The sequence below is a fragment of the Vombatus ursinus genome, unplaced genomic scaffold, assembly GCF_900497805.2.
Source record: "Vombatus ursinus unplaced genomic scaffold, bare-nosed wombat genome assembly UNPS02014814.1, whole genome shotgun sequence".
NCBI lineage: Eukaryota > Metazoa > Chordata > Mammalia > Diprotodontia > Vombatidae > Vombatus > Vombatus ursinus.
Genome location: NW_020954592.1, coordinates 15,080,221 through 15,152,309, shown reverse-complemented (window position 1 = coordinate 15,152,309; position 72,089 = coordinate 15,080,221). Strand labels below are relative to the sequence as shown.

Sequence of the window (72,089 nt, the reverse complement as noted above, 5' to 3'; positions counted from 1 at the left end):
TGTAAAAGAGGAGGAGAGTGACCTGGATTGCTTTTGGGAAATTGCAAAGCACTTTTACAGATCCCCAAATTCCCATAATAGCAAAGGCTGATCTTTTCAATCTTCTATGAATATCTTATAAAAATGTAAGTGATTTGATGATTTATGGTATATTCATACCAGTCTCTTTAAATAACCTTCCCCTTCCCCCAATTTTCCTTTGGATTAAATTATTTCTCCCTGTATCTCGAGAATTTTATTTTTATGAGTTTCCTATCACTCATGAGCTGGCTTTCCCTATAGGATTGTTGTCCATTAGATCCAACCTATTCTTTTTCTTTTCCCCTTTAAAACCTATTGTAAAAATAAAACAAAACCAAAAAAAAAAAACAAACAAAAAAAAAACCCCATACACAAAAAAAAACCCTACGGTGTGTGTCAGAGCAGATGTGATTTTCCTCTATCAAAAACCCTAAGAAAGAATGCTTACTTCTACTCAAAGTTCCCATTATTTCTTCCTCAGAAACCAAATTCTATTTGTTGGTTAAAAAAAAAAAAAGAGGACCAGAATAACAATCCCCTTCATTGCTTTCTCTCATCAATTCTTGCAGGCTTTAAAGGATAAATTATCCTTGAGGCAAGCCAAGAAATTATCAGCATTGCTTTGGGTAAAGAGCACCAACAAATTCTGGAAAATTGAAGTACACTATCCATGCCACATTGTAACAACGTATTCCTTTATAATGAAATTTCAACTCAATTGTAAAATGTGCTGATAGAGCCCTGGAGTTAAGAGTCTGGGAGGACTAAATTTGAATCCTGCCTCAGGCATTTACTAGCAGTGTGACACTTAGCCTTTTTCAATATCAACTTCCTAATCTATAAACTGGGAATAATAATTGCACTGACTTCACAGGGTTGCTGTGAGAATCAAATGAATTACTACCTGTAGGGTACTTTGCAAACCTTAAGGTGATTATATGTCTTCGTTATTTGGTTGTTTCCTATTCTTCATGACTCCACTTGAGGTTTTCTTGGCAAAGTGGTATGCCATTTCCTTCTCCAGTTCATTTTACAGATGAGGAAACTGAGGCAAGCAGGGTCAAGTGACTTGTCCAGGGTCACACAGCTAGAAGTGTCTGAGGCCATATATGAACTCACAAAGATGAGTCTTCCTGCCTTCAGGTCCAGCACTCTATCCACTGTGCCACAGCTATTGCCAAATTTAATTTACCATGCATATCTTCCTCACGACCAGTCCTCCCCCATAGTTCCCCTTCCTCTCCAATTTTACTGTTTATCACCTGGATATGAATTTTCCTAGTCACTAGCAAAGTGGGTTGGACTAAGGTTCACAGACAAAGCGGTATTCTTCAGATTGCCATATAAATCATCTTCATGAATTGTCCATCAAATCTAGGAATGCTAGAAGTAGGAGATGCCAACTATCTTTGAGACTTGGGAGAACAAAAGCATTTCTAAGACAAATAAAGGAAAGTACTACTTTATACAATAGATAATAAATATATGGAACTGATTTACTCAAGAGTAATGTAGGGCAATAGATTTAGAGCCAGGAGGATGTTCTTTTATAATCCTTTTATTTTCCAGATGAGGAAACTGAGACTCAGAGAAGTTAGGAGACTTGACCAAAGTAAATGGCAGAGCTGGGATTTAGAATTCCAAGTCCAGTGCTTTTGGTACTATGCTATATTAATTGAAATTGGGTTTAATAGAATTTACATAAACCCATAAATAATAGATGTATAAGGTCTTATTACAGAAACGTAGAGTTATATAGACCACTTGAGATTGCTATCCTCCTGTACAACTGCCATAAAGAATCACAACACATTCTTTGGTGGTGCCAAATCCGAACACTCAAGGTAGATGTAAGTAGGTCTGTAAGTAGGTCTGGTTTATTTGGTATTTCACGTGACATTAGAGTCATGTGTACGTCTTGCTTCTATCTAACATAAATAAATGTGGTTTTCAATATTCCCATATCTGTCAAGGATTTCCCAACCCCTTTCTTTCTCCCTGTCAGCTTCAAGATGTAGTTTCATACTGAAAAGCAAAGAGGATATCCTGTGAGAAATGCTGTGTTCTCAAGTGATTTAAATCCTGATCAAAGATGAATGCTTGGCACACAAATGAATGTTGAAGTCTCTTTTTTCACCACTTTTTCTTGGAATATTTCCTCCTCTTCCCTTTCGTCTTCCCTTTACTTCATACCCCAAAAGAAAAACTGTGTGGGACATGTCAGTGGTACTCTTAGTGCCTCCTTTCAACCTTACAATACAAACAAGAATGCTTACAGAACAGGAAACTCTTGTTTTTAAGTATTCTTATAAAGGAATACCAAAATATTACTATCTTATCCTATCCCAGACACATACACAACTGGAAAGAAATTTTTAAAAAAATTCAATTTAGTAAGCATTTGTTACTTGCCTACCATATTCAAGATACACTATCTTAGACACTGAGGATATAAAAATGAAAAATAGTCCTGTCCCCAAGTATTGTGCATGCAACTCAAATGATTAAATACTTTTTCACAAAATATCATATTCTCCGTAATTTCTACATCTCTAAAACAAATTAAACAATAAGTATTGATCAAGTGCTTACTGTGTGCCTAGCATATTGCTAAAACAATACCACTGTTACACTTTAGGTAGGAAGATTTAAACAAATTAGTGAAATGCCAACCCCATCCTACCCGTTACATCATGTACTTCTATTGACTTAAGACATTTAAGCATGTAATTATGAATTTATTTTAAAGTGTAGCTTTTTTTGTTGAAAGAGGTAGTTCTTGCAGGGAGGAAGGAGAGATTTGGAAAGGAAAATGATACAAAAGCAAAAGACATCAATACATTTTTTAAAAGAAAAAAGTACACTGAAATATTTCATTCAGGAGATCTCTGTTCAGATATATTGTATTCTTTTTCTATGTACCGCTGATGTTTAAATGGGGAATGACAAAGGGTACAGAGTAATTTTTATTATTATTATTATTATTTTAACACTTATATAACACTTTATTGGGCAGCTAGGTGGTACAGTGGATAGAGAGCCAGACCTGAAGTCAGAAAAACCTGAGTTCACATCTAACCTCAGAAACCAGCTGTGTGACCCTGGACAAGTCACTTAACCCTGTTTGTTTCAGTTTCCTCTTCTATAAAGTCAGCTGGAGAAGGAAATGGCAAACCACTCCAGTATCTTTGCCAAGAAAACCCCAAATGGGGTCACAGAGTCAGTCATAACTAAAATGAGTGAATAACAAAAATAGCACTTTAAGGTTTGTAAAGTGCTGCACATACTAGAGCTCATCTGATCCTCATGACAACTCTATAAGGTAGGTACTATTATTATTCTAGTTGTACAAATGAGAAAACTGAGGTACAGAGAGGTGAAGTGACTTGCCTAGGGTCGCACATATAGAACTTGAACTCAGGTCTTCCTGACTCCAAGTCTGGTACTCTTACCCATCATACCACATAAAAGTGGGAGAAGGATATCTAAAGCATCTGAAAATCAGCAACGAAAGCTCCCATTCAAACACAGGTTATCTTTTAAAAAATAGAAAAGAAATTTTAAAAATTAAGCAACTTAAACTGCTTTGGCTGCTTAGTTTTTAAAATTTCTTTAGCACTTTGCTGATTTTCAGGTGCTTGGAGATTAGGAAACTCTTGTTCTTAAGCATCCTTATAAAAAAGTGCCAAAATGTTCTTATCTTACCCTCTCCCAGACACATACACAACTGGAAAGAAATTTTTTTGAAAATTCACTTGTTAATTGCCTGTCACATTCAAGATGCACTGTCCTAGACACTGGGGATATAAAGATTTATATTGTATGTATATATATATATAGTATGTATGTATGTATGTATGTATATATGTATATATACACACATAACATATATATGTATATACATTCTTTTAATGAAGCATCTTCTCTCTCCCCCCAATTTCAAAGTAACTTGCTTTCTCAAAAAGAGCACAAACTCTTCTTACCTGGACAGGGAAGGTGATTGGTCACTATAGCACTGTTCTTCTATTCAAAAAGAAAATTGATTCAGAAGGAGGATGAGATCCAGAAACCCAAGGGTGTGGGTAGGGATATGAAGAGAGGAGACAAGAGGAGTGAAGATAGTTACGTGCTTTTATTAGCAGAAAAGTCTCTGATTTCTTTCCTAGAGCTTTCTCAACTGTTCCCAACTGAGGTTAGAGTGAGCATTGCGTGCCATCTCCTGGGGGTCTGACTCATCCAACCTGTCACTTCTCACGAAAGTGAGAGAGGTGCAGATGTAATTTGAGAGCACAAGGTGTAATGATGACTGATTTCTCTACTTGACAGATGAAAGCTGTCACACGCGATGTCTTCAGACCTTGCCTTCTGCAGAAGGTACAAAGCAGCATTGGGTACAGATGGCTATTTCTGTTCATCTAGATAGGTGACTCCCTAAAACAAACATGTTTTGAAAGTTGGAGGAAAAGGAAGAAAATGAAAGGATATTAATGAAGCATTAGCAAAAATGTCACAATATGTCACATATCAGTTGAAGATAAACATCTGCCTACTAAAGCATATTTTAAAATGACCAGTTATCATTGTGAGCATCAGACAAGGCAAGGTAACCATCTTGATGCTTATTCTCCTGGCCTTAGAAGAAACCACATGTAGTAGAAAGAGTGCTGGGGTCAGGAGACTTGGGCTCAAATCCCACTTCGATAAATACTAGCTATGTGACAGTGGGGAATTCATTTTAACTTCTCAAAATCTGTTTTCTCATCTGTAAAATGGGACTATTAATACCCAAAATACTTCTTTACAAAATTTTTGTGAGGCTGAGATGAGGTAGTCTATGCTTTGTAAATCTTAAATTTTGCATAAATGTCAGTTATTATGGTGATGATCTTTTTTTTTCTCATTCTAGATTAAAACTTCTATCTCCCTGTTAAAAGGGCTCATTATCATTATATCTCCCCTTCAATTGCTGCCTCAGATACTTCCTAGCTGTGTGACCCTAGGTAAGTCACTTAAGCTCTCTCAGCCTCAGTTTCATCATCTATAAGATAGGGAGTGGACTTAATTGCCTTTCCAGCTTTGAATCTATTATCCTATAAGCCTTCTTCTAAACAGCTAGAATTGAGGGAGAAATCTCCTTTTTCTAAAGTTGCCACTGAAATATACAATACAAAAGAATATGAAAAATATCCTGAAACACTATATTCGTCATGCTCCTTCTGTGATTTTAAAAAAACCCAAATAAGCCTTCATTGACTTCCCATTACCTATGGATTAAAGCCTAAATTCCTTGTCCTACTAAATTCCTTTTATCCTATTATAACAACTTGGTCCCAATCTACCTTTCCAAACTTCTCTCTCATTTCTCCCCAGCATGAATCCTTCAGCTAGACTGGTCTTCTTACCATATTCCAAACATGTAATTCTCATTCCTTACTTCAAAATTTTCCTCATGCTATTCCCCTGATGCTCTTAGCCCCGTCTTTTTAATTCTAATTTAACTCCCATCTCCTCCAAAGGACCCTCGGCAACCACTCCCCATTTCTCTTTATTCTAATTGCACATACTTTTCTTAAACATACATGCTTTATTAACACATAGTTAATGATCAGTATATTCTTTTTTTTTCTTTTCTTTCTTTCTTTTCTTTTTTTTTCTTTGCGAGGCAATTGGGATTAAATGACTTGCCCAAGGTCACACAGCTAGTAAGTGTCAAATGTCTGATCTGACACCGGATTTGAACTCAGGTCCCCCTGACTCCAGGGCCGGTGCTCTATCCACTGCGCCACCTAGCTGTCCCAAATCAGTATATTCTTGTTCAATGAAACCATCATACTGGGTAAACCAGTGTTCCATGTGGCCCAGTGTTCTGTCTGTGGCCATGTCCCCAAGATACATTTTATGGCAAGATAGGCTAAGTGTTCATCATGATGTCAACTTCAAAAGGTTAAGGAGGCATTCTGAGAATTCACAATCACCTTACAAACGCATTATGGTTCTGTCATCCATAAATTTATATAAGTTATTCATTTTTTGCTGTAATTCAGTTGTGTCTGACTTTGTGACTCCATTTGGCAAAGATACTGGAATGGTTTGCCATTTCCTTCCCCAGCTTATTTTACAGATGAGGAAGCTGAGGCAAACAGGATTAAGTGATTTACTCAAGGTCACATAACTAGTAAGTGTCTGAGGTCAGATTTGAACTCAGGAAGATGATCTCCGTGGCTCTAGACATTCTATCCACTCTGCCACCTAACTGCCTAAATTACTCTAGAACCTTTTAATGTTTTCAGGTGGCACAACCTCTTAGAAGTAATGAATTCTAGAGATTTATAACCTTAAGCATTATGGGTATCAAAGCAAATTTTTAATGGGGAAGGAAGATGAACATGAAGATAGTAGGGACCCAAGCAGAAAAATAGTGTGAAGGAAGATACTGAGAAAAAGAAACTACCTACTTTACATTTGTGCCTACGTCCCACTCTGCTAAGGACCTTGCTACTTTATCTAGAAGTAGGACCAAATGGGTGGAAGTTTCAGGGAGTCAGATTTCAGATACTACCACAATATTACAGGTTGGCTGCCTTGAAAAATAGTGAAGCTTCCTACCTGTAAGTAGAAAATTTTAAGTAGATACTAGGTGGTCACTATGAGGAATTCTGTAGAGGGGCTCTTTGAATTGTGTGGGGGATTGGACTACATGATATCTTAGATCCCTTCTAACTTTAAAAGTCAGTAATATTAAAATATAATCCCTTACTTTACATCTAGCTGAATGGAGTTAAGCTGAAGGTCAGACTATTTCTATTCACTGGCTTTCATAGTCCTAGACTTATTACGATAAAGGTTTAATTGAAATATAAATTTCTACATGATGAGTTGGATAGATAAAGAAATAAACAAATGTAGGTCGTGAAGATCTACTACAAGGTATGGAGAGTGAATGGCATTTCTACTATTATGTCAGCAAACCACAGACTGACACTTCTTTATTAAAACCAGTGCCAGATAGAAAGGCACTCATACAATCATCATTCTCTGATGCTAAGAAGTATCAGGGGATAAAGGGAATTTTCAGAGATTGTCTGATTTAGCCTCTAGCTAAATCAGTAATAGGAGGTTACTCTAATAAAGAAGTTGAATTTTTCTAGAAAACTAATTTCTGCAATATCTTTTTGGGAATCTCTTATTGTAGTGTAACCCGAGCAACTCTTAGCATTTATCTATTTTTAAAATCACAGATGAAATATGATTGGGTCAAAGCAAACTGCCGTGGCAGGACCCTCCAAAAGTTTTAAGTAGGTGGTTAAAGACACTGATCATTCTTAGTGGGTGTCATGTCTTGCCACTAGGTATTTTTTCTTCCTTCCTTCCTCCCTGCCTCTCTTCTTCCCTTCTCTCTCCTTTCCTTCTTTCCTTCCTTCCCTTCGTTTCTTTCTCTTTTCTGCATTATATGTTCTACTGAAATTAATAAAAATTTTAAAGTCAATGATATTTCAATAAACTTGTAATACTAAATTATATATATAAAGTAGTTATAGAGCTCTTTACTTGTATATATATATATATGTATATGTATATCTATGTGTGTATATGTGTGTGTGTACCCCCCTCCCACACACACAAACAAGTAAGGAGCTCTGTAACTACTGCTGGGTGTTTTAGTCTATATAGTCAAAGTCTTACAAAGTTGTTTTGTTTTGTTTTGTTTTAGTAATTTTACTTCCTGCAAATCCAAATTTTCTTTTGGGTCGTGCTTTTATTAAAAAATATGTTGTCATTTCATCTGTTAAGAGTATCCTTGGCTACTTTAGGTGCTTCATGCATCTCTTTCACAGCTCATTTGTACTTTTCTACCTCAGCCTTTAGCTAATACCTTTGCTGCTGGAGTGCAGTAAGAACCTTTCAAAAGGGTGGTACATTCTTCTGTCTTGCCAGTCATTTTTTCCTTTCTTGATGACTTGCTGCAGGATTTCTTTCTTCTGATTCTCCTAAAAAATTAAGATGAGCATGTTTCTAATTTCTACTTCCTAGCAGAAAGAATTAGAAATTCTTTGTGTGGAAAAGCTCAGAAATAATCTAATGTCCCAATTCTTTCAGAATCACCATGCTATCAGCAAATGAGTTTTCAAAGACCTTTAACAACAAAGCAGTAATTCCTTCCCTTTAAGGATATTCTTCTCCATAGTTTTCAAATGAAATATATTTGTTGTCTCAAAAAGTATCTCCATCATAGAAATTCACTTTTGCACTCAGACCTTCCCTCTCCACCACCCCTCCTTCCCCCTTTTGCATATGACTGGGGCTCAGTATTCACAAATCTGAGGGAGGCTGAATGTCTGGTAGTGTAAATTTGATTTTGTCATTGGCTGGACACCTTTCCTCTAGAGAAGGGACATTGAAGTCAGCATAGGACCCAACCATGGTTCCACACACAACCACCATTGAAAGCACTGAGATGCTGTATGAACTCCTAACTTCTTCTCCTGAAGAGTCAACAGCCAGTGGTACCCAAAAGAAACATAAAGAAGGACATCAAGGAACACTGACCACCAAAAGATGGGCCAGTTTTTGACTTCTGTACACAATTGCTGACTGTGCCTCTAATCTCACCTAAAACCTTTTTCAGTGCTTCAGGTGACAATAGAGCTTTACCTTTGATGAATGTGTTCTTCCATGCCTGTTCCTGCTACCATCTTAACATTATGTTCCTTGGCCTCTGCCCTGCTAAGCCTCCCAAACTAACCCTGGCATTGTAAAAATGGCTAACTAATTCAGGGGTATATATTTTTCCCATGTCTGATGCTCAGGACCATTTCCTTTTCATGCTATTGGTTGGTAGCAGTTCCCTCTCTTTTTCTTAAAATCTGGGAACTCCTATACATCATCTTCTTCCTTTGCACTGACACAGATGGGCGCTAGTCATTTCCACTGCTGTTAAAGTTATCCTGGACAGGATTTATTAAGAAAAGTAAAACACTAAGTTAAATTTTGAATACCTGGGTAACTGTTTCATTTGATACTATATTCAAATGTAGAGTGATAAAGATGTACCCCCAAGAAATGTTAATTGAGGGCCCAGGAGAGATTTCATCCTTATGATCTATCTAGATCTGATGTCCTCGCTCTAGCGCAGGGAGGACATGGGGGTGGAGGGAAGTGGTGGTATGTCCATTCAGCATTGATTCCCCTGTTAGTGACTGTGGTCACATCATTGGGCCAGGGTTAGCTTTATCACTCAGTGTCTCACCTACAAGCACCCTTCCTATGTTGCCAAAGGTGGCAGCTGCCACATTTCAGGAACATCTATCAGGCTATTAGAGGAGGGGTGTATGCATATAGGACCTAAAATTATAATTACTTGAGTAAATTATTGAGTGAATTATTGTAAGCAAACTGGGCCAGGACACCTGCTGTTCACAATTATGTTGCCGATGCACGATGTAACAGCCTACACCTAACTCTTTTATCTTTCATTTAGCCTTTTCCATTAATCTGCTTTTGTGAAGAGTGACTAAACACCTATTCTCTTCTGAATTTCACCATAACTTCAGCCCCTAATCCAATACTATAGAGTAAATCTGCATAAACAGAATCTTTTCTTTTTTTAAACCCTTTTCTCTCTGTCATACCTTCAAACAATTAAGCTATGGGTCTTCTTTCATTTTCTTACCCTTTGTCCATATTTCATAGTTAAATTTCTAAGAAAGAGTAGTTTATACACCCAGCCTTCACTTCCTTATCTAACATTCTTCCCGTATCTGCAAATTGTCTTCTGCTCCATTGCTCTGTTGAAAAGTGGGACAAAGGGAAGAACACAGAGTTTGAAGTCAGAGAATCTGATTTCAAATCCTGCTTGTTATCAGTATGACCTTGGATAAGTAACTTAACTTCCTTGGACCTCAGTGAAATGAGAGAGTTGAACTAGATGCCTTTTGACATCCTTTCCAGCTCGAGAGCCACAATGAATGTCCCAACACAATGATTTTTCCTCAGTCCTCATCTTCCTTTTCTCTTTTTTTTCCTTTGATGGTTTTGATCATTTTCACCTTCTCAGTACGTTTTTAGCCAGTAAGTAGGGCTCTTGTAAAAGTTTATAAAAGGAAGGACCATGTATAGTGCTTTCTATTCACATCATTTAACATCTGTGGAAAGAAAGTCAATGATGATGTAGAGAGGGTTTATTGACAAATAAGGTGGTAGCATACACATGGTAACATCATATAAAAGGAGCAAAATATCCAACAATGGCCCTCTTTACCACAAAACAATTCATGTATTTGAAAGAAAACCCTGATAAATCATCTGTAAAAGTTCTATGGGCGAAAAATCATACAAAATGAGAAGGCTTGGATGGGTTATAGTCTGCCCTGGTGGACAGGATACGCATATCAAAGAAATCATTGAAATATTAAAGTTTCATACTTCCTGATTACTGTCAGTTTTTTCACCTCATACATAACAAGCTCTTGTTTTGGGCAAAGATCAGACTTGGGGCAATGAAGCACTCAAGATATGTAAGCAAATGGTTGCTTTACTGAGATAGGAAAGATATAGTTATCAAGCAGTGGTACAAAGTTGTATTGTGAATGTGGTTTCTTGAGGTCTTCCTTCCTATAAAGATACACTTGGTGGTACCAGTTGGAGGCAGCCAGCATAGAGCTAGGGATTCCATCAGGCCTCAGGGGCCCATAAAGAATAGGCAGAGTACCCCTTATAGACTTTTGGGAGCCCAATCCCTCTCAGGTAATTACTTACCAGAAGGTGCCATCTAAGATTATCTCCCTGGTGGAAGTACCATTATTATCGATAAGAAGCTAGTGGCACTGAATTTGTTATTTTATCAGGTTATAGCCTGGTTCAACTGACCCTGGCTCTTCCCATGTCCTGGACAATCATAGACAGTAATTACCACAAAAAATGTAAATACCACAAAAGGTTGCGAGTATTGGTGCCATTGTCTGGGATAGAAATATTATAGTTAAATAAGTAGACTCCCATGGCACAACAACTCCCTCTCTCTTCCCTTCTGGTCCCATTAGGGCCCATGATGGCCTAGAAATACCAAGTCAGAAGTAGTTTTGCTCAGTCCTTCCTGTAAATAACCTTCTCAAGTCCAAGTTGTTATGTTGGTATTACTTGCCAATAAGGAATCCCAATCACAGAAAAGCTGTCTATAGTCCAGGTAGAACACACACACATACACACTCAATAGTCAGTGCAGCAGCCATATCTGATTGGCAGTGTTTGAATGTTAATTCTGGATCTTCACCAATATCATGTTTGCTAACTGTAGATGTCCCCTGTCCTGGGCCCTCTTCTGTTTCCCTCAATACTGTCTCCCTTGAGGATCTTATAAGCTCCTGTGGGTTCAAGGATCACTAATGCAGATGACTCCTAGATCTACATATCCAGCCACAGTCTCTCTTCTGAGCTACAGTCTCTTAACATTGACTGACTTTTGGACATCTCAGACCAGAAGCAACTCACATATTTGACATATTCCCAGCAAAACCAAAGCCTGTAGATAACTGCTTTTCATTGATAGTCTCCAGTCTATGTAGCCCCTTTACAATCTTTCCTCATGTTCTTCTAATGCTTTTTGGTACACACTGAGGTTCTTTAGGTATCTACATAGTTCTTCTCATCTACTATTTTCTCCTAAGACCTACCAAAAAGTGGCTAATGCCCTGGAAATTTTTTGTGGTGTTCACTCCACTCAATTGGTAAAACTCCATGGGTCAAATGAAGATAACCTTGTTCTGATCTTTCTCTTCAATAGGAATCTGATAGTATATAATGTGAATGTATAATACAGAGACTAACTTCTCAGAAGATGATCTACAACATTCTGAACTAGTAATATGGTGTATTGAATTCAGAGTTCAGGAGTTCATATACCCTAAATTTCACAATTTTCTTTTGTACCATGAATTGGAAGGATGTCAGGAAATAAGTACTTGTTCAGTCATTTTCAGTTGTGTCCAACTCTTCATGACCCCATTTGGAGTTTTTTGGGTGAGATACTGGAGTGGTTTGCCATTTCCTTCTCCAGATCATTTTACAGAAGAGGAACTGAGGCAAAACAGGGTTAAGTGACTTTCCCAGGGTCACACAGCTAGTAAGTGTCTGAGGCTAGATTTGAACTCAGGAAGACTCATCTTCCTGACTTCTGGCACTCTGTACTGCACCACCTTGCTGCCCCTAAACACTTGTTAAGCACAGTGCCAGGCACTGTGTTGAGCAGTTAAACAATATTTTCTCCTTTGGTTCTCAGAATAACCCTAGGAGATAGGTGCTATCATGATTCCCATTTTACAGTTGAGGAAACTGAGGCAGATAGAGTTGAGTGACTTGTCCAGGGTCACACATCTAGCAATTATCTGAGGATAGATTTGAAAGCAGATATTCTTGACTTCAGGACTAGCACTGTGTCATCTAGCTGACCATGGGCAAGACACAGACTATGAGACTTAGTAATTGGGCCAATGGCTAGCAGGCCGTTCAGGTCCTTCTGTATGTTCTCCACTTCAGAGAAGGCAGGGTTGTTTTTTTAGGCCATTATCAGAATGGTTTGTAGTCTTGGTGGTGAATAACATATGTGGTTCCCAGGGGACAGCCTACATCCCACTCATACAGTGAAAATACTACAGATCTCACTGAGTTTCTTTCTTAGATGACTTTTTCAGAAAGGACAGAAAGTGTTCAAAATCAGATGTGATTTTTGAAGCAATTCCAAGATTAAACCTGGTCTGTGGAAGTCCAGAGCTTAACCCAAGGCCACGGGTTAAAATGGTAATAATACCATCATTACCAATCACCATCATATGCAAACCCCCAAGTTTTAGTGTTCTCCTTCTCTTGAAATTGCCTTGTATGTACTCATCTCTGTGTATGTTATATCCCCCAGTAAGCTCCTTGAGGGCAGGGGCTATTTTATTTGTATTCTTATATTGCCAGCACAGTGTCTTGTAATCATCTTATTGAGAGCGGGCTTCCAAATATACACAAAGAACATCCTGTCTCCTCCTCTTGGGCTCCTGAGATTGGATGAAACTACTAGTTCCATGTAGGTTGCCTCCACCTAGGCTTACCAAGGGCATCTTTGCAGAGGAATAGGTAGATCTCAGGAAGCTATGCTCACTATATAACCTTGTATTTTATAGTAGCCATGCAAGTTTGTCTAATTGAATTGAATGAATCAGGGAACAAGCTTGACGTGCTATATTGCAGAGAACTTCAGAGTCTCCTGATAGCACTGATCTATTGTTACAGAGGCTCATGTACTTTTGGACAGCTCTCAGGTAGGTGGCACAGTGGATAAGAGCACTGAGCTTGGAGTCAGAAAGACTCATCTTCCTGAATCCAAATTCAGCCTCAGACACTTAGTAGTTATGTGAACCTGGGCAAGTCACTTAGCACTGTTTGCCTAAATTTTCTCATCTGTAAAATGAGCTGGAGAAGGAAATGGCAAGCTACTCCAGTATCTTTGCCAAGAAAATCCCAAATGGGGTCATGAAGAGTCAGACATGATTGAAAAGACTGAACAGAATAGAATCATTAAGAACTTCTCCCTTCCATCAGTTCCTTGCCTTGTTGCAACTCCTACCCATTGCAAATAGTTGTGCTTTTTGAGACCGGAATCTTTCTTCCATCTGAGCTTCAAGAATGTCAGGGCTAGGTGGTTCTATTATCATTTTTCTAAATGCATTCTTTGCTGAGTTTCTCTCTAGGAGATTTGGAAGACTCAACTTAGAAAATGCCTCAGAAAATTCATAAAAGGCAGAATTTTCTTGGTCCTCCCTCATTGATATCCTACATATGCTTAGAGACTTGAAAACCATCTGTAAGAGACTTAAAAACCATCTTTAACTCATTATTTTTTTCCAAATTCTCTTCCCTTCAGAACTTTTCATTATCATCAGGAACACCATCATACTCTCAGTTATCTAGGCCAGCAAACTAGGTGTCATCATTAACTCCTCACTTTCACCCCACATACCCAATCTCTTGCCAAGTCTTGTCAATTTTACCTTCATAACTCTCTTCTCTGACACTGCCACCACCTTAGTGTAGGCCCTCCTCACCTCACACCTGGACTACTACAGTTGTCTGCTGGTTGATCTCCCTTCCTCATGTCCATCCTCTACTTAACTGTTAAATTGATCTTCCTAAAGCATAGATATGCTTTAGGATATCATCTATAGATATCACCATAGATGTCACCTATAGGATATCACCATAGATATCACCTCTCTATTCAACTCCACTGACTCCCTTTCACTTCCAGGATAAAATATAAAATGTTTTGTTTGGTTTACAAAGCCCTTCACAACTTGGTCCCCTCCTACTTTTCCAGTCTTCTCACACCTTATAGCCCCTATGTACTCTGTGATCCAGTAACACTGGCAGCCTTTCATGAGACACCCCATCTTTGAGCATTTTTACTGCCTGTTACCTATGTCTGAAATTTTCCTCATCTCTGTCTCCTGGCTTCCCAAATTCCATCTAAATCTCATTTTCTTGCTAGTACTTTTTCTTCTATTGATTACCTCCAATTTATCCTGTATGTTACTTGTTTGTACATAGTTGTTTTCATGTCGTTTTCCCCATTAGACCATGAGCTCCTTGAGTACACGAACCCGTCTTTTGCCTCTTTCTTGTATCTCAAACAATTAGTTCAGTGCCCAGTACATAGTAGATGCTTAATAAACGCTTATTGATTGAGTGGCTGGCTCTAGTACTATCCTTTTCATAGGTTTTTTTAATACCTGATTGGTTTATTTAATATTTTATTTTCACCAGTTACATGTAAAAACAATTTTTAATATTCCTTTTTAAAACTTTAAGTTCTAAATTCCCTCCTTTCCTCCCTCCCCAACTCACCCTCATTGAGAAGGCAAGCAGTTTGATATAGGCTATACATGTGCAGTCACGCAGAGCATATCCATAAGAGTCATGTTGTGAAACAAAACATAGACAAGAAAAAAACCTCAAGAAAAATAAAGTAAAAAAGAAAGTATGCTTCAATCTGTATTCAGATACCATCATTTCTTTATCTGGGGATGGATAGCATTTTTTATCATAAGTCTGTCAGAGTTGTCTTGGATCGTTGTATTGCTAGGAATAGCTAAGTCATTCACAGCTGATCATCTTATAATATTGCTGTTACTTTATACACAGTACACTTCACTTTGCATCAGCCCATGCAAGTCTTGCCAAGTTTTTCTGAGAGCACCCTGCTCATCATTTCTTATAGTACAATAGTATTCCATCATAATCACATACCATAACTTGTTCAGTCATTCCCCAATTGATGGGCAATCTCTCAGCTTCTAATTCTTTACCCTCCAGAAAAGAGCTGTCCTAAATATTTTTGTACATAGAGGTCTTTTTCATTTTTAAAAAATCTCTTTTGGGATGCAGATCTAGTAGTGGTATTGCTAGGTCAAAGGATATGCATAGTTTATTGCCCTTTGGGCATGGTTCCAAACTGCTCTACAGAATGGTTGAATCATTTCACAACTCCACCAACAGTGCATTAAAGTCTCATTTTTCCCACATCCCCTCCAACATTTGTCTTTTACCTTTTCTGTCCTATTAGACAATCTAATAGGTATGAGATAGTACCTCAGAATGTTTTAATTTTCATTTCTCCAATCAATAATGAATTAGAGTACTTTTTCATATGAATATAGATAACTTTGATTATTTCATCTGAAAACTGGTCATATTCTTTGATCATTTATCAATTCTATGTGTTTGAGAAATGAGGCCTTTATCAGAGAAACTTGCTTCAAATTTTTTTTTCACACTTACCACACTACTATTTCCCTTCATTCTATCCCCCCCCCCAGTTTATTCTATTCTGTCTCTTCTTTCATTCTGGCCCTCCTTGAAAGTATTTTGCTTCTGGCTACCCCTCAACCAATCTGCCCTCCCTTTTATCACCCACCCTCCCCTTCTCTTATCCATTTCCCCTCCTACTTTCCTGTAGGGTAAGATAGATTTCTATACCCAATTGAGTGTGTATATTACTCCCTCTTTCAGAAAATTTTGATGAGAATAAGGTTCACTCATTCCTCCTCAACCCCCACCTTCCCCTCCACTGTAAAATATTTTTCTTGACACTTTTATCTGAGATAATTTACCCCATTCTACCTCTCCCTTTCTATTTCTCCCAGCACACTCCTCTCTCAGTCCTTAATTTTATATTTTTTATATCATCCCTTCATATTCAACTCACACCTCTACCCTCTGTCTTCTAACTACCCTAATAATGAGAAAGGTCTTATGAGTTACAAATATCATCTTCTCATAAAAGAATTAAACAGTTTAAACTTATTAAGTCCCTTATGATTTCCTTTTCTTGTTTGCCTTTTTATGCTTCTCTTGAGTGTTGTATATGAAAGTCAAATTTTCTATTCAGCTCTGGTCTTTTCATCAAGAATGCTTGAAAATCCTCTATCTCATTGAATGTCCATTTTTCCCCCTGAAAGATAGTTTTGCTGGGTAGGTGATTCTTGGTTGGAATCCTAGCTCCTTTGACTTCCAGAATATTATATTCCGAGCATTCTGATCCTTTAATGTAGAAGCTGCTAAATTTTGTGATATCCTGACTGTGGCTCTACAGTACTTGAATTATTTCTTTCTGTCTGCTTTCAATATTTTCTCCTTGACGTGAGAACTCTGGAATTTGGCTATAATATTCCTGGCAGTTTTCATTTTGGGATCTCTTTCAGGAGGTGATCAATAGGTTCTTTCAATTTCTATTTTACCCTCTGGTTCTAAACTATCAGGACAGTTTTCCTTAATAATTTCTTGAAAGATCATGTCTGGAGTCTTTTTGATCATGACTTTCAGGTAGTCCAATAATTTTTAAATTATCTCTTCTGGATCTATTTTCCAGGTCAGTTGTTTTTCCAATGAGATATTTCACACTGTCTTCTATTTTTCATTCTTTTGCTTTTGTTTTATTGTTTCCTGATTTCTCATAAAATCATTAGCTTCCACTTGCTCCATTCTATTTTTCAAGGAATTATTTTCTTTAGTGAGCTTTTGGACCTCCTTTTCCATTTGACCAATACTGCTTTTTAAGGCATTCTCTTCCTCATTGGTTTTTTGGACCTCTTTTGCCATTTGGCCTAGCCTGTTTTTTAAGGTGTTATTTTCTTCAGTATTTTTTGTCTCCTTTTACCAAGCTATTGACTTATTTTTCATGATTTTCTTGCATCATTCTCATTTATCTTCCCAATTTTTCCTCTACTTCTCTTATTTGAGTTTCAAAATCCTTTTTGAGCTCTTCCATGGCCTGAGACCAATTCATATTGGAGGCTTTGGATATAGGAACTTTGACTTTATTGTCTTCCTCTGAGTGTGTGTTTTGATCTTCCTTGTCACCAAAGTAAGTTTCTATAGTCAGAGGTTTTTTCCATTGTTTGCTTATTTCCCTGGCATATTACTTGACTTTTTAACTCTTTGTTAAGGCAAGGCTTTGCTTCCAGTGTGGAGGTTTTGTGCAACTGTTTTCAGAGATACTTCTAGAGATCTGTAAGTTTTTAGTTCTTCCAAGTATGTTCTATGTATGATCTAAGGAGTTTACTATTCTCCTGGCCTGGACTCTGGTCTGTGAGCTACCATAAGCACTCTTTTCTGCCCTAGAACTGTGAGGAGTGTTCCATTGCTGCTGCAAGCTCTACTATGTTAGTGCTCCTCCTTGCCCTGGGACTAACACCCAGGACTGGGACCAAAATCTGAGTATGGGAGAAGCAACAGAGTCCTGCCTCAGGGCTAGCAAAAAGACCCCTGTAATCTCCTTCTGACCAGTTGTTTGATGCCCTTACCATCTGTGGGCTGAGAGCTCCAGAAGCAACAGCAGCTCACTCCAAAGGCCTGCTCCTGGTTTTCTGGGGCTTGGTCTGCACTGTCATGGCCTGCATTGGACTACACTCCTCTCTCACCCTGGAGCAACAGAACTTTCCTGCCAACCTTCAAAGTTGTCTTGAGCTGGAATTTTGCTTCATTCCATCTTTTTGTGGGTTCTGCTGCACTAGAATTTGTTTAGAGTTATTTTTTAAGGGTATTTGGAGGGATTTGGGGAAGAGCTAGGCGAGTCCCTGACTTTACTCCACCATCCTGGCTCTGTCTCTCCTCTTCATAATTTAGATTCCCAAACCCAATAGTACTTTTTGGAGGGTTTTCATTCATCCCAATGTATGGGGGGAATTGTAGAACCTTCTAGTATCCTGAGAATTTTTCCATTTGGCAAGAATTCAGTTAATAATATTAGAAAGGAGATTCATTGAAAAGGGGAAAAGCAAAATAGAAATCACAGAATGCCTAACTATTAGTACCTAAAATGTTTGTTGATCTCCTAAATCATGTACAATTGAAAGTAGGAGGGATCCTGTAGCTGAGACCCTTCCTTCTCAATTCCTATTTTGGCCCATTCTCCATAAGCCTTGAAGGGGAGAGAGGGTTCATTGTTGGAATTCAAGCCTTCCTTTCTCCCCCCAACCCTGACTTCCTTTCCTTTTTCTTCCCTTCCCTTGTCTTCTCTCACTCTTTCTCTGACTGCCTATTGTGGCCTTTAAAAAGACTCCAGCTCCTTCTCCATGCTTCTAATCTACCTCTAAACTGGTCTATTAGGTCTATTAACTCAGCTAAATCCTGTAGTTCCACATGACCCATTAACTGATCTTTGAGATTATTGCTTATTCCTATCTGGAGAATCTTAATCAGTATTGCCTCCTTCCAGGTCCCAACCAATCAATATATTCAATTAAGTCTACTACCCTGCCTTATCCCAGAATTAATGTTGCAGTACTCTTTTTATCTTCTTCTGCTCCCAAATTACAGGGAATTCAGTCTTGAAGAGTTTGTATGTCTCCGCAAAGGACTTCCTTCTTCCATCACAGATGATGTACAATCCAAGTGTATCCTCCATCCACCTTGTACTTTCTTAATTATAAATGCCATCCAATTGTAAAGGGGAAAGGCTGCATCTTAAAGATGCAGTGGTGGCTCAGATTCTTATAATCTAGCCACTGCTCAGAATTTTACAATCTAGTAAACAGCTCACAGGTGCTCAGATTCCTTAAGAGTCTGGCCACTATGGCCAATCCTTGATAAACCTTATCTTTGTCTGAAGGGAGGCTTGGGTCAAATTCTTTTGGGAAGGACCTGCTTGTCATGATCTTGGGTCCCAGAACTCCTCATCATATGGTTTCCTGACTGGGAATAACTGCCAAAGTCCAAATTCTTCTCCTGCCAAGACTGCCAAGTGCTTCCTCCACTCCAGACGCAGATGGACCAGTTGATGCCTGCAGGTACTATACAAAGTGAGGCCCTCAAAGAGCTTACAATCTAATGGGAGAGACAATATATGAAAAAGAGAACAGCCCAAAAAAGAAAAAGAAAAGAAAGAAAGTAAAAAGAATTGTGCGTTGATCTGCATTCAGATGCCTTCGGTTCTTTCTCTGGAAATGGATAATAATTTTTCATCATAAACCCTTTGGAATTGCCTTGGATCATTGTATTGCTGAGAATAGCTAAGTCATTCACAATTCTTCATCAAACAATGTTGCTGTTACTGTGTACAATGTTCTTCTGGTTCTGCTCACTTCACTTTGCATCAGTTCATCTAAGTCTTCTCAGGTTTTTCTGAAACCATCTTGCTCTTCATTTCTTATAGCACAATTGTATTCCATTTCATTCATATACCACAACTTGTTCAGTCATTCCTCCAATTGATGGGCATCCCCTCAATTTCCAATTCTTGACCACCACAAAAAGAGCTGCTATAAGTATTTTTTAAACAGCTGCAGTGGCTTAGTCAGGGTGTCCTCCAGTAGTCTCTTAGAGTGGATTGTTAAATTTTCAGTATAGCATTTACACTTCAGAAATTAGCAAACACTGTAAAAAAAATCAGTGTTTGATTTATTATTTTGTTGATTGTTTAGAATTAAGAAAGTGATGGAAAAAATATTCATAATGCAGATTAAACTGAAGAGTGTGTTCTTCAAAAACTTTTTTTCTGTAGACCTGGCTCTTAAAATATTTACTGGCATACGCCTGCCTTCCTCCATCCTCCCAGATAGTCCGTGAAGCTGGTGCAACCTCTGACAGGGAGGAAATCACTGCTGTTGGGGATAGAGGGGGTAGGGGGTGGGGGTTGGGAGGATAGTAAAGAGATGCCATAATGGCTACCTTCAAGGACTTCTGCTGCTGCTTAACACCACACACCCTTTTTCTAGAGACAGAAGATTGAGCTAATTCATTCAAGGGTAATCTACTAGACACAACATCACCATTCAGATTCCCTTTTTGTCCAGGTCCTGAAGCAGCCACTAGACCTGACTATAGACCTATAAGAAGACATAGGGGTGGAGGAAAGGAGAAACAGACATCCTGGCTGTGTCTTTCAAAAAGTCAACAGAGACATAGAAAGGAATTCAAAGCAATAATAAACAGCTGCAACCAAATTCTTCAGGGTCTTTGCCACTCAGCCACACCTATAACTCCCTTCAAGTTTGTACCTAAACTCTTCTCACACATTTTCTCTAACTGGCATCTTGTTGAGGCCACAATGATTCAGCAGTTAGGTTCCATCTCTCTGGCTTAATGCAAGTCCATGGAAAGTGCTGAAGACATCAGCCCTACTTCCCCACAGCTATTCCCTAAGGCCCAGCAGAACAGAAGCATCTGGGGAGTTCCCAGAGTCCAATGGGCACAGATTTGCAATCCCCAATGCTTTCTTCTGTCCCTAAACATGCCATTGTAGTTTTCACTGCCATATAAAAGAATAAAAACTTGTGTACTTACAGGACATGCTATTTCCCATCCCCATCAGGGAAGGCTTCGGGGCAAATATGTTCAAAAGGAAAGGCAAGACTGGAGAATGAGGAAAACTGTAGCTAGGGACCATATCTATCTAGGACTCTCTCCTAGGTCACTGGAATTTAGAGAGGGCTGACAGTACTTACACTCCTCTGTAGTGTCAAAACAGTTGAACTTAGAACCTGCTTAGCAAGAATAGCTAAGTAAAAACAGGAAGCTACCAATGGGGCTCTTCCTCCCCAAAACACCAGGTGAATTTCTCCATTTCTTGAACCCTGTTCCTTGGCAGTCCTGCTTTTAGTATTCAATGTGCAATCTTTGTCCAGCAATGAGTGGACATGCCACTAGAAAAGCAACTATATCAGTACTCTCATACTACCCTACTAACTAACCCCCACCCCCTGCCCCTCTACCCCCAGCAGTAGTGGTTTCCTCCCTGTTAGAGGTTGCACTAGTTTCACTGATCATCTGGGGGAACAGAAGAAGGCAGGAGTATGCCAATAAATGTTTTAAGAGCCAAGTCTCCAGAAAAAAAATGTTTTTGAAGGACACACTCTTCAGTTTAATCTGCATTATGAACATTTTCTCCATCATTTTCTTAATTCTAAACAATCAACAGAAGCAAGAGGCCTTTTGGTAAACTGAAGTCTCTGCCTCCCCACAACCATGGGATGATGGCCTGGGGATTCCCCCAACCTCAGCTGAATTGTACCTGGCTCCAATATTGCTAGTTATGACTGTAAAGTTAGTATTTTGTTGCTTTCAGCTTCCCCTGCTCTGATACTCAAGCCTTACTCCAGTGTTCATTATGCATATGACACCAGAATCTGGGAAGACTATGCCAGCTTCCTGGTATGTTGTCATGCTAGGCAACCTTTGATTGTGGGCCCCACAATAGAGTGCATCACCTAAGGATCTCACTCTGGAGAGAAAGTTCAGTACCAGAAGGTAGGTTTCCGAGTGATCCACCTTTTTTTTTTAACCACAGCAACCCATGAAATGGACAAATTTAGTAAATGGTCCTTCGTCCTATGTAGTCTGTTTCCAGTTCTACAATAATTGTGGTAGAGCTATAGAAAAGGGGATAGAGGCAATATAATGATGATGGTGATGATGATGATGATGGTAATACATAGTTTTTAAAGGTTTGCAAAACACTTTACATATGTTATCTCATTGATCCTAACAATACCCCAATAGGGAAACCAAGGCTGAGAGAGGGTAAGCAACTTGTATAAGGTTATCCAATAAATAAGCATTTGAACTCAGGTCTTTCTGACTCCAAATCCAGCACTGCTATCAATGGTACTACCTATCTGCAATATATTGTTTTGTTTTGCTTATCTATACTTCCTGGTTAGAAGGAAGAGTAATATTGGGAGGAAGGGATTATAGGAAGTAGCAACAATGATTTTTAAATGTATCAATAAAATTTGTTTTTTAAAGAAAAAGTAGAGGGGGATGCTCAGATTCACATAGCCCTGTGTTTAGTATTCAATGTGCAATCTTTGTCCAGCAATGACACACCACTAGAAAAGCAACCATATTAATACTCTCATTATAAATGAAACCCCAGGCAAAAGGGTGTTTCGGCTAGATGAAAGGATGTCTCACAGATTCTCCTCAGAGAGGAGAGCAGAATTGATAATGTTAATTACATTGTGCCATCGGTCATTTAATGAAGAAGAATTTATTAAGTCCCTACTATGTGGTGAGGTGCTAGGGATACAAAGATAAAAGGGAAATAGTCCCTGCCTTCAAGGAGCTTACATTCTATAAGAGTGAGACAATGTGTACATTTATAAGAATATGCAATATACATATATATATATGATAAACTCAAGGTAATTTGGGAGGGAGGCACTATCAGCTGTGGATCTTACATCAGCCTTATAGAGAAGATGGCATTTGAGTTGGGCTTTGAAGGGAAACTAGATTTCCTAAGAGGAGGAGGTAAGGAAGGAGTGGATTCCAGGAATAAGAGAAATGCTCAGAGACTGTGCGAGGAATAGCAAAAAGGCCATTTTGACTATATTGAAGAGTATATGAAGGAGACTAATGGTTAGAAAGTTAGGTTGGAGCTAAGTTGTGAAAAGCTTTAAATATTAATCAGAAAAGTTTACATTTGGGTCTGGGGGTAATGGGGGGCCACTGTAGTATGTTAAGTAGGGAAAGAAATAGTCAGACCTGTACTTTAGGACTATCACCTTGCCAGCTTGTGTGGAGGCTATGGAGTGGGAAGAGCCTTGAGAGGTGAAAGTTGATGAGGGCCCAAAGCAAGGTAGTAGTTGTGTGAGTGGAGAGAAGGAGAATGCATGTGTGAGAAACAGAAACAGCAAGATTTGGCAACTGACCGTATATATATGGAGTAAGTCAGAGTAAAGAGTTGAGGATGATACTGAGGTTTCAAACTTGAGTGACTGGAAGAATGGTGATGTCTTCCATAGTAAGAGGGAGACCATAAGAGGCAGGGTTCCACCAAGGAGAATTGGGTCACACAATTCCATCTAACGACTTGAACGGTAAGGAGTCCTTTGAGTTAGATATACTTGCTGAACTCTAGAGTCAGGAATGTTGGCACCCAGGATGACTGTGTAACTTGTTAAGGTTGAATATCCATATTTCCTTCTTCCACTATTTCCATTAAATGATTTAACCTTTGTAGTTAGTGCCTAAGACTAAATAGGATCATAGATTTAGAGTTGAAAGAAATCTTAGAGCTCATTGAGGCCCATTTTATACAAAAGGAAACTGAAGCTCAGAAAGGTTGTAACTTGACCAGGGATTCACAGCAAGTAAGAGTCATTTTAGACATGAGGAGTGCCCATTTAAATAGAGAAGTCCAGCCAGCTGTTGAGTATATGGAATTTAGTTCAGGAAAGAGATTATTGTTGGATAGATAGATCTTGGAGTCATTCCATTAGAGACAGTGACTGAGCCAAGGTCATCAGGAGTATAGAGAAAGGAAAAAAAGAGGTCATGACAGAGCCTTCAGCATACTTACATTAAGCAGGGAAAAGAAGAGGATGGTGATGATGATGATGATCCAGCAAAAGGGGATAAAATAGGGAGGAAGAAAACACGAAGAGAGTTGTGCCTCTAAAGGCAAGGGAGGAGTGGCTAACGGTATCAAAAGCATCAAAGAGGTCTAGGAAGATAAAGATTGAGAATAGAACATCTGATTTAGGAGTAGAGATAACTGTTGACTTTGGAGAGATTAGCTTCTGTAGTGTGGTGGAGTGGAAGTCATATTTTGCAAGGTGATAAGAAATGAGTAGGCTCTGAACAAGTATAGGTGGTTTTTTTTAAAAACCCCGATAGCTTTTGATTGTGAAAGGGATAAAAGATACATATAGTAGCTACTGCAAAGATGGCAGGGTCAGATTAACTTTTTTTTCTTTTCAAAGAATGAGGGACACCTGGAAATGTATGTAGGCAGTAGCAAAAGATCCGGTAGATAAGGAGAGATTTAGATCCCTCGTTGAAGGAGCAAGCTCCTAGAGGAGATAGAGGGAGTGAGATAAAGGATACTCGGCCTCACAAACAAGTCCAGACATCATCCCATGATATCACTGGTCCTGTTTGAAAATGAAAGATGAACAACAACAACAAATAAATGAGTTAGCCTTGGCAAGGAGGCTATCTTCTTCTGGTGAAGCCACCTTTCATGAACTTCTGCATCTGCCCTACACCCTACCTCAGAGGCTTTCTGTATCATAAACTCATCCTCTACATCTTTGCTGCAGTCTCTTTTTCTCAGCAAAGAGGCAAAGTCCTCTGAAAAGATGAGGGAAGGAGGAGTTCAGAGGGCTTGAGAATGGAGAAGGTTTATAACAGCATAAACAAAGGTGTCTAAGAAAGAAGGAAGTGTGTTGTGAAGTGGTGCCTGTCATTGTCTAAAAACTTAAATAGTCTGTAATCTCATCAATTCAGGTGTTCCCTTTAATGATGCAGATCTAAGGCAGTCTATGCCTGCCCTCCTGTGTGACTCTCCTCCATATGTTTACCAAGTCACCTGGTTGACTAGATTAATACATAAGATATCCTTGATGAAAATGTTACCAGCACAGGTGGTCTTTCATAGATGATTTTTTTTGTAGCAGAAGAAAGACATCTCCACAGTCATTCAGTTATGAGAATTCAAAATCCCTTTATGTCTAGTAATTGCTTATCTTTTAAATCCAATAAAACAAAATGTGGCCTTAAAGGCTTCCCTCAAATGAATCATCTTAGATAAATGTATTAAAATTATGTAATATTCTTTAGTTAATACAACTTCAAAGGTAACTTTTTGTTCAATCATCTGTGTTTTGACATGAAGCAAAACATTATGCTCACTTGAGCTGTTCTCATTATCATGGGCTCCTATAGAGATGCCCACTGGGAGAAATTTACCTTTCTATGATGAGATTTTCCAAAAGCCTCTGCTCACTGTTCTAATTAACATTGAACCCTGGAACACTTCATACCTCAGTGAAATACATACCATTTTTAACAAGATCCATATCTTTTTAAACAAAATCCATACTGGTAAAACAAAGTGACTAATATATTGTCCAAAATATGATATGCAGACACAAAGCATCAAGTTAGTGGACTCACAAGTTAGTCGATTAACATATATATATATGCATGCATATACATATATCTGTGTATATAGTATCTAAGAAATATATGCATATGCATATACATACATTCAGGCAACTGGGTGGGACAGTGGATAGGGTGCCAGATCTGGAGTGAGGAAGACTCATCTTCATGAGTTCAAATCTGACCTCAGACACGTACTAGCTGTGTGACTCTAAGCAAGTCACTTAACCCCATTTGCCTCAGCTTCCTCATCTATAAAATCAGCTGGGAAAGGAAATGGCAAACCACTCCAGTGGCTTTGCCAAGAAAACCCAAAAAAGGGTCACAAAGACTCAGACATGACTGAAAACAATTCAACAACAACAACAATACATACACAGGTGTATCAATGGACATATATGCAAATATGTACATGTGTACATATATATCTAAGACATGTACATATATGCATGTGTGCGTATATATATATATATCTTAGATATATGCACACATATTTACAAGAGAATAGTGGTGTTAAAGATATGTGTGTGTGTGTGTATGTGTGTGTGTATTTATTTCTTAGATCATGGCCCAAAATTCCAGGAGGAAGAGAAAATTGGATGGGATTGCATTAGGGAAATTATAAGGTGCTTTCCATCATCCTAAGCTGCTTACTCCTGAAAAAGTCCATTTCTTTAACACCACTATTCTCTTCATGTCTTTTTATGGCCATGAATCATGCTCTACTCTAACCTCAGAAAAACCACCATTTAAAGACAGTCAAAGAGCAGTAGACTCATAGTGGGTGTAAATAGACTACAGCTTTGCAGGAAGAAGAGAATTTGGGGAAGATTTTCTACAGAAAGATACGGTGAATAAAAGGTTCTCTCTTGTTTTCCAGTTGTAATAGTTACCCCGTCTAACTCTAGTTCACTGAGTTACATGCAACACAGGAGATTAATCCTAGTGGTGTGGACCTGACCAAGTGAAATCCATTTAGAGACCTACTTGATTTAGAGACTTACTATGACTCTAGGTCATAAATGCAGGGATTTGTATTAAAAGGAGTTTTCCTCTTTAGGCTCTCAGATGGCTCTTTGGATCTGATCAGGGATGCCCAAAGATTCCCCTATGTGGGGGGTGGGGAACCTGTGGCCTCAAAGCCACATGCGGCCTTCTAGGTTCTTGGGTACGGACTGAGTCCACGAGTTTTAGAGAACAAATCCTTTTATTAAGGGGATTTTTTTCTGTGAAGTTTGGATTCAGTCAAAGGCCTACACTTGAGGACCTAGAGAGCCTGTGTCCTTGAGGCCACAGGTTCCCCACTCCTTCCGTTTGGCAAGATCTCTGCCGGGGCTTCTTTTCTGTTCCTGGAGAGATAAGCTCATCCTCATTCAAAAAAAAGTCATTTTGGCTACCATGTTGTGGTTCTCATTCTTACTCAGTTCTTCCACTATTTAGTTCCAGACCTCCTACAGGAAATAGCTTATTTCTTATACCATTGACGACTTGCTTGTGAGTACCATAGTATAAAAAGCATTGGCTTTGGAGTCACATGTCCTGAGTTTGAATCCCAGTTACTTCTTGTATAAGTATGGGTGAATCACTTCATTTCTCCAGTCTTCACATTCTTCAGTCCATAAAAAGATGAGATTGGACTAGATGATCTTTAAGGAACCTTCTAGTTCTAAATTAATTTGCCCTATACTTTCCTAGCTTAATTACACATTGGTCTCCTTCACACTCCATTAGTTTGTGGTCCAATCTAATGGGTCTTATTGCAATTCTGCACACATGGTACTCCATCTTTTGTCTTCATACCTTTGGGCTGCTAAAAGCCCATGCCTGGAATTAACTCCCTCTTCACCTTTTTCTCTTGGAATTCCTGTTTTCCTTCAAGCACCATCTTTTACATGAGACCTTTCCTTATCCCCCTAGCCTCCATCCTGCCCTATCCCCCAAATTATAATGTATGTTTTGTATAAACTCATATGTGTGCGTATTATTCTCCCTTTCTCCTTGTTAGAATGTAAGCTCTATGGGAACAGGGCTTGTTTTGTTTGTCTTTTATCCCTAGCATCCAGTATCCCTAGCCTGGAATACACTTAAATACTGGAGACACTTAAATACTGAGTAAATCCTATGAATCTATAAATGGCATAAGAACACCATCAAGGACACAAGCCCAGAAAAGGAAGTGATACAGTAATATAGTGAGAGACAATAGGTGCATAGACAGCGAGGTAGTACAGTGGGTAGGGTGCCTGCCCTGGAGTCAGGAGGACTTAAATTCAAATCTGGCCTCAGACACTTACTTGCTGAGTGAGCCTGAATGAGTAACTTAACTCTGTATAAGCTGGAGAAAGAAATGGAAAGTCAATCCAGTATCTTTACCAAGAAAACCCCAAATGGAGTCACTGAGAATTGGACATGACTGAAACAATTCAACAATAATAGGTGCTTGGCTTGAGCACTACATTGGTGCCCTCCTAAATACTGAAAGAATAAGAGGAAGTCTCCCAGCATAGGTAGTGGGTTTTCTCTTTACCAAAAGACATGAATGAGGATCACACAAGGCAAAAAGGTGTGGAGGAGGAGCACTCTGTTTTATAGAGAAATCTCCCAGATGGACAAGATCATAGATGTCATCTGCAAAATGAGGAGATTGGGCCAGATGACCTCCAAGGTCCCATCCAACTCTAAATCTCTGTTCTTATGATCTTAAATATCCATTCTCTGATGCTGCTCCAGATCCTGCACCTATCCCCCCATCCCATACCTTTTAGGAGAATTGGGAGAGTGACATAGGCTTTTATCTCCCTCTTAAAAATGTGTACACATAAGTGCGCTCAAGTTTCTATCTTGTGTTTTAGTTGAACCTTAGTAGATAAACATTTAGGACCTACACTCAAGAAAAGATGTTTAATGTTCCTGAAGTAGCTTTGCTTTGTAGGGAGTCATTATAGAGTAGTGGATAAAGCAATGACTTTGGAGTCAAGAAGACTTCAGGTTAAACCCTATCTCAGATATATACTGTCCATGTGACTGGTCAAGTCATTTAATCTCTATTTGCTCTAGGCAACTCTCTGAGACCAAAGAAAGTGATGACCTGAATTGGTTGAGGGAATTTCTTGTCTTTGTGTTAATGAAATCACAGGTCTAATTCCTACACCCTATTTTCTTAGAAATTATTTAGAGAATATGAAAAAGAGACTAAAGGAGAGTTTTCTTTTTTTTTTAAATTAGTAATTGAATGTGACTAGAATTATACTGTGTGGGTCTACTTAAAGCTGAAAATGTTCCAAGGTTTTCATCTAGGCTCAGTGCCTATCACGTAGTCTTTTATGGTACACAGGGCAGTATTCTCTACTTCAAAGTCATTAATAGAGTAGTACGGTTGGGACCATGACTTGCATCTTAAGGACTTCCACTGTCTTGCCACACTCTTCCTTATCTGCTACCCCAGGGTTATGTGTCCTTGTGATATCCTTCTAGTGGCACAACTATTCCCATGGTCAAATTGTTCTTGCTGCTGCTACCCACCTCCCCAAACTGTTTTTGTTCCAGATGAAAAAATTCCTAGACACGTATATGCCTTATACCTCAGATTGAAATGATTGAATTGACCATGAATTGGGCTTACCATATCATCTCACTATCTCCAAACCTTTCTTTATGAGACCCTGTGATTGGATTAATCCCAAGAGCTTCAAAATATGATGATAGTGGTAGTTTCATTGTATGGCTTGGAAAATTTAAGGGAAAACTAGTGAATACAGTTCAAAATAAAAAAACAGAGAAGGAGGAAGGACAAAAGACAATAAATATGCACGTGTAGTTTTGGAGAATTTTAACATAAAAATTCAACCAGATAGTCATTTCTTTAACAAAGCAGTGACTGAGAAATACTTGAATAGATATTAAAACAGAATATTCTACCTCACAATCCCCAAGTTATTTTCACAGAAGAAATCATGAACAGCAGGTATTAACTAACAGATTAGCATGCTAACTATTGAGGATATAAAAATATAAGACATGTTTTCTGACTTGCATACTAATTGGGACAATAAAACATCTATATGGGAAGATACAATATACATATGCATATATTGCAACCTAGTTGGAATTATTGAAAAAACACTGATGAGGAATATATATTTTGTTGTTGTTATTATTGTTGTTGTTGAGTGGTTTCAGTCATATCTGACTCTTCATGACCCCTTTTGGAGTTTCCTTGGCAAAGATACTATGGTGGTTTGCTATTTCCTTCTTTAGCTTATCTTACAGATGAAGAAACAAGGCAAACAGGTAAGTGACTTGCCCAGGGTCACAAAGCTAGTGTCTGAGGCTGGATTTGAACTTATAAAGATGCGTATTCTTGATTATAAGCCCAGTGCTCTATCCACTGCACCACTTAACTGCTTGCATGCACACACACACACGTATATGTATACAAACACACACATACATACATTTATATACGTACATGTATATGTATACGCACATAAAATTAGAGGAATATATGCCAGATATATATGTTAAGATGAGAAGTCTTAAGGAGAGAATGAACATTGAAGGTTAAGATGTTTAGGGGAAGGCTTGAAAGAGATAAGACTTGAGCTGAGCCAGGAAAGAACCTTGTTAGTTGACTTTTGATGTGGTCAACTCACATGTGGTAATGCAGAAGCTACCATCTATTATAATTTCAGATAAACAAAAGGTGGTAGTCTCTAGAATATACTTAACCACAGAGGAAAACAATGAACAGAATGATAGATAAGAAAGAAAAGTCAGTTACCCAGTGGAAGAAAGCAATAATGCACAGGGCAATTTATTTTTCCCCATTGAAACGTATTACATATGAAACATATTAATGCACATATTCATTCATTAAGTCATTCATTCAACAGCTTTTGAACATCTACTATGTTTGTAAAGGTTCAAACAAAGAAGAGAAAGGGAGTGACTGTTTCCAGCTAGAGAAATTTAAGAAGGCTTTAGAAAAGAGGTAATAGGTATGCATGTATACATAAACATACATTGCTGATGTTTTTCACTTCCTCTGATTAAAAAAGAAGTAGACCATCAACCGATTTATTCAAATTTTGTCATTTTTCAACAGAAAGTTAAAAATAAATAGAATTTCAGATAATTACTCTAACCCTTCCTTGTTGGTTTTTTTCTCCTCTGTTATTGGTTAAGTGGGATTTTCATGCTTGTTTCAAACATTTGTCTAGTATGGGGATTTCCACTCAGTTTCATAAGTTGTATTAATGTTTGTGCCTCTGTGATTTCATATGTTTAATTTTTCATTGGTTTGCCATAGTGACTTTCTGGAGAAGAAATAATAAAACATCATCTGATTAATAAAGAAATGACTGAAAAGTCATGAGATCATATAGATCTACAGCTGAAAATAACACCTTAAAAATGGAATTGTCTGATTGGTAAAAAGAGGCACAAAAATTCACTAAAGAAAACATTTCTTAAAAAGCAGTATAGATCAAATGGAAAAAAGAGGTGCAAAATCACACTGATGAAAATAATTCCTTAAAAATTAGAATTGGGCAAGTGGAAGCCAGTGACTCCATGAGACCTCGAGAAGAATAAATAAATAATAAATAAAGGCCAAAGAATGAAAAAATAGAAGAATATCTCACTAGAAAAATATCTCACTAGAAAAACAAATGACCTGGAAAATAGATCAAGGAGACATAATTTAAGAATTATCATACTACCTGAAAGCCATGACCAAAGAAAGGGCCTAAATGTCCTATTTCAAGAAATTATCAAGGAATACTGCCCTGACATCTTAGATCCTGAGGGTAAAACAGAAATTGAAAAAATAATCACCTCTTGAAAGAGATCCCAAAATAAAAACTCCTAAGAATATTATAGCCAAATTCCAGAGCTCCCAAGTCAAAGATAAAATACTTCAAGGATCCAGAAAGAAACAATTCAAAGACTATGGAGCCACAGTCAAGATCACAAAAGATTTAGCAACTTTCACATTAAAAGAGCATAGGGGTTGGAATATGATATTCTGGAAGACAAAAGAGCTAGGATTACAGGCAAGACTAACCTACACAGCAAAACTGAGTATAATCCTTCAGGGGGAAAATGGATATTTAAGGAAATAAAGCATTTTCAAGCATTCCTAATAAAAAGACTAGAACTGAATAGAAAATTTGACATTTAAACAAAAGACTCAAGAGAAGCATAAAAAGGTAAACATGAAAGAGTAATCATAAGGTTCTCAATAAAATTAAACTGTTTACATTCCTATATGGGAAGATGATATATGTTACTTCTAAGAATTTATCATTATTAGAAAAGCTAAAAGGAGTTTAGATAGAGAACATGAATATGAATTGATTATGTTGGAATCATCTCCAAAAAAATGAAGGGGTGAAAAAGAGGGATGCACTGGGAGAAGGAAGAGGGGAATGGTAAAGTGGGGAAAATTTTCTCACATGAAAGAAGTGTGCAAGGAAAAGTTTTTACAATGGAGGGGAAAATGGAGGGGAGTAGTTGTGGCAAGCAATGCTTGAACCTCACTCTCATCAGAATTGTTTCAAACAGGAAAGAATATTTATACACACCCAGTTTTTTGACCCAAATAAAGAAAACATAACATGGATTATAAGGCAGAGAACTCCAAGTGAGATACCACAGGAGTCAAGCAAGCCTAGATAGCTTGTATTTTCCTTGCCCCTGCAAGGAAAAGTCAAATTCATAAAAGCATTGTTGGAAACGCAAAGGTAACAGGGCAAAGAGTGGTGCTCTATTTCCCTCAGAATGGCTAGCTTCCTATCATGTTAATACTTAATTGTAAAATTCTTCTATTTCACAAGCCAATAGAGTTATAAACATGACAAAGTTTCAAGGACATTAGGGTTGATACTAGAAAAAAAACTAAACGAAATCACAATAACCTGACAGGTTGAATAACCCTTAATAGTCTGCAGAAATCTGAGGAGGGATCATTGCTTTCATCATTCTCTCTCTCTTTTCCACTTTGATTTAAAAAAATATTGTATAGCATTTAATGAGATGCTACTTGTTATTTCCCTCTAAAGAGACTCTTCTCAGGATGGAAAGAAAGAGTATTTCCTAGCCTACTTTAAGAAAGTCCATCAGAGTCTAGATAACAATATCTTATCATAACATATAAACTTAATGTTGTCAGAGAGGCAGTGTGGCTAGAGAGGTAGGCTTAGAGTCAAAAGTGAGGCCCTACTTTTTTTAAAAAAATTATATATACATATATTATTTTTTGTCTTATCTTATTCATTTTCTTTTTTTAATTAATTAATTTATTTTTAGTTTTCAACATTCACTTCCATAAGCTTTTGAGTTTTCAATTTTCTCCCCCTCTCTCTCCTTCCCCATCCTCAAAATAGCATGCAATCTGATATAGGCTCTGCTTATACATTCATATTAAGCATATTTTCCCATTAGTCATGATGTAAAGAACAATTAGAACTAATGAGAGGAACCACGAGAATGAAGCAATAAAACAAAACAACAAAGGAAAAGGGGAGCAAATAGTATACTTCCATCTGCATTCAGACTCCACAGTTCGTTCTTTCTCTGGAGTGGACAGCATTTTCCATCAAGAGTCTTTTGTAGTTGTCTTAGATCCTTGCATTGCTGAGAAGAGCCAAATCAATGAAAGTTAGTCATCACACAATGATGTTGTTACTGTGTACAATGTTCTCCTGGTTCAGCTCACTTCATTCAGCATCAGTTCACAGAAATCTCCACCTAAAGTCCACCTGCTCATCATTTCTTATAGCACAATAGTATTCCATTACATTCATATACCAAAACTTGTTCAGCCATTCCCCAATTGATAGGCATCCCCTCAATTTCCAATTCTTGGCCACCACAAAAAGAGCTGCTATAAATATTTTTGTACATGTGTTTTTGTACACATCCCATTTTTATGATCTGTTTGGGACACAGACCTAGAAGTGTTATTGTTGGGTCAAAGACCGAAAAGTGTTATTGTTGGGTATGCACATTTTTATAGCTCTTTGGGCATAGTTCCAAATTGATCTCCGTAGTTGGCCGGCCCTACTTCTGATACATACTGGTTATGTGATACTGGCCAAGTCATTCATGAGCTCAGGGATTTTTCTCAGTGGGAGTTCGCTATATCAACATATCCACAGATCTGGTTCCCTTCTGTCCCCTTAAAAAAATGTATCAGAGATGTGATGTGATGCTTTCTTGTGTTTTTTTCTTCATTTTTGTTAATCTTTTAAATACAAGTTCTCTTCTGAAGTGCCCATTCCTTTACATGAAGTGATATTGTGAACAGACTAAGAGTACTGCAGAGTTTAAGAAAACTATTTTCCCCTGAAATAACAGTCATCAGTCATGTAAATTTATTGTTCTGGAGAGAGTTCAGATTCAGAACTCTCAAGTAGAATTTTCCAAAGTGTTCCTGCAGTCTTCCCTCCAACATCCTCACCATACACCCAGAGGATCTTCTCCTTCCCAAGTTTCCCAAATATAGCAGAGGCTACTTCAGTGGCAATTATACATGACTGAGCAGCTTGAACTGTGTATAGTAATTTATTGGTTCACTTAACAAAATATTTCAGATTCTACTTAGGAGAACCATTAAACCTTTTTTTTTTTAAATTACTCCAATCTGCTAAACAAATCTTTTCTCATCACATCCCATTCTTTATCATTACCAATGGTTTTATCTTTAACCAGATTGTTGCAGTGAAGGCTCTTGGTCAAGCTGAAAAACAGGAAAGCAAAATTTGGAAAAGGCAGATAAAGTAATCTCATAAGAAGAATTCATATAGTAGCATGAAAAATTCCATGCTTTTTTGGTCAAATATTCTAATCATGATGCCAAATAGAGACAAGCTAAATATGACAGAAAGACTCCATATGGAGGAATGCATATTAGTGTTAGCATAAGAAAACCAGAGCATATATAGATAAAAGTTTCTAAAGAAATAGAAGTTTCCATGTATAATTTTTTTCTCACTAAACCCTGCCCTTAATTCCTTTATTCTGTAAGCTGCTTTTTTTATTTTCTACAAAAAAAGTCCAATTCATTTCCTTATCATTAAAGACATTGGAGTAGTATCATAGAAGGAAGGAAAAATGAAAGGGATTGACAGGACAATTGCTCAAGCTAAATGAAATAGAAATCCATCATGCAATTGAATTTTTCTAGGCTTATTAAAACCCAAATCATTAGCATGATGCAATGATAGATGAAGTTCTGAGTGTTTCATTTCTGTTTGTCTGATTTTTTTTAAACCACATTTTTTTATCTTAGCATTCTTGAAAAGTTATGATCACAACTCCAGGCAAATTGCTGTTCATTCTTCGTTCTTAAAGAGAAGGGCGATGAATTAGATTTAAGTGAAGCAGAGCTTTGCAAAGTTGTCAGCCTTACCTTCTCCTCCAGAGTTATCAGAGTCCAGTGGCAAGACAAAAGTCAAGATGACTGGTGGTGGCCCAGGATGCATTGGGTGATCTTGTTCTTTCTAAATTAAGGTCTTCCCCAGGCCTCATTTTTCCTGATTCCTTTTTAACTTTGGCACCAAATATAAAACTTGTGTTGTGAATATATTTGTACCCAGGAGTTATGAAATTTGGAAAACATTTATTACATATATGCCGCTATGCTTGGTTATAAGGACACAAAAATGAAAAATGATAGTCTCCACCCTCAAGGATTTTCCACTTTCTGAAGTGTTCAGCAGTGGATAGACTAGATTTAATGCTACAGATATCTAAACAGTATCTGCAAATTAACTATAAGTAGTTTAATGCATGTATTAACCATTTAGACAATCCTATTAATGGTAACGTTTTCAAATAGGAGTTGCTTTTATCCACAAAACTATGGCAATTTGAAATATGAAAACTGCATTAAAAAAACGCCTCTAACTTTGGAAAACCTAACACTTCAGCAATGACACCCATGAACATTCTGATTTCCCCCTCCCCAAAACCTTAAATGCCCTAATTTCTGAATAGTCTGTGTCTGTCCTCTTTAGCTTACTTGCGCCACCTAGTGCTTTTTCACAAATGTTGTGAATTTCAGGAAGAATTGAGATATATCTAATATGAAAAATGAATTCCAATTCAACTGAAATTAATATGCTCAAGATGTATTTCACACATGGCATGGCTAATTTGCATTTAATTGTTTTTAAACAAGCCACTACACTCAGATAAATAATGTAAACCTACTTCTGAATGTATTAAAATTCATATATCCTCCCACATAATTCTGGTGCATTCCATCTTCTAATAAATATATCAGATCTGAATTTTAAAGTTAAATTTATGTTATCAATGAACATTTTCTGGGATTATCCAACTGAGGGCAATATCAACTTTTAGGACATTATCTAACATAAAATTTCAAGAGAGGCATCTTGGTCTAGTGGACAGAATACTGGACTCAGAATTAGAAAGACCTGAGTTCAAATCTCAGCTCTTAAACTTGCTAGCTGTGTGATCATGGGTAAGACATGTCAAAGTAAATGACCAAACAACCCACAGAGGTTATACACCAACTGTCAACTCTGAAAAATAAAATAAAATACCAAAGCGCTCACAGAGCTCATAAACAAACAAAAAAAAAGCATTCTCTAGTCTGTTGGAGGAAGGAAACTAGACATGTGTGCCAGGTTCTGCTCTAGGACTGAGGAGACCAAGAGAGTGAGGCTAAACCTTGATACACACAGTTGTGGCAAGACAAAGAATCAAGCAGTGAGGTGTAACAGCAGCAATATGACAAGTTTGCCTAAAAGCAAAAGTAGCAGGACTTCTTGACAGGGACCATGGTTCCTTCAGGTCCTTTTCCAAACTCAGGTACCACCAGTTCTGTGATTTAGATGCAGCAGAGTTCATCCAAAGGGTTAGAACAAAGGACTGTTGTTATGCTAAGCTCAGGGCACAAGTTACTATCTGGGCCTTAGCCCTGGAAAACAAAGTATCTCCTAGTAATAAGAAAAGAGAGAACTGAAAAGAGGAGTTGTCTTGGGGTGGAGGTCCTGACAGTTATTTAACTCTCCAGGCCTCAGTTTCCTCATCTGTAAAATGAGAAAGTGGGACTAAGTGGTCTCTAAAGTTTTTTTCAGCTCTAAACTCTTTCATCTATAGCTGTCCAACAAATGAAAAACCTTTTTTTTGGCCATGACAACTCATTGAAAGACCTACTGAAGGGGCAACTAGGTGGCGCAGTGGGTAGAGCACTGGCTCTGGATTCAGGAGGACCTGAGTTCAAATCCGGCCTCAGACAAATAACACTTACTAACTGTGTGACCCAGGGCAAGTCACTTAACCCCCATTGCCCAACCAAAAAAAAAAAAAAAGACCTACTGAAGCAAGGATTGGTTGCAATCTATCCTAGTAGAGGAAGTATGCACTCTGGTAAAATAAAGTTTTGAAGTTAGTGCAATCATACCAATTTAAGACATCAACCAATTATTTATTTATTTATTTATTTATTTATTTATTTATTTATTTATTTATTTTTTAGGCAATTGGGGTTAAGTGACTTGCCCAGGATCACACAGCTAGTAAATGTCAAGTTTTTAGTCTGAGGCCAGATTTCAACTCAGGTTCTCCTGACTTCAGTGTTGGTGCTCAACACCTAGCTGCCCCCAACCAATTATTTTTGTTAGAGCCTCTTAGAAGTCAAATATCAGACTCCTCCTTTCCCCAATATTGTAGAATGTGTCCATTCTGTTACCTGTTACAACCAAATTCATTCCCAACATGGCAAAGTGTTGTAATTCAAATTGTAAGTTTATCCGAAGTTAATAAATAGCAAGGAGATATTCTCTCTCTGCTCTCTTTCTCTTTCTCTATGTGTCTCTGTCTGTCTATCTCACTGTCTGGCAGCCACCCCGTTGTGGACTGCCCTCAGCTGGGGGCTGGAGGCAGTAGGGCAGCACATGGAGACTGATCCTTGTTGGCATCTGTTTTCCTCCTCCCTTTGGGAATAGTAATAAAATCATATTAATTGCACTCTCTGCTGCAATTCAACCCAAAACTTCTGCACGAGTTATATTTCCTCCTGTCTCAAAAATGACTCATTTTAGTAATTTTTTCTTAAATAATCTTGACTGAAACCAGAATCTTGAGGTCTTTCTTTTTATTAACTTGTTTATTTGAAAAAAAAATTTTAAAGGAAAAATAAAATTGATATAAATACATAAAAATGATATAAAATTATATCATACACGAGAAAAATAACACATGATTATTTTGCTTTACTAATAAATGAAGGAATCATTTAAGTTTTTAAAAATCTTTTTAAGTACTTGAAAGATAAGAAACATTAGCAATTTAATTTAGGAAATTGGAAAAGATTTTTTAAATTTTCCTTATAGCATTCTTTTTTTAAAATCATAATTCAGTTGAATATTCAAAAAACTAATTAAACAAAGCCTGTCAGATGTTTGAAAGCTGATTTCCCAGTTTATGGGTTTGTTCCATTCTCTTCCTTCAATTTGTATTTTGGGCAGTATATTGATCACTGGTTGAAAAAAAAAGTTGTGTTGTAACAGAGAAAGGATACAAAGGGAACTCCCATTAAAATTTTTGAGAGCAGATACCATCATTTCATTTCTATATCACCAGACTTATCTTGCTAGGAAGCAGACCTCAGTGCTACTTTCTGGACATCTCCACATCTATGCTCTGGCCCTCAATCTCATTCCCCTCCCACTGGAATCTTGAACTAAACTCTTGGAACCCTGGGCTCTGATGAGTGAGCAATGACTTTGTTTTGCCCAGACCTGGGTTTCCATAGTACTTCCCAGTTATTTCCACACCATACTGCCACTGCTTGTACCCCATCCTTCCCTCCCCTTTCAGTTTCTCTTTATGCGTTTTCTTACTTCGTTGGAATGTAGCACCTTAATGCTGTGGGAGGAGGTTGAGAAGATGGCCTGGAGAGAATGGACTTGGAGCAACTGGTACTAAAGCAGCCTGATTGGGAGAGTGCAGGGGATTGAGGACCACAATGCCATTGCAGCTGACCCTCTGCCCTGTTGTTGGGCACCAGGTTAGTTTCTTTATTCAACTGAAAAATGGATTCAGAAAAAAAGCACGCAGAAATGAATCTGAATTACCAGACATAGGAATAATCAATAAATAAGCAATAAACATTTATTAAGTGCCTACTATGTACCAGGTACTAGGTGTAATAAAAGAGGCAAAAGACAGTCCCTGCCTTCAAGGAGCTCACAATCTAATGGAATAGTTGGTGAAACATATAAAATCTTTTATACATCTTTCTATCTCCTAACAACCTTATGTACCCCTATTTTTTTAACCATTGGGCTTACAGTGTATGTATTTGGATCAGTTGCTATTTGGCAGTTAGAAGCCCTGAAATCCAGGGTCCACAGCTGTTTTGCTAGGATAAAGGTAAATTGGTTAGATGGCAAAAATGTGTGATAAATAAATATTATAAATAATACATATATTATTTATATAAATATATACATATATAATATAAATAAATAATAAAAAATAAAAGAGACTTCAAAAGCAGTTTAACAAGTGGTAGAATACCCTATGGGATAATCACTGAGCAGTGACTGGTATCTTGGTTGCTAATGTCTTTGTACTCTGTTTATGGAAAGAACCTTCACTACAGAGGTCAATGATTACATCCTTTACAGCTGATCTAGCCTCTAAAGCCTTTACTCTCCTAGGTTGCTTTCTACCTTCAGTTCTTTCTCCTTGTTTCACATAGTAGCAAACGTTCATTTTGTGGAATTTCTTCACAAGCACAGTCAATGTCCTTGAAGAGAGTAGTTCATAGCAGTCTGTAGGTATTATTTTTATTTTTGTCAGTCATACCAGCAAAGTGGCAACAGGGAGATCCGGGCCATTGCTTAGAGCACCAGGGGCCATCATGACTGTCCTGGCAGCTGTCTGTACAAAGATGCCCGAAGGGAAGGTGGCCATCTTCTTCCTTCTAGTCTTCACCTTCACAGCAAGGAAGTGCCCCAAAAGCTATTATTGTAAAGGGACATAAGGCTGCATGATCCTGAGAAGCACATTTTTTGATCATTTAGTGAGTCTTGAAGGAGTCTAATTTAGAATATGGTATGTTATCTATGGCCATGAGCTGATTTGGAATGATTTGATTTTTTTAAAAATATTGTTCTTTCCCTCTTTCTTTGCTCTCTTTGGAGTATATGCCTAGTAAAGTTATCACTAATTCAAAGAATATTCATAGTTTGTTGACTTTTGGCTATAGTTGCTTATAGTTCGGGTATATTTAAAGGAGCCACACTGTTGCTTCTGTTGTCACACAAGGATCCTGCTGCTCTCATAAAGTGCCTTTCTCCAGCACTGAAAGCTTCTCAGCAATGTCTGGCACACAGCTAAGCCCTAGCCTATGAGTAGACCATCATCAAAACAAAACCTCACACAAAATCCAACTCTTCTCTCAGTCCCCACTCTTTGAGTCTAGATTTTAAAATAGAATAGGTCTCCTCATGATGTGGTGGATACTTCCTTTCTGGACAATGGCTGGATGAGTCATTAAAAATCTACTTCTGTTTTAGAAGAAAAAGAAAGGAGAAGAGAGGAGAAGGAAGAGATAGGGGGAGGAGAGGAGGCAGAAGGAATGGAGGGAGGAAGAAAAGAAGGAAGGAAGGAAGGAGAAAAAGAAAGAGATAGAGAGATAGAGACAATGATCTCTTCATCCTCTGTCTCCAGGTCACTCACATGTGTACATGTAAATGAACCGTGGGCTCAGGAATGTACTCTCTGGCCACGGGGAAAGTAAAAGCTCATTGGTCATAATGAGCCAGATCTAGCTCCTGACTAGATCCAATCTCCTTAGCATTGGTCTCTGAGTTGACTTAATTATGCCACAAGTAATAATATCAGCACAGATTTAAAAGAAAAAGAAAAACAAAACAAAACAAAAGAACATTGTCAAACTGTAACTTAAAGTGAGTTAGGTACTTTCAAGTAGCGGTACAATTGTGTTATTGGTTACTTTGTTTCCCCCACAAATATAGGTTATTTTTTACAATCTAGGAGAGAACTAGAAAACACACAAAAAATGTAAGTCTCAATTGTTTCAATCACAAAATCACAGGATTTAAAGAGTTGCCAAGGAAGGATCCTTGGAACTCATCTGATCCAACCTATACCTTCACAAAAATTGGTTGCTGTCCCTTGTCCTTGAAGAGGACCAAAATGACCCCATTATGTTAGAGTCAAGTTACAGTGTGTCCGACTGGCTCATCAGAGCTCAGAAAGCTCTACCACAGGTTGGCCACAAATAGTCCATGTGAACATTTGGGGTGGGTTCTCTGAATTTGCACATCTCTCATTTCTTTTAAGCTACATCAATTCTGCTTTGCTCATAGAGCACAGCACCTTCTTTGATGCAGGTACACCACGCTGGGAAGTCCTTTGCCAGTGTCTCCTATGTCATGCAATAAATTCCAAACTCCTTCAGAGAGACCTTGAGAATGTTTTTGCATTGCTTTTGACCACCATGCGAGCTCCTTCTTTGAGTGAGTTCTCTGTAAAACAGCCTTTTAGGCAAGCATATGTTTTGCATTCCAACAATGTGGCCAGTCCATGGAGTTATGCTCTCTGCAGCAGTGTTTGAATGCTTCGCAGTTTAGCTCAAGAAATAATCTCAGCGTCTGGTATTTTATCCTGCCAGGTGATCTTCAGAATTCTCCTAAGACAATTCAAACGGAAGTGATTCAGTTTCCTGGCATGGTGCTGGTACACTGTCCAGGTTTCACAGGCATACAACAATGAGGTCAGCACAGTGGCTCTGTAGACCTTCAGTTTGGTAGTCAGTCCAATCCTTCTTCTCTCCCACACTTTCCTTTGGAGCCTACCAAACACTGAGCTGGCTCTGGTAACACATGCATCAACCTCATTATCAATGTGTACACTTCTGGAAAATATACCACCAAGGTAAGTGAACTTATCCACAGCATATGGATAGTGTGGTGCTGGCTGGTGGAGTACCTACCTGTGTTTTCTTTGTGTTAAATGTTAGGGCAAAATTAGTACAAGCAGCAGAGAACTTGGTCCATTTCAACTTTAGAGGCTACATTGAATGCACAATATTAGCATTTATGTAGCACCTACTATGTGCCAGGCACTGTGCTAAATGCTTTACAAATATTATCTCATTTAATCCTCACAACAGTCCTAGCAGATAGGTACTATGATTATACCCATTTTACAGTTGAGAAAACTGAGGTCAGATTTGAACTCAAGAAGAAGAGTCTTTCTGACTTTGGGTCTAGCACTATCTATCTACTGCACCACCTAGCTGCCCCAGGTGCTTAATGAATGCTGGTTGATTGATCAATCAACTTCAACTTTATAAAACTGAGCTAAATTGGATATTGATATTGGGATGATGATGAGAGGAAGAAATTGAGGTAATTGTCTGGTAGACATTTTCCTACAGTTCTTATCTCCATTAGACCACCCTCTTCTTCCTCTATTTCATGAACTCCTGGCGTATGTATTTCTGTCTCCCACAGTAGTGCAAATTTAACTTCCAACATAGTGAGCACTCAGTAAAATTTATTGAATAGACAAATGCTTAATAGAGCACCCCACTTTTCTATGGCATGGTAAGTTTTGCAAAGCACTGTCCTCACAATGCTGTGAGATATGTAGTAAAAGTTTTCTCTTCCTAATTTGGGAGGTAAGAAACTGAGCTTCAGAGAGGTCAAGTCATTTGCCATTGGTGTCAGGGCTGGCTTGGAACCGAGGTTTCCCTGTCTCTAAGTCAAGGGTTCTTTTTTCTGTACCATATTATTTCTCTTGGATGGAGAAAACGAGTAGTGATAATTTGAATGTCACAGACATAGGGAATAGATTTAATATGATGAAAAATTGGTTTTTAACAAGATGGAAACAGCCCAATGGTTTGAAAATGGCATTGGAGCCTTCCCCTTCTGTCCCATGCCAAACATACACTAAGTTTCCAAAATAAAAAATATTTCACAACTGATCCAACCATTCTGGAGAGCAATTTGGAACTATTCCAGAAGGGCTATAAAACTGCACATAACCTTTTGATCTGGCAATATCATTACAAGGTCTATATCCCAAAGAGATCATAAAAAAGGAGAAAGGACCCACATGTACACAAATATTTATAGCAGCTCTTTCTGTGGTGGCAAAGAATTGGAAATTGAAGGAATGCCCATCAATTGGGGAATGGCTGAACAAGTTGTGGTTCACGAATGCAATGAAATACTATTGCGTTATAATAAATGATGAGCAGGCAGATTTCAGAAAAACCTGGACTTACATGAACTGATGCTGAGCGAAGTGAGCAGAACCACGAGAACATGATACATAGTACCAGCAACAGCAACATTGGGCAATGATCAACTTTGACAGACTTGACTCTTCTCAGCAATCAATGATCTAAGACAATTCCAAAAGCCTCATGATGGAAAATACTACCCATATCTAGAGAAAGAACCATGGAGTCAGCATGCAGATTGAAGCATATTATTTTCACTTTTCTTTTCCTTTCTCTTGGTTTTTCCATTTTGTTCTGATTCTTTTTTTACAATATGACTAATGTGGAAATATGTTTAACGTGATTGTACATGTATAACCTATATCATGTTGCTTGCCATCTTGGTGAGGGAGGGGGAGAGACAGGGAGGGAGAAAAAAAGTTTGGAACTCAGAATCTTATAAAAGTGAATGTTAGGGGCAGCTCTGTGGTGCAGTGGATAGAGCATCGGCCCTGAAGTCAGGAGGACCTGAGTTCAAATCCAGCCTCAGATCAAACACTTGACACTTACTAGCTGTGTGACCCTGGGCAAGTCACTTAACCCCAATTGCCTAAAAAAAAAAAAAGGTGAATGCTGAAAACTTTCTTTACATGTAATTAGAAAAAAATTTAAATACTATAAAAAAGGAAAAATAAACATTTCACATACTACCTTTTCACCAGGACCTGTAACAAGCATGGACAATTGTTTATAAATTCTAAGTCCCAAAGAGCCAATTCACATTTCATATGAGTGTAATTTTAGTAAATGTGAAAAATGTCTGGCTTCCTTTTCTCTATCATGATGTGACCAAAGTTAAGACCATCGATAACACAAATTTATTTACTCTATCACAATTCATTATAAGTTTAATTCAGTAGAGATTTGCATATTTACTAGCACTGAAGAACTATCCTTATACATTCAGCATTTTCCAAAAGACGACTTTTAGAAATCCCCACAAGGGATTTGATAAAAAAACACTTCAATTCCCTCAAATAGACAAATACAGCATGTCTCCTAAACACAATGATTAAATATTCTAGCAGTTTTATTTCAGGACAAATAATTGTAATTTATTAGCTTTAAAGACATTTAAAAAAACAATACAAATAATAAAAAACAAAAAAGTTAAAGACAAAACATTGCATCCTTTTGACTGCAAAAAGTCTGTAAAAACAGTAAAAGATAGGATATTTCCCAAATTTGTGCCCCCAAAGGAACTTTGTAAAATACTTGTACTTGCTTCATACCAAGGCCATTATAATGTCTTAAAAAACCACCAGAACCCATCAACTGGTTTACTGGAGTTTTATGTACTGTTAAATGTAAGCACAACCTCAGTTCCACAAATGTCAAAATGCAAGTTTTTAATACAACTCCATTCCTAAAAACCTGCTTTCCTAGAAGCCAATGCCTGTGTAACTTCACCATCATGTCCAGGGTAGGTGAGTCTTTCATCTAAAAGGTATCCTAGCAACTAACCTCTTTGGGGTGACAAGAAGAAAACAACACAATTTATCTTAGATTTTTAAAATGACCTCCTCTTCATGGCCTATTGTGATAAGATTCTACTCATAAAGTACAAAAATACTGGGTGTCAGCTGTTTCTATCATACCCTTCTGTGACCCATTTTTAACCTGTTAACTAATGCCCATCCTGAAACTTGAGACAGTTCTAGAACTCCTCATAAGCTATTTCTCTGTGCCCTCCCCAACCCCACAACTTCATACCTTCCTTTCCAGCCATGCCATCATGGACTTCAGCCATTTACAATGTATTTATGTCATTTATACTTCCAATTGACAATGTTTTTGGATCTCTGGAATTTTTTGAAAAGAACTCTTTTACTTGAAACCTTTTTAAATTAAAAAGTAAAATTCACATTATTTTTGGTTCAGCTACAGGGATAAGAGCCATCCAATAATTGGAGAGGGGCTAAGTTGAACAGTAGTGAATACAGCAAGCAATCAAACAGCAGTGAGATGACCATCTGTGAGGGATGTCCCAAAGGGGAAGCTGGACTAGATGATCAAGAGCCCTCTCCACCCACAGGAGTACGTATGACTCTACATTTCCATCATTGCTGGGAATAGGGACTAGAACTGGACCTGTGATTTCACTGGTGTTGGGAAATCCCTATACCAGCATTCTTAGAGAGTTGCCTGGGCCCCTCAGAAGTTAAATTAATTGCAGGGTCACAAAGCCAGCATATGTCTAAGATTTGGTCCCAGGCTTTGAGGGGGCCTCTCTATCCATGCCATGACATGACCATTTGGGGGAAATTAATTTCTTTTCGTTTCAGACTTATTTTTAGCAGTGTCCATGCTGGTATCCAAATCACCATGAGGGATATCCTACAGTTTAAAAATGTTTCCTAGAAAAGCTTGATGGTAGAAAAGGCGAGATGCAAAAACAAGGGCATGATAAAATAGATGCGTGTATACATATATAATAAAGAACATATATTATACATATATTTGCAAAATAAAACAAATTTGTATTTATTACGTTATTAAAGAATAAAGAAAGGAAAATATGAAAAAGGAAAAGAATTGCAGAGCTTTTATTTTTTGTATTATCAGAGTTCAGCTATTCTGTTTTCAAGTCCAGTCAGATACTTTATGGGAGATTGTAAAAATTACTATTAAAATCACATATCTATAGTTATGCAATCAAAAACAAATACGCATGAGAACATTTTCTACCCAAACAAAATATCATGTTTTCATCTCTAAGTCCTTATTTACATTTAATATAAGAAAGGGATATGATCTGGGAAACTTCAAGAATAATAAAGACCTGTTTTCAGATAAAATACAGAACTTTAAAAAAAATACATCAAAATAATTTGCCAAGAATTTTCTCCAACAAAAAACTTCCTGACACAATTTATTCCAGTCCTGAGAGTTGTTCAATTTGCCACTTGTGAAAATCACATACCATTCTGAAACCAGTTTTATATTTTACAATAGAAAAACCACAGGAAAATATCACTAAAATCATCAGTTTTTAGCAGTTCTTTAGCTTTTTAAAAACAAAACCAAACCATCACCTGGACATTGCACAATTGGCAAAAAACACCATTGAGTAAGTGATGATAAACAGGGGGGCAGACACCCCCAACTCTTCAGTTGCAGGTTAAAGAATTTACAGATTATTAGCTCCTGACTGATTTAAGGCACTCAGTCCATTAAACTGCCACATGATGGTAGCTGCAGGGAGCCTAGAGGACATAGTTCATACACGCCAATTTTCCTTTGACCACAGGAAGTCTGCTCTTTGCGCATCAGTGCACCCAGTCTTTGGGATGGTGTAGGACTTCTAGGATCTCAGCTTCTTTGGAATTCTTTGAAGGTGCATGCATGTATTCCCATCTGTGTAAGGCAAGAACAGAAGATTTGAAACCCCCTCTAAAATCAGGGCAAAATAAAATTCCAACAGAATGAAAAAAATGACCTCAAGATTCATAATTCAGTTCTTCAAATAACTCATGATCTTACCGGTTCCACCAATGCACAACCACTAGCCTTAGCAGTTGTTTTGATGAGTTAGTGTAGCCAAAATAATTCCTCCTCTGATAGTCAACCTTCTGGTGATAAGTCTGCCTGTAATTAACTAAGCTGGTCCTCTGATGATAGACCCACTTTGTACTCAAAGCTTTTGTAGCTTTGTAGGACCTGCCTAAGCTTAACCTTCACCTCCATATGATGATGATGCTTCAAAGTAGAACTTGTGCTCTGAAATGAGGCTTGTGCCTCATTTTATCTCCAGCCCCCTAGCACAATGCTAGTCAAGTAAGAGGTACACAATAAATGTGTGATGATGAATTAGTATTACTTAATGATACCATGTACGCCTGGGTCTATTATTTGGTCCCTGGATTATTAATGCATTCATCTACTGATTATATCAGAGCAAAGACATAAATACCATAGGCTAAGAGTGGACTAACAGTGGCCTTCTTGTTAATCATTAATTCTCTACATATTCCTTATCAAATCTGTCCAAATCTTTATAAAAAATTTCATAAACTTGGAAAATTTCACAGCTAATTGAACATATTTAGGGCTAGAAGAGATCAAGCAGAGAGCAAAAAGAACTGAATTTTAAGAACTCTGCTTATCCAGTCAGGTGTGGTGTTGTATACTTGTAATCTCTGCCACTGAGGCTGAACTCAGGAACAGAGCTTGTAGTTGATAAACAATAATATTAATGTTAATAATGATGGCTAATGTTTATACAGTGCTTATGTGCCACACATTGTGCTAAGCACTTTACAACTATTATATTATTTGATCCTCACAACAATTCTGGGAGGTAGGTGCTATTATAATCTCCTTTTTATGGAAGAGGAAACTAAGGCAAGTGAGGTTAAGTGACTTGCTTGGGGTCATGCAGCTAGTAAGTGTGTCTGAGGTCAGATTTCAATTCAGGTCTTCCTGACTCCAGGCCCCTACATTACCCAGACTAAGTCGACTGGGTTCTGTACTAAGCCTAGCATCAATATGGTGATCTCTGGGGGTTGGGGTAAGGTAGGGTTCCCTAAGGAAGAGTGAACAGGCCAAGGTCAAAGCTCCTATGCTTAGGGGATCTGATGTGTCAGTAACTCATAGAGATAAGGAGTCCCAGTCTTTAAGAACAAACAAAAAACAGAAAAAACACTGCCTCTCCTTTTTGTTACTAATAGGAGTGACATCATAAAAATGCAATTGAAAACTGAATTGGCTACAGCAGGGCATTATCACACAAGCCAACAAAACAATTATTAGGTAGTTGAAGCTATCTTTCATTCAACTTTCAAAAAAACACAGAAACAGACTACTAGGGAGTGAACACCTGGCAAAGCCAAAAATCAAGAAAGTCACTGTAGATTCAATGATATTGTCTACTTCACCTGGAGCTGCTCACTTCCAAATAGTCAAGGACAGTCAAGGTAACTGGGTCCCTCTCCTCACAATAGTAAATGGCTGCTCAATTCAAGAAACATTTCATAATTGTTGGTTTGGAGTCAGGCCCCATGCTAGATGCTGAGGTTTACTAGGAAAAAAACCTAAACAATGGCCTTCCCCTCAAAAGAGCTGACGTTCTTATATTGGAGAGGTGACACATACACAGAAAATAAAGTTCCAAATGTAAATTGGACTATGTAAAGTACTTCCTAAGGCTAGGGGCAGGAGAAGTTTACAATGCTGGTTCTTTACACTTTTCATAGCCTTTGAAGAGTTGGAAATTTTGTAAGAGAAAGTTGAGGGTAGGTGCTATCCAGGCAAGGGGGGCACCCTGGGTGAAAGCTGGAATTCCATGGAAAGCAGGCCAATTTGGCTCTAACCAGACAAAAACCAAACTTGCCCCTCTCTCCTCCTTCATTATTTCACTTCTTTGCTTGATTCTCATCTTTCTACATATTCTTGGGGCCAAATATACTCATTCTACAGCATCCGTGGGGCCAAGTATGCTCAAATAGGGAAATATGAGGCTTTAATTTTAGTTCACTTAAGGAAAAGGGATAACTGGGGGATAACAGCTATGTCAAATTATCTCTTTACCTGGCAGTCAGGGGCAAAGACATAAGAATGCTTTCAATCCTAGATCCTGGAGTGAAGAGTCCAAATTTTGTGCCTCTATCATACAGCAGGTTAAATTCCACATACCTGTCACAACAGAGAAATGTAGGGGGAAAAAGTTAGCTGAAGAAACTCTTCTCTAAGGTTAGGTCATGGTGAGGAAATGGTTAACAACAGAACAGTTTGGTCCTTCTTGGACAACTGGCAGCCACAGAGAGATCACCAGCTGGAGGTCCCGATGAGTTTTTAGCATCTGGACAGGAATGGATAAATAGGGTATTCTACCCACTGAACAAAAGGAGATAGATGCTGTTATGACACACAGCAGTTGTAAGACAAGAAGGTTATGTTTTCCAATAGATACACTGAATAGACTGACTTCACAGCTGTAAAAAAGGAATGACTGTTCAATCTGAGAACAGTGCTGCTCTCTCCCCTCCAGATCCCAACCCCCTATTGTGATTCTTCAAGGCAAGCTCTTCTCACAGATCATAATTCCAGGCGCCATGTTAAATGCTTTATGAATATTATCTCATTTGATTCTCACAACAACCTTGGAAGGTAGGTGCTTTTAAGATCCCCATTTTACAGTTGAGGAAACTGAGGCAAACAGAGGTTAAGAGACTTGCTCAGAGTCACACAACTAGGAAGCACATGAGTCTGAATTAGAACTCAAATCTTCCTGACCCCAGGCCCAGTGTTCTATCTACTGTACCACCAAGCTGTCTCATCTAGAGGGGCTGGTCTTGGCATGGGGAAGTGAAGGAGGAGACAGGGAGGGATGATGTCAGAAGGCGCTCTCAGCGAATGTCCTCCATGCTCTGTGGGAAGCTTGAGATGTTGTCCTCAGCTGGTATGACCTAGCTGGTCTCTAAAGGTTCTTCTGACTCTAAAATTCTATCATTCCTAACAAAATTTGTCCACTGTCATTGTTCAGTTGTTTCATTTGTGTCCAACTCTCCATGACTCCATTTGGGGTTTTCTTGGAACTTCTTTCTTGGATTTTCAAAATCCACTAGGCAGGCAAAAAAAAAAAAAATCCAACAACCCATAAAACATTTAATTTGATCTAATCACATCACAAAGGTAAGCCCATTACGAAAAATGGAATTCTTCATTCACAAGTTTTTTATATTATGACTGAAAATAACATAAAATAAATTTATGAGGACCAGCTGGGAGAAAGATCTGAGTTCTGGTCCTGCCTTTGATACATAATAGCCGTGTGACCATAGGTAAGTCACTTAACCATCAACCACTCAGTGTCCCAGGCACTCTAAACTGTAAGTCTTACAACTTCTAAGCCTATTAAGTTACAGACAAGTTGTCAATCTGTAGTGATGAAGGCAGTTTCCACACTGAAAGTTCTATACAGTGATGAGATAACACACAGGTCAAAACATATACATATATTTGCAAGTATCTAGAACATAGCTAGGTAGTGCGATGGATAGAGGTTCAAATCTGGCCTCAGACACTTGATAACTGTGGGACCATACTCAAGTCATTTAATCCTGTTTGCCTCAGTTTCCTCATCTGTAAAATGAGGTGGAAAAGTCAACAGCAAACCACTCCAGTATCTTTACCAAGAAAACCCCAAATGGGGTCATGAGAGTCAGACTTGATTGAAAACAACTGAACAAGAACACACTGAGAATTTCATGTGGGTTGACACTGATATGCATAATGACTTTACAAGCAAAACCTCAATCATTTATCAAATGACAGTAAGAAGCCTCTGACTGAACTGCCTGGTGGTGGTACTCTTATTTTTGGATCATATTTCTATCACAAGTTAAGACCAGAAAAAATGACTATTCATGTCATCATTAGTTGCTTCTGCCTTTCCCTCTATGTAAGTGGGTTATTTTTTTTTCCAGCCTCACCTCCCTCTCCGAAGCTGCTGCCACTGTTTCTCCTGAGGTGTGAATGGATCATTACAGTGTTTTTTCACCAAGGGAATGTAAGAAGGTACAACAGCACGGGCACAGCTTTGGACAAAATGAAATACATCTTCCTTGGATGGGGAGTCAAGATCGTCAAAGAATATACCCCCAATTCCCCTTCTCTCTCCTCGATGCTTTATAACAAAGTAGTCATCACACCTGAAAAGAAAAACAGAGAAGTCAGAAGGAATCAAATACATTCCAAAGAGGAAAGCAGTAAAATGAATATGCAAGTTTCAGTGTTAAAAACTGACCTCAGCCAAATCTATCCCCTTTGCTCAGAATGAAGACAGAATAAGAGATCTTTGCCAACATACAAACACACAATCCACCATCTCATACACAGAACATTTTTCCGGCATGATAGATACTTTAGTTATTTTGTCTAGGAAGTAACCATGAAAATCAGCACAGTCCATGACATATTGTAAATTATGCTTTGAGAAAAGTCTCCTAATACCAATGTAAATAGTATGTTGTTGTTGAGTAGGTTTTTAGTTGTGTTCAACTCTTTGTGACCAATTTGGGGATTTCTTGGCAAAGACAATGGAGTGGTTTGCCATTTACTTCTCCAGCTCATTTTACAGATGAGGAAACTGAGGCAGAGTTAAGTGACTTGCTTAAGGTCACACAGATAGTAGGTGTCTGAGGATGGATTTGAACTCATGAAGAGAAGTCTTCCTGATTCCAAACCCAATGCTCTATCCTCTGTGCCTCCAGGTCTGACACTCTATCTACTGTGACATCTAGCTACCCTATGTAAATAGTAACACCACCATTAATGCTGGTTCCTTAAGTCACTGATTTCCATGCCATTATTAACTGTGAAAAAGGACTAGGGACACAGTGGAATTTTAATATAATAATAATGATGATGATAACTAAGAATAATAACTAACACATAGTACTTACTACATGTGCTTTTACAACCCTGGGCAAATCACTTAATCCTGTTTGCCTCAGTTTCCTCATCCGTAAAATGAACTAGAGAAGGAAATGGCAAGCCACTCCAGTATCTTTGCCAAGAAAACCCCAAATGGGTTAATGAATAGTCATAACTGAAAATGACTGAACAACAACAACAAAATCTCATCCTTAAAACAATCCTAGGAGGTAAGCGTTATTATTATCTCCATTGTACAGGTGAGGAAACTGAGGCAAAAGACTTGACTAGGGTCACCCAATGCCTGAGCCTGAATCTGAACTCAAGTCTTTGTGACTCTAGCTCCACAACTCTATCTATTGCACCAGTTAGCTGCCCTGAATAAATAAGCATTTCAGTAGGTGAAAAACTCTTAACACTTATTTATAAACAATCTGTTAAATAATCTATATTCTCCAGAACCTTTTTCCTCTATATATGTCTATTTTAGAGTCAGAGGTTCTTAAGAAGAAACTATATTCTTTAAATTTTTTTTTCCCCACAATTACATGTTAAAACAATTTTTTTCATATTTGGGTTTTTTTTAAGTTTTGAATTCCAAATTCTATCCTTCCCTTCCTCCCTACCCCCCTTCTTAAGATGGTAAAGAATAAGATATAGGTTACACATATGCAATTATATAAAACATTTCCATATTAGTCATTTTGTACAAGAACACTTGAATAAAAGAAAAAAGAATGAAAGTAAGTGAAAAATAGCATGCTTCAGTCTGTGTTAAGTCAATATTAATTCTTTCTCTGGAGAAAGGTAGTATCCTTCATCATCAGTCCTTTGAGATTGTCTTGGATCATTGTATTGCTTAGAATAGCTAAGTCATTCACAGTTCTTCATTGAATAATATTGCTCTTACTGTGTACAACATTCTCTTGGTTCTCTTCACTTCACTCTATCAGTTCATGTAAGTCTTTCCAGGTTTTTCCGAAATCATTCTGCTAGTCATTTCTTATAGCACAATAATATTACAATCATATACCACAGTTTGTTTAGCCATTCCCCAATTGATGGCTATTCCTTTAATTTCTAATTCTTAACCACCACAAAAAGAGTTGCTATACTTCTCCCCACTACCCCACTCCCCCACCACTTTGGCTGCAGCCTTCGCCATGTGGCTTTGCTGTTGCCGCTGCCACCCCTGGGAGCAAATTCTCCCTCTCCCTCCCCATCCCCAGGCCAGTAGCTGATATAAAGATGAATAGCTCAGAGAAGGTATCATAGATCTCATGGTCCGTGGGCTTCTTGGCAATGATTTCTTCTATGAGATGGATGAAGGCTGTATCCAAGACAAGTTCAACCTCACACAATGATTGTTTTGATAATTATCACTTTATTAAATACAGTTTGAGATCTGATATGGCTAGACTGCTTTCCTTCACATTTTTTTCCCATTGATTCCCTTAATATCCTTGACCTTTTGTTCTTCCAGATGAATTTTATTATTTTTTCTAGCTCTATAAAATTATTTTTTTGATAGTTTGATTGGTATGGCACTGAATAGATAATTTAGGTAGAACTGTCATTTTTATCATATTGGCTCGGCCTACTCATGAGCAATTAATATTTTTCCAGTTGTTTAGATCTGATTTTATTTGTGTGAAAAGTGTTTTATAGTTGTGTTCACATAGTTCTGGGTTTGTCTTGGCAGCTAGACTCCCAAGTATTTTATATTGTTTATAGTTATTTTAAGTGGAATTTCTCTCTCTTGCTGCTGGGCTTTGTTGGTCAAATAAAGAAATGCTGATGATTTATGTGGGTTTATCTTATATCCTGCAACTTTGCTAAAGTTGTTAATAATTTCAAGGAGTTTTTTAGTTGATTCTCTTGGATCCTCTAAGTACAATATATCATCTGCAAATGACAGTTTTGAGAAAATATTCTTTTTAAAGTTTTATGACGTACTTTATATATTATTATTCTTTATACACACACACACACACACACACACACATATAATGGCCTCTTAGTAGAAAAGCCGCAAAAACTCCCAGCAAGGAAATTTAAAAAGAAATCTCTAAAGTTTAACTTAGCCAATCACTCAGGAGAGCAATTTGGAACTATGCCCAAAGGGTTATAAAACTATGCATATCCTTTGATCCAACAATACCACTACTAAGTCTTTATCCCAAAGACATCCCAAAAAAAGGGAAAAGCACCTATTTGTACAAAAATACTTACAGTAGCGTTTTTATGGTGGCTAAGAATTGGAAATTAAAGGGATGCCCATCAGTTGGAGAATGGCTAAACAAGCTGTGGTATATGATTGTAATGGAATATTATCATGCTGTAAGAAATGACAAGCAGGATGATTTCAGAAAAACCTGGAAAGACAGAACCAAGACACTACTGTACACAGTAATAGCAATGCTGTTCAATGAAGAACTGTGAATGACTTAGCAGTTCTCAGCAATACAATGATCAACAAAAATTCCAAAGCACTAATGATAAAGCATACTACTATCCATCTCCAGAGAAAGAACTGCTATTGACTGAATATAGACTGAAGCATACTATTTTTTACTTTCTTTCTTTTTTTTCTTTTATTTGAGTCTTCTTGTACAAAATGACCAATATGGAAATGTTTTACATGTATAACCTATATCTGATTCCATCTCAGGGAGGGAGGAAAAGAGGGAGGGATAGAATTTGGAATTCAAAACTTTAAATAAAAGAGTTAAAAAATTGGGAAAAAAAGTTTAACTCAGAAAATGAAATGAATAGAAATAGGAATTCACAATAAATACAAAATGATAATTGTTCATGATCATTTTCACTTATACTACATTATATTTTCTCTCTTTTACTTGCATATATTGAGTTATGGTAAAGAAAGAACATCTTAAGCCAGATTACAAAGAAACTTTAAGACTTAGTTATGTGATTTCAAAGTCTCTCCAAAAAAAGTGTTTGAAAAAGACAAAAAGATGTTAAAACCAACTATTTTAATATTAATTACAAATTTTTCCTTCTACATGGTAATCTTCCTTGTTTACCTCTTACAGATAAAAGTTCCTTCACTAACAGTTGCCTATTCTAGTTAATGGAATTTTTTTAAACGCCCTAGAAGCTCTCTTCCTAGAAGATATAATGGCCAGTTTGTAGAAGATAAGAAACAGATTAACATACACATGTATATCTTACTTAGGGGGAACCACTATTTTCAGTATTAAAGGATGAAAAATTTCACAATCTTTCTTTTCTGAGGTGAGACTTCATGTCCTCACACAATCAACACACCATTCTCGGTATCAAAAGCAAAGCAAAAAACAACAAAAAACCCACCCCTTTCTGTTCTCATCACTGAAGAGCACTAATCTGTTCCAACTTCATTGTAGTTTCCAAATATCCTCTGGCAAATACCCCATTTGACATCCAACTACATTTCAGAGGCTTCTTCATAATTTTAATAGTGTTTCCTTCCCTTTCCACTCTATAGCTAATATTCCTAACTTTCAAACCATCTCCAGGTTCCAAATCTTCTGTCTCATTGTGATCTCACTTCCTCTATTACTGTTAAATTCTATTTTTTTCCCCTTTCTTTAGTCAAAAAGAACGTTTAGAAAAAGCATTTAAAAGTTTGGAAGAAAATGGATTTAGACCTGCATCACACACCATATGCCACAATAAATTCCAATTACAGGTCCAAACACACTCTCACAGTCATAAATAACAAAAAAAAATGAAGAATTCAAAGAAACATTAAAAGACTTATGTGAAGGAATGTAGAATGAAGGAGAATAAAAAGTTTATATCTACATATATTATTATAACAATAATAGCTAGCATTTATGTAGCACTTTAAGGCTTGCAAAGCACTTTATAAATATTATCTCATTTTACTCTCAAAGCAAACATGAGAGGTAGTAGGTAAGTGCTATTATTATCCCCATTTTACAAATGAGGAAACTAAGTCTAATGGAGGTTAAGTGATTTGCCCAAGATCAAACAAAGTTAGAAAGGGTATAAGGTGGGATTTGAACTCTTTTGCTGATTCCAAGTTCAACACTCTAGCTACTGTACTACCTAGCTGCCTCCTGATATAATCACTGTAACTATGCAAATGAAGCTATAATAAAATTTAGATCAAATAGAATAGGCAAAATTGGTACTAACTTGTTAAAGTCCATAAATCTGTTATTTTTTAAAAAAAACTATAGAAGTATATGGTGTGAGTACTATTAATTGCAATCACTCACACTGTTTTACATACATTAACAGTTTTCAGAGAATATTGTGTGGAGGTTGTGAACTTATTTGTGTTTATCTGTTATATCTCAAACAACAAAACTTACCAATTAAAAAAAAATCTCTATTCCCACGAGATTAAAATCTTATTCTAAATTACTTGCAACAGAAAAGAGATTTCTCTAATATTAAATCGATTCTTTAGTGAATTACTTACTAAAATGAATGGTTTTAAATCCCCACTGTTATAACATTTAGAAGTAAGAAAAAGTGTCAGTCTACCTGAAGCTGAAGAGATGCCCTGAAAGCATGGGAGGTATTATGACCCCAAAGAGGTTCTCAATGTTTCCACCTACCATTTTTTAAACTTAGGGTAGAGGCTTGGATCATGCTGGTCACAAGCATCCTTTAAGGTTTTATGGAAGTGTACAGCATCCTCTTGGTTTAAATAAGTTGGAGTAAGATCACATCCACCACCAAACCACCATTGCTTGTTACCTACCAAATAAAAGACACAATCTATCATAAAAAGCACACTACCAAGTTAGCCATGAAATACATAATCAATCAACAAGAATTTTATTAAGCACTTACTATGTTCCAGGCACTAGGTGGTGGGGATTTAAATACAAAAGTAAAATATGTAGTCCCTGATCTCAAGGAGCTTATATTACAATGCATGATAATTGTAAAAAAATAGATGGAACCAGCAATATTTCACATAGAAAAGACTTGAAAACTCTAAGGTCAACTCTGAAGGTGAGTAATGCCAATGGCAGTTTGCAAGTGTAGGTATCAGAAAAGGAAAATAAAAAAAAAAAAGGAAGATGATGACAAAGGGAGAGTAAAATGAAAAAAAAAACAAAAGAAAGGCATGAGAATGGTTAATGTGGGAAATATGGAGGTGGGAATTTTAACAGTATAATTCAAATAATTCTTAAGCCAAGAATGTATGGTATATCTCAAAACCAGAACATAAACAAATCATCAAGGAACCCAACACCTTTAATTTGTGCAGACACACACCATTCTACTAAAAATTTTGAGAAAAGATTGAAATATCATTAGTAATAGATAGTATAAGACCCAAAGGCAACTACTTAATGTGATTCATAATCTGTTCCAGTTATCAACCTGAAAAAGGTTGAACAAATCCAAATGTTATTAACCTGTGGTATGACAAATTTACCCTGTGCTATAAATGACATACAGATAGCACTTGGGAAGGGAGACACTACACTAGATATCACAGAAGGCAGACCATCAGATGATTAATTCTCTAGACCACAGAAACTCAAATGTCTGCTGAGGCATAAGAGGACCCAAATACGCATTGATAAGAAAAGCACCCACATTGCAGAACTCACAGATCTCTGAAATAATAAAATAGGTAAAAAGAGGTAACTAATCAGCCATATGTTCCATCTTCTCAGAAAAAGTTCTTGATTTCACATTAGCAGAGTATAAAAACATTTCCTTCAAATACTCATATAACTTTTATTGTTTCAAAATGGAATGTATTATCTTTTCTGTGGACTTGTCAAAACATCCATTCCATCTAGGAAAATCTCACTCTCTTTGTCTTTCTGCTTCACTCAAATCATAAGGAAATCAAGCCATCATTCCTCATGATGTCATTGGTCCTCTCTGAAAAGACGAACAAAAACAATCTAGGAAAGCCAGAGAGATTAAATAGCTAGTTTCATGGTTCAATCAAGTATCTCAAAGTCTCTCCTCTCTCTCTCAGTTTTCATCCTTAGGACACTATCCACATCTGCCAAGGAACAGTTTCATAAGAAATATGAAAAATCTAAATCACTTTGGGTATTATTTCTTCTTGTTCCCAAATGACATGAACTCTTTATGTTTACAAGTATGCCTTTTACAGTATAAAGGTTTCCAAAGACCCCAGGGAGTCTTACCATCGGCGTCTTCTATTTCAAAATATCTATAGTTGAAATGAAAGGTGGGCGCATGAGGATTCTTGGGGTGGATGACAGAGCTCACTCCCATAGCAGAAAAGGCCAACTGACCTACAGAGTAATAATAAAGGGCATTCAATAAAAATAAAACCACTATCTAAAACAACGAAATTAACTATTTTTTGAGTAAAATTTCCAACTGGTTTTTGAATTTGCACTTTAAAACTTAATTTGCTGGTTATTATGATTATTTAACCTTAGTAGTTAGCATTTATACACAGAACTTTTAAGTCTGCACAGCACTTTACAAATATTATCTCATTTGATCCTCACAAAAACCTCAGAAAGTAAGTGCTTTTATTATCCCCATTTCATTGACAAGGAAATGGATTAAGTCAGTTGCCCAGGCAAGTAAATGTCTGAGCTAATAAATTCTGAAACTGGATTGATTTGAACTTATTACTTTCTGACTCCAAGTCCAATTTTCCATCCACTGAACCACCTACCCGCCTTATTTTATACATATTTCAATACTGATAAAGTGATAGTAAATGTGCCAATCATTATCAGTAATGCAATAAGTATTATCCTCCTTTCAGAGATGAGGAAAAGGAGGCCTTATAGAAGTCAAGAGACTGGTTTGAGGTCACATAACCAGCAAGCTGGGATATGAAACCATGCCTCCAAGTCCAACATCTTTTCCAGATAATGCATGGTACCACATCACTGGGCAGCTAGGTGGCACAGTGAATAGAGGGCCCAGCCTGAAGTCAGGAAGACTATCTTTATGAGTTCAAATCTGGTCTCAGACACTTACTAGCTATATGACCCTGGACAAGTCACTTAATCCTGTTTGCCTCAGTTTCCTCATCTGTAAAATGAGCTAGAGAAGGAAATGGCAAAACCACTCCAGTATCTTTGCTAAGAAAACCCCAAATGGAGTCATGAAGAGTTGGACATGACTAAACAACAAAAACCAGATTACTATTATGCTCATCAAATGCATGTGTCCAAATGGCCATTTCCAACAACTATAAAGCTTCGTTTTATAAATAAAATATGTAAGAAAAATTGACAGGTACAATCAAATACATTTTAAAATTATTTGACTTACCATTTTTGGTCTTGAGGACCTTTCCTCTGCTTCTCATTTGTTTTGTTGCTTCCTCAGAAAGAGTCCCATGAACTACAGAAACACTGACTCCAGCTTTTTCAAAGACATGACCATCTTGTAGCACACAGCTGATACCACCTCCTCCTGAAAGAAAACAAAGAAACGAAAACCACACATATAAAAACGCAGGAAAAAAGTTTAAACCTAAAACACAAGAATTAAAAATACTTTTCATCCACCTAAGCTATTCAGATTTATAATGTTAATTGAAAACAATGGAAAAGTTACAGGCCCCTTCCACATATACAAACTATGACAGGGGTAACAGTAAGTGCATTATTTTATAGGTTTAGTTAGTTTTTGTAGTTTTGCAGTTAGTAATTGTAGGTTTGGTTAGTTTAGGTTTTCTGAACCTCAATTTTTTCACCTGTAAAAAAGGAGATATTTGCATCATTTATTTTACAAGACAGTTATGACACTCAAATGAGGTAACAGTATATGTAAAGTGCTACATAAATGTAAGTTATCATTATTATCATTATTATTTCTACATTCTTATACTGTCATCACATGCTATTAATACTAGATTACCATTAGCCTACTATTGAAACAATATAGAATTAACAGCCTGCTATTAGCTAGTAGCCTACTACTGAAACAATGTAAGCTACTACCAGAATAATTTGTCAGAAAAGAAAAACAGGAGCAAAAAGATTTTTGAAAATCAAACTTTTGACAATCTATCAAGCTATTTCATTTATGAGAACTGTTAAGGACCTCAAAACCCTATTTTTTTTAAAGTCACTCATATTTGTGTACACACGTCAAAAAGTTTTAGTTCAAGTCACCAACACCACTTTAGAAACCACAGTAAATTCACGAAACTCCTTTGATTTGTCTGCCTTGTTTATTCACTCAAAAATGTGCTACGGGTGAAAATTATAATACCTAATTGCATTTCATTAAACAAGCAGTCTGAGAAACAAACAGATCTAAAATGATACACAGGCATTCAGAACGACCATTCCTCACAGAGATAAAAGTGCAACCTCTAAGATGTTAAGGTCTCACTATGAGGGTCAGAAGAATATGACAATAGCAAGGATTTGTAGCAATGCCAGTAGGGGCATCTTCACAGCAGAAAAATTAAGGTGGATATTTGCAAACCGCTCTCAAGGTTGTTTAAAAAAAAAAAAAAAACCTCTTGTTTTAATAAAAGGAGAAGAAAAAGGTGGGAGGAGCAGAGTTCAGTCGCACCTCCGGAAGAGCTCTGACACCCCGCACGTAGGAACTCGCTTGCTGCCTCCACCCACAAAACAGGGGCCAATATTTTGCTGACTCATGCAAAATGCACCCTTGGTTCTGTCAGTCAGTCAGTAAATAAGCATTAAGTGCCTATTACGTGCCAGGCACTGTGAGCCACTGATATTTGTGAACCTTGGATGAATTCGTAGGGAATCAGAAGTCATTATAACTTCTGACAAGGGCTTTTCACGCGGTCTCCCTTCCGTCCATCTTAGCCCCAGTCCCTGTCCCCAAGTGCTCACCTTCCTTCCTCTCCCAGCGATCCACGGAGAAGCTGGCGCCCCCGTCCAGCTGCGCCAGCGCTCGGCACACCTGCGCCTGGGTCTCCATGATCAGCAGCTCCATCTGGGTCTTCATGTCCCCCGTCCGGGCCCGCAGCTCGGACAGGGCAGTCACGGGCTGGGCCATGAAGGAGCTGCAGCGCAGGGCCAGCTCGTCCGCTCTGCCCAGAACGCCGGAGGCGCCCTCCGTTCTGGGCACCATCTCGGCCCGCGCCAGGTGCTGGAGAGAGGCTGCGGCCACCCCCGCCAGCCCCGCCGCCAGCCCTGCCACCAGCCAAGGGGCTCTCCTCGCTCCGCCCCCGCCGCCGACCCCGGCTCCTGCAGTGCCGGGGCCGTAGCCCAGCCCCCGAGTGCGGCCGGAGCCAGCCCCTCCGAGGGGAGTCAGGCAGAAGCGTCCAGCCATGGGGCCTGGGGGCCAGGCGCGCGGCCGCGGGCTGCCGCACCCCAGCGCCATGCTCCAGAAGCGGCTCCCGCCCAGCCTTCCTAGGGACCAGGCCATGTTCCCCCAAAGTGCCGAACCCCGCCAGCCGCCCAGGTGCAGAGGAGCGAGGGAAAGAAAAGAGAAACCTGCATCCAGGGCGGAGGCCACGTGAAGGGGCGGGGCGAGGGGGATGCTGGGATCTGTAGTCCGGCCGCCCCTAGAGCTCTTCTGGCCTCCAGGGACCAACTGATAAGGAATCGGCTCCCCCTCTGCAGGGAGATAAAGACGCGGAGTGCAGGCAGGACAGCGAGGAGGCGGGGGTCCAGAGACTGGCCTTCCAGATAGCCCTCCGCCAAAGGGAGGCCGCTTAATCATCCTCTAGCTGCTGGGGGAGGAAGGTCCGATTGAAAAGCATCGTCGCTTGTTAGGGCTGGACGAGAACTCAGTCTTTGGGTCCAACGCCCTCATTTTATGGATGAAAAAACTGAGTCCCGAAGAAAAAAGTGACTTGTATGATGATAATAATAAATCAACAATAGCAACAACAATAATAATAAAAACTGAATCTGGAAAAATGACTTGAATAATGATGATGATGATAATGAGTCCCGAAAAGAAAAGTGACTTGTAGAAGAAAAAGAATTAGCATTTAATATAGCCTTTTAAGATTTGCGAAGTACTGTAAATATATCATCTTATTTGATCCTCACAGCAAAGGTAGGTAAATAACATTATACTACAACTTTAACAAAAAGACATAAATAGTAATATACATAATGCACATAGAAAGCCAGACCACATTCTCACAGCAATGTACTCAATAAAAAGTGGCTACACACTTATAGGAACCTTTCAGGCAAACTCATGAGAGGAAAACTCATTTGCTTCAGTAAGTCACAACTCTGGGCTTCAGGCTTCAAGGTTATTGGTCCATTCAGGAATATCAATAACACACTAAGCACATTCTTCAGTTAGGGAAATTTCTTCTCTACTTGGACATAACATTTACAAACTCTGTCTTTTTTTTTTTTTTTTTGGTGAGGCAATTGGGATTAAGTGACTTGCCCAGGGTCACACAGCTAGTGAGTGTTATGTGTCTGAGGCTGGATTTGAACTCAGGTTCTCCTGACTCTAGAGCCGGTGCTCTATCCACTGTGCCACCTAGCTGCCCCCTACAAAATCATCACCCTTAAAAAAAAGCATGCAGAAGGTGTTAGCCCTTAATGTGAATGGAAGTTCTCTTTTAGATAGTAGAGTTCAAAGCTCATCACACTGAGTATCTCTGAGTTATACAAACCACTCCAGTCATTTATTTCAGAAGTACATGGTCCAATTATTATTATTATTATTATTTTTAGTGAGGCAATTGGGGCTAAGTGACTTGCCCAGGGTCACACAGCTAGTAAGTGTCATGTATCTGAGGTTGGATTTGAACTCAGGTCCTCCTGACTCCAAGGCCAGAGCTCTATCTACTGTGCCACCTAGCTGCCCCAACATGGTCCAATTATAAAGGAGCTCATGGCAACCCAGTTAAAGTGACCTCCCTAAGTCAGCTACTGGGATTTTAAAACACTGCAAAGTCCCTTCTACTTTTCTTTTGAGCCAGAGTGGGCAGCAGGGACTAACAGAGAAACTTCATCTTTCTTTATCTAAATCTAGGGGACCCTGAAGATTAATAGCTGTCCTTGGAGCTCTTTGCTAGTGAAGTCAATATTCTCTGATAAATCAAGAAGCAGCTGACTGCTTCTAACTTATGTACTTCTGACAGTGCTTGTCTGTTGGATTTACTGCATGTCCCATTTTCTATAATCTAGGCCAGATTGGCAACCCTCCAACTTCTTCCTTTGTCCCTACCTTTGCACCAACAGTCCCACAGGTCCGGAATGTACTGTTTCCTTAATTCTACTTCATAAAGGTGCAGTTCATGTCTTCCTTTAAGATTCAGCTCATGCACCATCTTCTGCATGAATCTTTCAGGATTCTCTCAAATGTTAGTGTTCTGCTTCCCAAATTACCTTGTATTTAACTACTTTACATACATTTGGATTTATGAGCTTAATATGCTGTATATATTTTATATGTGTTTACTGTCTCCTTTAGAATATAACTCATTGTGAATAGGAATTATTAAAAAATTCTTCATATTTGTATTCCCATAGTTGGTGCTTAATACATACTTGTTGATTGTTTGATGCTTGTGCACAGAATATCAAATACAAAGTAATTTGGGAAATCAGGAAACTGAAGGTCAGAGATGCTAAGTGACTTGATCGAGGCCACAGAGGCAGTAAGTGGCAGATGCAAGATTAGAACTCCAAATTTAGCAGTTCCAAGTACAGTGCACTTTCTACTGAACCATAATGAAGAGGAAGAGAGCAGCGCTAACCACTTTGGGGATCAGCAAAGCCTACTCTTATGGGGCTTGGTGAGAGAAGAGTATGTAAATAGTAAAATGCAATATCAAGACCAGTTCCTATTACTTATTTTTCTTGTTTGACAGGTGGAGTGCCAGAGGTAGTGTAAAATAAAACATGGGCCAAGCTAACCATTGGAGGCTAAGGCTTTAATTTGTCTAGGACAACATTTAGCCATTTCTACAGTGGAGGGAACTTAATAAATGCTACGTAAACATGTTCTAAGTAAACCTGTCTGTGTTTTGACAGTTAGAATTTAACTGCATATAACTAACTGGCCGAAGAGATGAGTAAATTATCCTTTGGAGGGTAAAAAAATACTGATATTTAGAGGCAGATTAACTTCCCCAAGGTACTCTATATGTATATAAGACAGCTGCTAGGCCTCCTTCTCTGGGTGGGTGTGACAGAAAATATGGGGAAGTCTGGTTGAGGCCCTTTTAGATGAGATTCAGTAATATCTGCTATGGTCAGATAAGCCCATAGCCCCAAACCGCAGCAATCCCTCTCTCCACCCTTACTCCCTCCTCGTCAACCACCAACCTTACTTCCAGCCTCGTTTTTGCAGCTACAGGCACGAGAACAAGCAAAGTCTGTTGGAGATACCTCTTGGTAACTTCTGTGGTAGCCCTGGCCTACTCAGCAGCCACAGCTACCTGAGACCAGATCAAAGTTCTTGCCCCCACAAATCCTTGGCATTGCCAAGTGGTTCAACATCAGAAACCAATATGGTTTTGTTAATGGAAATGATATTAAAGAAGATACATTGCCATCTGTTTCGTTTCTAGATCTCTGGAACCAGAGGGCCTTTCTGTCTGATTTGCAGCTGAAACCTTCCGTCTGTATTGTCTCCTTCATTAGAGTGTGGCTTCCTTGAGAGCAACGGCTGTCTTGATTTTCTGTCTGTATCCTCATCTTCCCACAGTGCTTTGCACATAATAATCACTTAATAAATGTTCTTCCTCCCTCCTTCCCTCCCTCCCTCCTTTTCTTCCTTCCTATCTTCCTCCCATCCTTTTTTCCTTGTTTTTTTTTCCTTCCTATATTCCTCCCTCCCTTCCTTCATTGAAAGGGAATCTCATGCTAGACTCTAGTTTTTCATTATCTGATCTTAAAAGATCCTATAAAAAGTTAATTTATCTCTAAAATGTGAACATGCAAATTCAGTTCAATTTAACAAACATTAATTGAGGGTCTACTTCATGTAAGAAACTGTAGTATATGCTCAAGATACAAGGACAGTCCCTGCTTTTAAGGATTTTACATTGTACTGTTGAAAAGGGGAAATGTTCTGTGCAACATGTATATAAGTAAATATGATATAATTTGGGGAGGGAAGAGAGCATTAACAACTAGAGAAGGCTTAGGAAAGAAGAAAATGGTTTGCATAGGAGGGTGCTCCTCATCTGAGCCCTAAAGAAATCCAGGGATTCTAAGAGCCAAAGGTGAGTAGGAGGTACATTCCAGAGAGAGACAGGTGATGGAATGGTAAATTCAGAACAGCTGAAAGGCTAGTTAGTTATATACACAGAGTAAAAGGGCCGGTATCCCACTAGGTCCATCACAAGGTGTTCTGAGCATTCATTTATTGTATATTTTTATTGTTTGCCTCTGAAACTCAAGTTTTGTGTTGTGAGTAGTACAAGTCCTTTGGGCTCTAAGGTGATGTTCAGACCTTGCCAGTCTTGATGTCTTCTGACAACAGTGACAAAGTCCTAGCAACCTCTCCCTTGGTTTACAACAGTATGGTATATAGTACAACACCCTCACACTGCCATATGACACAGTGGAAGGTAAGATTCAGGTAAAAAATGTTTTATTTTTAAAAATTTTATTTGTTGTTGTGGTATACGATTTTAATGGGATATTACTGTGCTATAAGAAATGACAAGCAGGATGATTTCAGAAAAACCTCCAAAGACTTATGTGAACTGATGCTGAGTGAAGTGAGCAGAACCAGGAGAACATTGTATACAGTAACAGCAACATTGTTCGATGACCAACTTTGATAGACTTAGCTCTTCTCAGCAACACAATGATCTAAGACAATTCCGAAAGACTCATGATGGAAAATGCTATCCACATGCAGAGAAAGAACTATGGTGTCTGAATACAGATTGAAACATACTATTTTCTCTTTTTTTTCTTTCTTGTGGTTTTTCCTTTGGTTCTGATTCTTCTTTACAACATGAATAATGTGAAAATAGTTTAATATGATTGTACATGTATAGCCTATATCAGATTGCATGCCATCTTGGGGAGGGGGAAGGAGAAGGGAGGGAGGGGGAAAAATTTGAAACTCAAAATCTTATAAAAGTAAATGTTGAAAACTAAAAATAAATTAATTAATTAATTAAAAAAATAAAGACTGGCAAAAAAGAATTTTATTTGTTGTACAATATTTATGATACTGTATATTTCATGTGTTATGAAAAGTGAATATTGTCTGAAGTCAATGTTGTTTTTTTAATCAACATGTTAGCACAAAGAGTCACAGAATTCTAGGGAATTACTAGCGAGAAAAATGTTTTGCTTGTTACCAATTTTATTTTGTGTACTGCATTAAATAATTATTTCATGGTTACTGTTAGGAAAATACACATTATCAGAATTAATGTTTTGTTGTAAAGAATTGTATTCAGAGAAGTGTATTTTCAGCACTCTGTAGAGAAAGTTTACAGTTTTGAATGGTCAAGGGAACCTAACCCTCTATTTCCCACAGATTCAACGGATCAACATTCCATGTTTAACTTTTACGCTGTTTTCTAAGAACATTCCCCCTCACCATGAAAGTTGAGGATTGACTGTATATACCTGCATGATATTAGGCAGGCCACTTGCCATCTGTACCCCTCTGTAAAACTGAACAAGTTGGACTAGATGATCCCCAAAATCCCTTTTACCTCTAAAACTATGATCCTATGAGTATGTGATTTATCCTACGGGCAATAAGGAGCCATTGAAGATGTTTTTGAAGATTAGAGTGACTTGGTCACAACTGAATTTTAGGAATTTTGACTCGATAACTGTGAGGAGGATGGGTTGGAGAAAGGAAAGACTGGAAGCAGAGAAACCCATTAGGAGGCTACTGCAGTATTTCTGGTGAGATGTGATTGAGGCTTCTCCTAATTGACTGGTAGCCATCTGAGTGGAGAGAAGGGAACTGAGGAGAGATCTTGTAGTGGGTACAATAGTCAAGGTATTAGTTACTTGAAGGTTTGTTTAGCAACCCTCAGCATCTTTTTTCTTTGTCCTTCACTCCAACCCCCACTTTTTTCTTCTGATACTTGCTGCCAATTTCTTCCCTATCAAAACTTGCTCAGAAGAGAATATTTTTTATACTTTAGTGCACATTTAAATGAATGCCACATTTGATAGAAGTGTATATTTTAAGCTGTATCTCTAATTATGAAATAAAATAATTGTCCTGTGTTGGTTAGTCATTTCAGTCATGTCTGACTCTTTGTGATCCCATTTGGGTTTTTCTTGGCAGAGATACTGAAGTGGTTTTCCATTTCCTTTTTCCAGCTCATTTTACAGATGAAGAAACTGAGGTAAACAGGGTTAAATGATTTGCCCAGGGTCACACAACTTGTAAGTTTCTGAGGCCTGATTTGACTCAGGTCTTCCTGACTCCAGTCTTGTGGGAGGCACTTAAGATATCAGTGAGCTACTAAGAAAAACATTTTCCAGGTCAGAATCATTCCTAAACCTATTTTTCTTCCTCAAGACTCTAATCTTTCTATTTCTCTCAATTCTCCTACTCATTTGCCCCTGATCTGGCTTAATTTTCCTCCCTTCACAATCTTCACCTTATAATTAACTAGTTCAACAAGTAATGATCCTCTGCCCTTGACTCCCTTGTCGGTTCATGTCCTGCTAATACTCAGTCCTGGGTTACCTGCCACCATCTTCCCTTTCCACTTCTGCTCCTGAGTTACTAAAAAGGGTTGAAGAAATTCCTAAAACCATGACAACTGAGTCCACTAAAACTGATGTTATCTGATCTCAACTCTCTGTTACATAGCAAACCTGATATTTACCCCAGATGAACACTTTCTCACATTCTCTATTGCTGTTCCAGATCTTCTCCTCTTTCCTCATTCCCCCAGTGCTAGCCTCATTGCCTTTTCTTTAAGGAAATGACCTCACCTCTGACATTTTGGGAAAATGGAGGCCATCCATTGTGAGTTCCCTCTGTACCCATACCCCATCTTAGATGACCACTTCCTCCTTCTCCTGAATATTTTCTTCTATGTTGACTTCCCTCTGGAGGATTATGCTCCTTTCTGACGAAACCTTAATCTCTTTTGCTAGTTAAGCATGCATCTGCCTCTTATGCTTGGTGTCCCCCAAGGCTGCATCCAAGGGCCCTCTTTTATTTTCTCTACATTCTCCATTGGCAATCCATTTCTTTGGGCTTAATTCTCACTTTTATATAGATCATTCTGAAATTTATATATCTAGTCCTGATCTTTCTCATGAGAGATGAAGATGAAGACTCCTGAGTTCAAATTTGGCCCTAGACACTAGCTGTGACCCTATGCAAGTCATTTAACTCTGCTTGCCTCAGTTTCCTAATCTGTAAAATGAGCTGGAGAAGGAAATGGCAAACCACTCCAATATCTTTACCAAGAAATCCCCAAATGGGGTCATGAAGAGTCAGACACAATTGAAGCAACTGAACAACAAAATCTTTCTCCAGAACTCCAGTGCCAGGTCACCAATTGCCTGCCGGTCATCACTACCTGAATATTCTTGCCCACATCTCAAACTCAGCATATCCAAAGCAATTATCTTTCCTCAGTTCCTAAATGTGACCTATTCTTTCTGCACAACATCTTTTAGTTATTTCTATTCCCTAGTCCAGCTCCTCATTACCTCCTGCCTGGGCTGTTACAATAACTTCCTAATTTATTTCCTTGCTTCCAGTCTCCAATCTATTTATCGCATGGCTGCCAAAATAATTTTCCTAAAGCACAAGTCTCACATTGTTATTCTTCTGCCCCCAAACTGTCAGTTCCTCCAGCTATTGTTTCTAGGATAAAATGCAAACTCCTGGCATTTAAGATTCTCCATAATCTCACTCTTATCTCCCTTCCCAGACTTATTTCATATCACTCCCTTTCATGCACTCTATATTCTAGCCAGTCTGGACTGATTCTTTGAGTTTGACACGTCATCCTGTGACTTCCTATATTTGCAGTCTGTCTTCTGTGTCTGAAATGAATCCATCCTCTAGTGCACCTCTTTTTTTCCCTTTGAAGTTCAACTCAGGCGTCACATCTATCACGTAACTTTCCTGCTTTTCCCCAGCTGTTTGTAGTCTCTCCTTCCTCAAAAATTCATAGGGACTTTTGTCTGATCCCTCTTTATATTAAATTATATCTATGTCCACTCCATGCCAGACCAGGCAGCAGAGAGCTTGCCTCGAAGCCAGAGAGATCTGAGTTTAAGGTCCAATTCTGAAATATATTGGTTGTATGACCATGGGCAAGTAATTTAATGTTTCAGTGTTCTGAGGCCGCTCTCTAAGGCTCTAAGTTGTAGAGAAAGAGCCAACATGTATTGATGAAGGGAGTTTCCCCATTCAGGGGATTCTCTATAACAATGATCCAGGATCCAGTCCCTATCCCCTATGTACATACCATATTCTCCTCCATCCCCAAAGTAGAATGTAAGCTTTTTGATGACAAAAACGGCTTTATTTTTGTCTTTTTTATCTCAGGCACCTAGCATGGTACCTTTTATCTGGTTTTCTTGCCCTCCTTCCTCTTTTCAATGCAACTTTATAGCCATAGCATGCCCACCAATTTAGCAATACCACCCTAGAGTCCTGGGCTTTACCAGTTGCCTAGAAGAAGCTGCTCAGTGGGGGAAAGGCTGATCCTCCCAGGAAGGCTATCGGCAGCAGCTGTTGCCTTCCTCCCCATTCAATTGCTCCGCCTCCCTGATTGTGCTAACATTATCTACCCTAGCAATCGAAGGTATTTCATTAATAACAACATGCCTCATAAGCATAGGCATGCATAGAGCATGAGCCAAGTATGCCAGCTTGCCTCTGTTCACAATGCTATTTCAAAGGAAAAAATTTATAAATCTAATTCAACACACTCTTATTAAGTGCCTACTATAGGAGTTCAGGATGCTGACAAAAACAAATTAGTCTGCTGTTAAGAGTTTCCGTTCCTTTAGAGTAAACCATAAAGTATGACATAAACCATAAAGCAACCTTACAATTTGACTTCTGTGATCACGCTCTCCTGAAACTGCTTTCCAGAAACTGAATGACTTCTGTATCTAAAATCTTTACTTAGGCTTCTTCCTTCTGGACTTCTGCACAGTATTTGAAATTAACATTTTCTCCTATATGCTCACTCCTCCTTTGGCTTCTAATATACTACTCTCTACTGATTCATAGTAAGCATTTGAAAAGATCTTCATCAACTGGCTTAATCAAATATGATGAAATTTAAATGTCTTATGCTTGGGTTCAATAAACCAGTTTCACTAGGATAAGAGAAAGGAGGCATGCCTAGACTGCCATTCCTTTGAAAAATATCTGTGGATTTTAGTGTACTGAAAGATTAATATGAGTCAATCGTGTAATATTACAGTCAATAAAACTAATGGAGTCTGGGACTGCTTTAGAGGCCTAGCTTCTAGGAGAAGTAAGGAGAGGACTGTCTTGTGCTCTGCCTTGGTCAGACAATAGATGCAGTATTATGTTCTGGGAACTACATTTTAGGAAGGATATTGATAAGCAGGAGAGTGTAGAAAAGGGTAACCAGGAGGGTGAAGAAAGGTCCTCAAATTCTTGCCATATGAGGATCTACTTAGCACACTATTTGGCACATAGTAGGTGCTTAATAAATGTTTACTGACTAACTGTTCGTGGAACTGGCAATGTTAATACTAGTGAATAGAAGAATCAGGGAGGACTCACTAGCTGTCTTCAAGCATTTTAAAGACACATAGTAGGGCTTTTTTGTTGTTCTTTAGATAAACATACAGACACAAAGACATACATACACACACGTACACACACACACACCACAGAGGCTTGGTTCCTAGACAGCCTTGGAATTCCTTTTGGGTTTTCTTGGCAAAGACACTGAAGTGGTTTGTCATTTCTTTCTACAACTCACTTTGCAGATAAGGAAATTGAGGCAAACAGGGTTAAGTGACTTGCTCAGGGTCACATAGCTATCACATAGCTAGCAAGTGTATGGAGTCTGGATTTGAACTAAGATCCTCCTGTCTTCAGGTCTGGTGCTCTATCTAACACACCACCTACCTACCCCTGATGTTAAATTGGTTCTCGATGTACATTATAATTTTAATTGATATTTATTTAGCACTCCAAAGTTTTAGAAACATTCTACATACATTTAAAGCTTGTAAATCCTTATACATATGTTATACCATTTGAGAATTATATTTCCCCTGTGAGGTAGGTACTCAGGTAAAATATTTCTATGTTTTTATCACTATTGTTCATATGAAGAAAATGAAGCTCAGAGAGGCTAAATGGGTATAAATGAGGTTTTTAGCAAACAAGTATAAGAAGTGGACTTTCATCCCTGGTTTTCCTGACCCTAAGACCAAAATAGGGAAGGAGGTATTAATAAAAGAATAACAAGTTTTATCTCTAATTTTAAAAGAGGCTTCTATTTTTGCTGCTTTTATGAGCTAATGAGCAGACTGGGGCAATCGGTTGTGGCTGTTGCTGGGTTGAGATTGATCAATAAAGTCCAGGACTCACTACTTGACGCTGGTACCCCTTAAATGTCTAGATGGGTCCTGTCCATTTTGCTGTTTGGTTGTCAATGACCACACACTTGAAGGATTTCAGTGTTGTGAGTCCTTCTTCCACCAAAGCAGAGTATGTCCCCTTTACTCTCTGATGGAGGGGAAGGTAGAAGGATGCAGACATTTATTGAGTCTTTACCATATGTCGGGCACCATGCTATGTGATTTACAAATATTATCTCATTTGATACTCACAACAACCTTGTCAGTTATGTACTTTTATTGTCCCTTTGAAGAAACTGAAGCAAATACAAGCTAAGTGATTTGCCTAGAGTCATAAAACTTGTAAATATCTGAGGCAGGATCTGAATTCAGGTCTCTTTGAGTCTAGGCCCAGCTCTTTATTCACTGCCTCACCTTGTTGCCCCTAATAGATGTTATAGTCTAAGAATATGATACATCTATAAAATATGCATTTATATATGCATAATCTAATTATATATATCATTATAATGTATACTATATTCATGTGAGTGAAGTGGATAGAGTGCCAGGCCTGGAGACGGGAAGACTGAGTTCAAATCTGGCCTCAGATACTCACTTGCTATGTGACTTTACTCAAGTCACTTAGTCCTGTTTGCCTCAGTTTCCTCATCTGTAAAATGAGTTGGAAAAAGAAATGACAAACCATTACAGTATCTTTGCCAACAAAACTCCAATACATATGTATGTATACATATATATACATATTTATATATGTATATGTACACATATTATATCATGTATACATATGTGTGTGCATCTAGAACTATAAATTCCAGAGTAGCTAGGGAGGTCCTGGAAACCTCCTCTTTTACCCATAGAAGGCAATGTTGCAATAGGATCATAAATTTAGAGACAGAGAGTATTCTCAAGATTTTCTAGTCTTATCCTTTCTTTTTTGTGGTTTGAGGCAATTGAGACCCAGAGAGGTTAAGTTACTTGTCCAAGGTCACACAAGAAGTAAACGGCAGAATTAGTATTTGAACCCTGGACCACTGATCCCCAATCCAGAGCCACACAGAAAGAATGTAGTTGAAACGTGCATTATATTCCGAAGAAAACCAATAGTTACTATGATCGATAGCAGTAATGGCAAATATGGGTGGATCTTGCTTATAAGGGCTAAAGTCAGACATCTGGGCAAAGCGGAGATTTCTACCTTGTTTATGTAACACTTGGCAGTTGTTACACACAAATGCTACCTACTTTAAAAACTAGTAGCAATTCAATACAGCATTTCAATACACTAATTCTGTATGATGGTTATATAGGATTACAAAGGAAACCAACTATAATGAAATATATTTATCAAAATATATTTAAATTATTATTATTAATTCTAATACTTAGTATTAATTACTATTGTTTAATTATTATTAATTTTAATAACAACAACAATAATAATTAGCACGTATGAAGTTGTTTAGTGTTTGAAAAATGCTTTACATATTTGGGGCATTTTCAGATGATGATCA

General features: G+C 38.1%; 1 protein-coding gene and 1 pseudogene across 1 annotated transcript; one reads left to right on the top strand and one right to left on the bottom strand.

Annotated features, from left to right (window-relative positions):
- The first annotated feature begins 19,324 nt into the window (after positions 1-19,324).
- Positions 19,325-39,472, top strand: LOC114022901 (annotated as a pseudogene).
- A 5,799-nt stretch (positions 39,473-45,271) lies between these two features.
- CPOX (coproporphyrinogen oxidase) lies at positions 45,272-60,556 on the bottom strand. Its single transcript, XM_027835448.1, has 7 exons — positions 59,947-60,556; positions 58,400-58,543; positions 57,286-57,396; positions 55,720-55,861; positions 50,182-50,400; positions 48,278-48,382; positions 45,272-46,105 (listed from the first exon to the last, which is right to left on the bottom strand). Exons 1-7 carry the CDS (start codon positions 60,482-60,484, stop codon positions 46,018-46,020), a joined length of 1,347 nt encoding a protein of 448 aa, XP_027691249.1. The 5' UTR covers positions 60,485-60,556; the 3' UTR covers positions 45,272-46,017.
- Between the last annotated feature and the right edge of the window lie 11,533 nt (positions 60,557-72,089).

Excerpts from the sequence above, each read along its gene's own strand:
- CPOX (XM_027835448.1), bottom strand. The coding sequence starts at position 60,484 with ATGGCCTGGTCCCTAGGAAGGCTGGGCGGGAGCCGCTTCTGGAGCATG. Across the intron at positions 57,397-58,399 it reads GGTCCTCAAGACCAAAAATG|GTCAGTTGGCCTTTTCTGCT; the intron begins GTAAGTCAAATA and ends ATTACTCTGTAG. Across the intron at positions 46,106-48,277 it reads TCTTTGCCCCTGACTGCCAG|ATGGGAATACATGCATGCAC; the intron begins GTAAAGAGATAA and ends TGCCTTACACAG.